The sequence below is a fragment of the Peromyscus californicus genome, unplaced genomic scaffold (genome assembly GCF_007827085.1).
Source record: "Peromyscus californicus insignis strain IS unplaced genomic scaffold, ASM782708v3 Scaffold_13__1_contigs__length_99412109, whole genome shotgun sequence".
Classification (NCBI taxonomy): domain Eukaryota; kingdom Metazoa; phylum Chordata; class Mammalia; order Rodentia; family Cricetidae; genus Peromyscus; species Peromyscus californicus.
In genome coordinates this window covers 87756479-87828567 of record NW_026294424.1, presented here as the reverse complement: position 1 = coordinate 87828567, position 72089 = coordinate 87756479, and the positions used below count along the sequence as shown (strand labels likewise).

At 38.6% G+C, this 72089-nt stretch overlaps 1 protein-coding gene across 1 annotated transcript; it reads left to right on the top strand.

The window, feature by feature from the left end:
* Positions 1–50904: 50904 nt before the first annotated feature.
* Naa11 (N-alpha-acetyltransferase 11, NatA catalytic subunit) lies at positions 50905–51678 on the top strand. The gene has a single exon (XM_052735843.1). It carries the CDS (start codon positions 50905–50907, stop codon positions 51676–51678), a length of 774 nt encoding a protein of 257 aa, XP_052591803.1.
* Positions 51679–72089: the final 20411 nt, after the last annotated feature.

Below are 72089 nucleotides of genomic sequence, written 5' to 3'. Positions count from 1 at the left end.
AGTCATTTCCTTACCAGCACTGTTTCCAAATATTGCTGCATTATGATTAAGCTTCCTAGGTCCAGCACAAAACCATAGACAACCAGAACAGACTTTAGTCCTTCAAAGGATGATGACAAGAGGGTAAAAAGTTGATGCTTCCAAACAAGAGAGTTTGTAAGGAATTAACTTTCAAAATAGAAGCAAGTATCAGTCAGTAACAAAAACCAAAAAGAAAATGGAAAATAAGTGAAAAATGTTAATAGACACTTCTCCAAAGAAGATACGATCAATGGTAAATAAGCACATGATAGTATTTTTCTTGTTCCCATAGGGAACTACAGATAAGAATGTGGTTAAAATGTCTGTTATAAAAAAATAAACAATATTGAAAATAAGAGCTGGGGAGGATGCAGAAAATTGGGGACCCTTGTGCAATTGTTGATGGGAATGTAAAATGATACACCTGCTATGGAAGACAGAACGACAAGTCCTCAAACTTAAATTTAGAATTGCCACATGAGCCAGCAATGCTACTGCTAGCTACATTCCAAAATGAATAGGAAGCATGGGCTAAAACAGATATGTGTACGCTACTGTTCACAGCAGCATTACACACAGTAGTCAAATTTGGAAACAAGCCAAGTGTCCATCAACAGATACATGGATACACAAAACATGGTGTGCACATGCCGCCTGAAAAACAGTGAAATTCTGCTACAGCATGGATGATCTTCATGAGCAATATGCTAGTGAAATATGTCATGCACAAAAGGACAGCCACTGTATGATTAGACTCACACAAGGTAGCTGGAAGAATCAAATTCATACAAACAGAGTATAGAATAGTATTATCAAGGCTGTGGAAAGGGGGTAATAGGAGTCAAGTTTAAGATATAAACAGTTCTAGAAATGACAGTTACACAACATGAAGGTGCACAATACCACTGAGTTGTTACTATAAGACTGCTTAGGTTGTATATGTTCTGTCACAGCAAACCAGTCTGTCCTGTGGATATCCACCACCCTGAGGATACAACACACTTTTCATCTAACATACAACCATTAGCGTGTATGTTAGCTGTTAACCCTAACACTGTTAGCCCTTCTCCAAATCGACACATCTCACATGTTTTCTAGTTGTTTGTTTGGGTTTTTAAAATTTTTTTAGAAGACCCCAATTGATAGTATTCAGAGTCACTTGGTTTTCAACACAATTTAAGATATTATCTAAAATACACGCCAATATTTTTATAACTTTAACAACTTTAAAATCCAGTGATCAAGAGTCTAAAGTTGTCTCAGTACTCCCATGTGACATCAGTGTATTGTATAAACAGGAAATGATGGATGATTATGAACAATTCAAAAACAAAAGAGAGATACTGAATGATACATGGCAAGAGTCTCCTTAGAAAGCCCCCAAACAGTCTTAATGTAGATTTTTATCTTGCTTCCAAGAGAACAAATAACAATGAAGAATATGCATTTTTTATGCTGAATATACCCTTGGTAACCAGGTTATTTATCATTAAATGTGACGTATTATCTATAAAGCAATACTACCAAGTTTCTCTATTCCATGCCTAAACAACTAAAATCATATTCATTTTAATCTTTAGAATCTTCGATAATCTAAAAAGAGATTTTTTTAAGCACTGAGATTGATGCTTTTCTCACTAGCCCCTGTCTGTCCTCTTTGTCACATCTCTGTTAGAAAAATGGGCATGACCCCAAGTGCGGTTCTGAAATCATTGCACTGTAAAGATATCCATCTGCTCTTTCATTGTCTTTCTTCCATATCTCACTGGGCTTGGGACTTCCAGACACATTTCTGTTACTGCCACTGCTACAGAGCCAAGAACTCCATGGACAAACAAACTGCATTACAAGCTACTGCCTTATGTGTGCTCCAAAGACTTGTCCTTGCCTGGATCCAGAACTTTTACTGTAGAGAGAGTGTGGAATGTTCACCAGGAAGTAAAATGTACCTGGTATTGGATTTGGTACCAAAACAGCTTTTTAAAAGATGAATATCAGGTATCATAAAACAAAATTCATCAAATTTTTAATGAATATGGCATTTAAAACCCTCCCATACCTAATGTGGTGATACTTCAGAAATTGTTATTTTTCATGAATGTTTTAAACAGCTTCAACCTCATATATTCTACTTGACATAAAATTGAGGACAAACAGTATATATGATATATGAAAAGACATTATTTTGTTTATTCTTTTCTAGGGTATAGTTGCAGGGCAGTTCATAGAGTAACAGCATCCCTGTTGAGATGAAGTGTATTTTCTTTCCCAATGAGTAGCCACTCCACAAAGGATTCTGGATCAATTACTTCTGAGTTTCTAGCTCTTAAAAGCAATGTCTGTAGAATGTGGGTGTGCGTGTTCGTGTGTGTGTGTGTGTGTGCGTGTTCGTGTGTGTGTGTGTGTGTGTGTGTGTGTGTGTGTGTGTGTTATTTTTATATTTAACTATGTGTAGATATATGCATGTGAGTGCAGCTACTTGAGAAGGTAGAAGAGGGCATTAGCTTCCCTGAAGCTGGAGTTATAGGTGATTGGACTTGCTAGATCTGAGTGCCGAGCCCTGAACTCGGGTCCTGTGCAAAAGCCATAGAAGCACTTAATTACTGAACCGCCTCTCCAACCCCCAGAAGAGTATTCCTTGATATCATCTATTTTCAAAACCAGGAAATTGTGCAGGTTTGCCATTTAACCAGATGTCTATAGAACAGACAAGTGAAATAGCAGTTGTGAAGGTTAGATTGTGTCAACTTCACACAAACTGAAGTCTCTTGAAAAGAGGAATCTTCAATTGAGGAACTGACTACATCACATTGACCTGGGTACGTAACTGTGGGGCATTTTCTTGGCTGCTGATTGATGTGGAAGGGCCCGTCTTACTGTGGGCACTGACCTCTGGGAGCGTGGTCCTGGGATTTATGAGGAAGAAAGCTGAGCAAGCCATGGAAAGGCAGCATAGTCTCTGCTTTAGTTCTCTCTTCTGGGTTCCTGCCTTGGCTTCCCTCAGTGATGGACCGTAACCTGGAAGTCAAATCAACCTTTTCCTCTCCTAGTTACTTTTGGTCATGGTATTTTATCACAGAAACAGACAGTAAACTAAGACAGTGCTGTATCCTGAAATACATTTATCCAAGTATCACAAAGTGTTCTGAACTTGTCATGGAGTAGACCAGCTAGACTTGGGAAATGAAACTGAACAAGATATCTTTTAAAAATGTGTAATTTCATGGCATAAAGAGGCAAGTGTAAAAATGTGATGGCAATTTCCCCAGGGCTACTATGAATAAAACCCAAATCACTAACACACGCTTGCACTGTGGACGAAACAACAGATGTCATTCTTTGAGTGCACCTTGTGGAGTGTGCTCCCCGAGCTGCACCTTGTGGAGTATGCTCCCTGAGCTCTCGCCTGACTCCAGCTTCCCACGGCATCACTGCTGAGAATGAGGCCAGTGGGGACTGTGGCCCTTCACAGGACGGTGCTGTTGGCTTGGGTCACCATCCCTTCCACCACCTCAGAAGTACCCTTGCCTCTACAGACAAGCAACGTCTACATCTGCAGCAAGAGTCACCACAAAGCTCTTTCCTTTCGCCATCTCAGGAATAGGTTTAATTATCCAGTCCAGAGCCCTACCAGCAGAGATGTGTCTCCATTGGTGTATTTTTTTAAATTACAGAAGTTATTTCACCCTGCAGCCAAGTTTGGAAACTGCTGATCCAAGAAACTTCCACTTTGATTGATTCCACCCAGCTAAGCTAGTGAACAGTCAAGCACAACCTCTGAACTGGGGGCGAATTGAGAAGATTCCTGGTCCCTGATCTCTTCCACCCGTGTGTCTCTGAAATGACTTTTCAATAAGACAAGAAAGGGACTACGTCAGAAGGTTAGCCATCATTCATCTGGTCAATCCAAGTGAATGACAGTATTTCTTTCTCTGCACAGTGTCCAGTCTCAGCAGAAGCCGTTCATTCCAAGTTCACACAGGTCAATTGATAAGCTGTGTTATAGTAATTCTGGAACCCTATTACATGGGAATGAAGTATCCACCTAATATAACCTCCTTCCTGGGCAGGATTTTATGTTACCTCATTTAGGCTTTCCATAGGCCTACTCTTCTTGGAGTGGTTAATAATTAACATCTTGGGGCTGGAGTGACAGCTCATCAGCTAAGAGCACTGGCTGCTCTATAGAAGACTCAGGTTCGATTCCCAGCACCCACAGGGCAACTCACATCTGTCTGCAACACCAGTCCAAGGGGATTTGAGGTCCTCTTCTGGTCTCCTCAGGTACCAGGCATGCACATGGTACACAGATCCACATGCAAGCAAAACATCAACATACATTAAAATAAATAAAAGCAATTTTTGAAATTAACATTTCAATTATGTTTTACTGTCTTTTTGTCTTAAGACCAGAAGTTTCTTTAACGTGAGAGCTCTTTTCTTTCTTCTCCCTGATCTCCTCTCCCATTTCATTCCCTTCTAGCTGAGTTTTGTAGAAACATAGGTGCTCAATTAAGAACAAATCAAAATATGACATGAATCACATATTCAAAGTTTTGTATTCTTTTTTCAATGAAAATAAGGCCCAAAATTCCAAAAATCAATCCAAATACACTCTTTTCAGTTAAAAAAAATTCAAAATCTAGTATTATCACTGCTCTCATATCCACAGGGCATCAAAACTGTCCCCTAGCTACTCATAGCCAGCGTGTTCTTAATTGTGTAGCAGAAGTGAATGTCCATCAGAATGCTGGCAATACTTTAAGTCAGGTGGAAAACATGCTACAATAAAGCCAAGTATAGACTCCCAAAAGCTCCAGACTGCATAGATTAATAAGTATTTTGTGCTTTGAGTATTTGCACCAGTCACTGAAGACTTCTTCTACTGGTTCTTCTTAATTTACACTTAATAGGACAATGAAATTATTGAAATTATGGTCATTCATGAGCAGAAGAAATTTGATACTTACTAGTCTGTTTTGTGTGTGCTTAGTTTTGTCTGAATCACTTTTATTCAATATATAACTAGCTTCCATATGGTGAACTTTGGGTTGGATTAAAAAACCACCACAACCAGGCTTGGTGGTATATGTCTGTAATCATAGTCCTTGGGAAGCAGAGGAAGAAGGACTAGAAGTTTGAGGCCACCCTCAGCTTCTTACCAAGTTTAAGGCCTGCATAGGCTGCATGAAAAAGTCCCACCTCACCCTTCCCTAACAAGGAATCACTATGATTTTTTAAAGCCTATTTTTAAAAATTAATATTAATAAGGATTAAACTACTGAGTAGTATTGGCAGCGATGTTCTCTGTAATTTAAAACTCAAAAATACAAATTCTTCCACGACATAAACTTCAAAGTAATTTTATGTGTCATGCTAGGTCATCAGTCTCTTGAGGCAACTCAAGACAAGCTCTCAGAATGCCGACTCCATCAGAGGACAGGTAGACAATGAATCTGAGTAATGAGTAAGCTCTGAAAATATGTAGTTCAGTTTGGTTCCAACTGACAATAACAACAACAAAATAATGTAATAATAGTAGTAACAAATGTTCAGCTGTGATGAACTGAAAATCAGTGGCCCTTCCCTTCATATAAATGTTAAAATCTCAACCCTATTGAGATAGTAATAGGAGGCTTGGCCTCTGGTGAGTGATTGGGTAATATCAGTAGGGCCCTTATAAATGGAATTAATATTTCAATAAAAGGGCCCCAGAGAGTTCCATCGCCCTGTCAGAAACAACAGTCTGAAACCTGGCAGAGAATCTTTGGAAGTCAACTGAATCAGAGTCCTAACTACTGATTTGTAACCTCCAGAACCAAGAGAAATAAAATTCTGTTATTTATGGTGCTTGGTCTATAATATTTTGTTGCTGTAAACTGAACTGGCTAAGATACAGGACTCACTAAAAATTTTTCTAAGTTTTGCATTTATGTCTTAAGTTTATTGTGGACTTATACTTTAGACATTTAAAAATTATATTAAAAATAGACTCAAAATATTCAAACAGGTGAAATAAAATACTCATGTGTTCACTTGTTGAATATTTTGTTACAACTATTTTATTAAAATTGATATAACAATGGGAGATTTTTAAATCCTTTCTTCTCTTTTTTTTTTCAGTCTTTTAAAACAAGTGAGAGGGGGTCCTAATTTTATAAAAAGGTGAAATCTGGCAAACAATGACAAAGCCTGACACATTGTAAACATTTGATATGAGAGAATGACAAAAGGAGAAGCTACAGCAAACTGTAGTTTTATTCCTAATATAATTCTGTTGCTATGGTTTTACTCTGTCTCTGTGAATGGTACATCCAGACGGTCCTTGGAGTGCCACTTAGCATCTCTCTCTTCCTCCCCACATACCTCCTACTTCTCTAGACTGTACCCAGGTTACAGTAAATTCTTCCTGGTATTATATGAGAAACACTGCTCACACAATTCACAATTCTTCAGCTCTGTTATTAATACCCTCATTTGACTGTCCACTATTTCTCAGGTATTTCACATAGACAGCATTTCAAATATGGTTCTGTCTTCTTGCTAGATTTTATTCCAGAGTATTTTTCTCCTTCAGAATCAAGGATTTACAATTTTAGATAGAAATTTAATCATGTCTCAGCTCTCCTCTGTTTTCAAGGTAATTCCAAAATGTCTGTCATGAATTTAGGGGTTCAACATTGTCTGGCCTTGCCACCAACAGCTGCCTTGTTCCCTGCTCTAACACACATGACTGTTCTTTAATTTATGGACCACAGGATTTATTTCTAGGATCTAGTTATATATCTGAACCATGTCTGGCACATCACTACACACAAAGTAATGGGTGATAAATTTATCTTAGTGGGTGTACAGAAGAAATAGATGAATGAAATGTAACATAACAATATAATGGCATAGCAGATGGAAATCTAGATAGACTGTTCCTGATACACCATGTAAAATACGTGATCACTTGCCTCAAGAAATAACCACTAGTCAGCACCATTGCATAATATCTAAAGAACTTGACACCACATACTTCCATCACAGAACACAGAGGAATCAAGTTGGTACTGACAAGAAAGTTTCCTCTTCAATGGCTAGCTTGCATACCAGAAAATTGCCTACCTATGAACCCTGTATGCTACAATAATGATCAGCATGGCAAAATGTGTCCATGGGTAAAATAGTGGCATGGATGTTATTAGGTAACCAACAATGATCTGAATGGAAAGTCCATTTCATAGGAGGAAACACATGCCTGGCTGTGTACATATGACCAAAAACCAATGGTTGGGGATCGATCTCATATGTCATATGAACCTACTATTATTATCTTGTTAAATGGACATAGTATCAAACTATCCTCTAAATATGTATCTCTATACCCATAGGACAGAGCTCTCAAACGTTATCAGAGAAAATCCTTCGTGCAGTGGATAGTGGCAAATGCAGAAACTCACAAGTGGTAAAAGTGTAAAGAAAGAGTAAGTGCCAGTGGAGTTCTCGACAACAAAGGTTACATCTATATCACGTCCCTTCCCCCAAGGTGAAGAGGCCAACTCAGAAGAGCAGGCAGAAAGACTATTAGAACAAGAGGTCAGGGAGGACCAGAGTGAAGGTGTCTCATGGACATGACAGAATCACTACTCTAATGAACTCACAGCAGCTGGGGTTGTCTATACAAGATCCATACAAGACCAAGCCAGAAAATATTCCAGCATGGAGAGGGAGGAGGCTTATCAGCCTCCACTCCAAGCTGCAAAGCTACTGATAAGTAAGAACTTCTTGCGAGGAAGAGTCAGTTTTGTTTAAGGTTGTGGGTCCTTATAGGTCAACCAAGTTCCAGTGAATGGCCTCACACCTGAGTACATGGGCAGCACACATTGAACTCAGTTGGCAATGAGCGAGTGGGGAGGGAGAGGGAGGGAGAAGGAGCATGGAGGATGGATCTGAGAGGAGTTAGGAGGTAAAATGAGGATGAATATAATCACCATACATAGTATGCATTACGAAATTCTCAAAGAATTAATAAAAATGTTATGTTTTTTTAATAGGAAAAATGCTTCAATATCAGAACTCTTTAGGCATCTCAAATTAAAACAGGAAACTTCTCTTTTACAGGATATGATGTAGTGTATGGGTTGACTATATAGCTTCAAAAGATGTGTTGAAGTTCTGGGGTTTCTATTCAGAATGTGACCTTCCTTAGGAATAGTCATTTCAAACAGTTGAGATAAGGTCACACACAAGGAGGACAATCATGTAATTCGGGTAACTGGTGTCTGCACAGAACACCTTGTAAAGATCAAAGCAGAGACTGGAGTGACAGAGCTGCAAACTGAAGAAAGGAAACGTTGAGAGCCACCACCAGATGCTGAAAGGCATACTGTACCAAAATCTCAGGGCATGTATGGTCCACTCGACGCCTTGATTTTAGAATCCTGGTCTGTAGTCTATGACTGAGAGAATAAATTGCTGTTGTTTTAAGCAACCCGGTTTATTTGTACCTTGTCCAGCAGGCCTCGGAAGCTAACACAAACATTACTAAACATAGGAGAAACTTTTAAGAGGAGGTCGGATGAGCAAGAGAACACGGGTGGTGTGGTCATGTAGGAAAAGGGTCTCACTGAGATCAACAGGTTTTCGGGAGAAGCTGGCAAAGATGAGGTCCTACTCTGCAATGCTTGCTAAGCTTGGAAAGCAGAGGAGCCTGGTGACTAAAGTTTAGTGTGGAGACAAAAGAAGCCCATGTTTGTGATCGTTCCGGAAGAATTAAATAGGTTTTCTCTGAACTTCAGTGGAAACATTATTGAGTGAAACTCAGGGTTTATTGAAACTCAGATGTGAGGGCTGCTGATTGGTCCCCAGCACCAACCTCTTAGGGTTCATAACCTCCTGTAGCTCCGGCTCCAGGACATCTGGAACATTCTCTGGACTCCGTGGCATCTGTGCATGCACATATACACACAATTAAAATTGAAGATAAATTTTAAAGAAACTGAAATTAAGATGTTTACCATGAAGCATTTAAATTTCCAAATGCTTCCCTGAAGTATGTTTTATATAATATCAGTTTATGGTTTTGTTTTGTAACAAGGGAATACAACATGAGTGTCTCCTGCTGGGCTGCGGGGAACTGAGGTTTAGCTCACCTACGGTTGTTTTTCATCCCAGGGGAGTGATAGGTGGAGTTTTGATTTTACATTGCCAAATTTTAGAACTTGTACACAGTTTCTACAATTCTTCACCAGGTAATTGGCCACATGACATCCCTTTCTGAATTATTTATTCTCATCCATCTTTAGGTTGGCTGAATTTTCTCAATAAAAGTGTTTTTCCTCCTTTCCTATATTAGTAGCCCAATTGTTCTAAGTTTCTACATTCTTGGTCATAGTTCCTCTCTAATATTTAAACTTGAAACATAATTTAGCTAGAAATAAGATTCTTTGGTCATACTTGGTTTTTCTCAAAATACCACAGATGTTGCTATGGTAGCTGTTACTCACTGAAATTAGATCATATTTATTCCCCTGGTTTTTAAAAAGCATCCAGGATAATGTTATGATTTTTTTCATTATTCTCTTAGTTTAGTAAACTAATTAAGAAGTAATTTGGTATCAGTCATTAGATCTCAGTTTGTCCTGGGTCACCACATGCCATTTTGATTTGAAAATTCAATTATATTTTCTTTTAAAGAAAAAACATATTCACTTACCTTTATACATATTCTCTTTTTCTGGAGTTACAGTTATGCACAGGTTTGTGCCCATGACATTATTATATTTGTACATAGTCTAAGTTTCTGTAGTTCCAATTCATCTACCCATGTTTACTCTCATCTTCCATTATTCCTTTAATTTATTTACATAATTAATTAAATTACTTCTTCCATTATTTCCTTTATAATTCTAAGTCTTTTTGTTGTTTTATAATTTTTGTATCATTGTGTCTCCTTTGAATGCTCTCTTTTTTTGTAAATGTTACATATGACTATATATAGCTATGGATAAGTGTATATATTATAAGTAAATATACATGCAGTTTTCAGTTTAAGAGTATGGACAACTGTGTGTCACATAATTATCTGTCTTTTGGATGACTATTTCTGTGATATATGTCTAACATTTATAAGCATTTGCTATTTGCAGACACAGTTTCTGCTAATTATCTCATTTACTATAGATGCTTCATTTGCTTTGCATATGTTATTTTACTTCTTTTTATTTGCATATTCTGTCCTGATTATTAGTCATCTTTGAAGGAGTGGGATGCACTACTTCTTAGAGATAATAAAGCTACTTGGCCAGAGTGAAGGTGCAAAATAAGTGAAGTTTAAACATACTCTGTGGGTCTTGTATTCAACATACTTTCAAAAAACTACAATAATTTATTATGCTCTCAGACTACTTACTTCTGTGTTTCTGTGGTCAGGATGACACTTAAAAGCTTCAATTTATTGCAACCTATAGCCTTTACTACATCTTATCTCCTCTGCATTCTATTCTACTTCCAGCTGTGACAAATTCATTACTCACCTCTCCTGCCTTTGTGCCAAGTTCAGTCTCAGAACAGGGGCTGCAAAGTCAAACACAGAAGGACCATACATATAGCAGTAAAAGCATATAATTAAAAGTAAAACATTTAATAGATGCAAATGACAAATAATACAAAGTCCAGAAATTTTGTTCATGTTTCATACAGTCAATGAAATAGTTACTAAAACATTTGATAAAATAAAGTTTAGATTATAGCTATCTTGAAAAATAAAATGAGTTTAAAATTGTATTTTTATTGTCTTGCCTTCAGAAACATAGAATATATGCATAAAATAATGCCAATGGGAAGTATGCAACATGTTAATTGTGACGACCTCTGAGCCCCATAAAAATTATAGGTGACATTTAATTTTCTTCATTATGATTTCATTGAATCTTCTAAGCTGTTACCATTAGACGTGAGTCTTAAAATATGGACAAGTAAAATTCTATGAACAGTGGAAAAGAAAAAAAAGTAGTTCTTTAAAGTGAACATTTTTAATTATTACTGTAATGTTACTTTGGAAATCAGAAAAGGAAAGACAGAAATATTCATCTCATGACATGCTTTCAGGATGATGAGTCCTGAACCTCCTGTTTAAACAGGCCCCTTCACCAATCACATGGTTACATTATCAGGCTAGAAGAACAGTCAATCTAAACATGAAGAGATGTGATGTGCCTAGTATGATTATGAAAAAGAGTGGCAAATTAAAAATATCAAATTACCAAAGAAATCATATATTTTAAGGTTATCAATTTTCTCCCTTTGTATTTTATATTTTAGTATGTTAAATAAAATATACTAAACTAAGCACTTGGATACTCAATACCTCCAACACACATGCCAAAAATACTAACAATAGCAGTAAGTATAATAAGTGTCTGAAGTACTTTCATAATGAAATTTATATTCTATAACTTAGTCTTAAGCAGCCAGAAATTGTTAGATATAATATGGTTTCTAGCAAAAAAAAAGAACATCTAGTAAAGAAATAATTTAGTTCCTAGTTGATTGTGTCATAAAATACCAAACATTGATATTATAGAAAAACAAATGAGTTCTCAGTTTAATAAAACTGGTACTGCCTGCTCAGGTTTTAGATGAAGAATTGTAGAGACTCAGATTTATTTTTAATTTCTATTTTATTTATTATTATTGTGTATGTGTAAGAGAGAATGTGGGCATACATGTGCCATTGTGTCTATGTAGAAATCAGAGGCCAACTTTAAAGAGTCTGTTCTCTCCTTGCACTGTGGGATGTGGGGTGTCAAACTCAAGTTTCCAAGCTCATACCCCCAGCACTTTTCCCACTGAGCTATCCCATCAGCTCCAGTCTTATCAACACTCTCAAGTCAATACTTCATTAAAATTGTAGAAGACAGAAGTTAGCACCATTTGTTACTGTGCTGGATATCAGTCAAACTTTTCATAATTCCATAAAACCTCTGCAAAGCATTGAATTAGCTTTCTGAAAGAAATTCTTCAAACATCTAATTGTCTTAGAAAAGCATCTAAGATATATTTCTCACATTATCTTTAAAAAACAGCTGTTTTATTTCAGAGATTGCTTTTAAGAGCTATTGTGAACCATTTCACTATTAAAATGTCCTATACACTTACTTCCAGGTCATAGGTATATACACAGAATTTTTCACAGTCTGAGTTCTTCTCCAGGAGCCTACACCTTAATGCTCTCCAGTGCTTTCCAGAGGTGCCTGCTCTCATTCACAGAGGTGAGGTCAGCTAAGAGATCCTCAACCCACCGAGCACTCAGGTCTGTGTCAGCAACCACCAACGGCAGGGTTTATGACAAACGAGGAGCCCGGCTTCCAGCTGAATTTAGTTTAGTTATTTTTGTTTTAATGTATGTGTGAATCAATTAATCCTGTCATAGAAGGGCATCGTAAACTGTGTGCCAGAGTTAATGACTCAGACATTATCACATCATTACACCAGCTGGCATCATGTAGCATGTGTTGTTTGTCATAATATACGCTGCCATGCCTAACAACCATTAATTGTTTACACGAACAGTCATATTTTTCTTCAAAGAACCTTCAGCGACTGGTTAATATTTTGAAGGCTTTTTAAGTGAATAACTATTTTGAGGAAAAGATACCCTTACCAAAATAGCCCACAATGTAAAAACCTGCAACAGGGGAAGAGATTTAGAAGAGGGGAATGTCTTCAGGACCTTTCAAAGAAAGACATTTCAAAGAAAATCCCCATGCTATGAAACCAGCTGAACCAGGCTCACCCAGCTACTGCTAGAATCCGAAATACATGGAACGATTCCTTCTGAAGTAAAAGTTGGTGTTGTTCCCTACCAGCATGCTTTTTCAGAGGAATACTGGGGGATGTGCCTGAATTATCACCTGGACTTACTGAGAGAAGATACAGTCCTGCATTTAAACGTTTCTAAAAATCATTATAGGAAGCTCAGCTATTGTGTTTCTGTTGGCTGAAGATAGGAAGCATGTGGCCACCACAGCCCAAAGTCGTAGTTTACCAGCTTTCTGTGAAATGGTTTTAGGCAGCCTCTTAACAATGTCATTGGCCATATGGCTTTCCCCAGCCAAACATGGCCACCACCATGAGTTAATGTGAAGTTCCAAAAGTTGGAATAGTAAATCACAGTGACTGTTATCTCCTCTAATTCATAGCTTTTCCACTTTGGTTCATATTCCTAACAAAGTCTAAATTAGTCAAAACTACTCAGTAGAAATACAAATGTGATGAAAAAATGAACGATTTTGCAAATAAGAAGCAAAAAATATAAACAGAACACAGGTAGTGCACACAGAAAAAGAGTTAAGCTGGATGACCATGAGGAAAGACCCAAGTACTCAAAAGCACTTTGCAAAATGTACAAACTGCTTTACAACTGCAGTGTGCCACTTCAGCTCTGAGTACAACTGAATCCTAGGGTTTATTTGTTTGTTTGTTTTCTAATTCGGTGATAAAGAAGAGGTCAAAGGATCTCTCTACAGGAAAAAGAATTATTTCTGATTTTTGTGGTGATACTGTGTTCCCCTAAATATTGTGCACCCTAATGAACTTATCTAGAGTCAGAGAACAGAACAGCCACTAGATAGACATAGAGGCCAGAAAATGGTGGTACACACACCTTTAATCCTAGCATTCCAAAGGCGGAGATCTGTCTGGATCTCTGTGAGTTCAAAGCCACACTGGAAACAGCCAGGCATGGTGACATACACCTTTAATCCCAGGAAGTGATGGCAGGAAGCAGAAAGTATTTAAGACGTGAGGACCAGGAACTAGAGCTGGTTAAGCTTTTAGGCTTTTAGCAGCAGTTCAGCTGAGATCCATTTGGATGAGGACACAGAGGCTTCCAGTCTGAGGAAACAGCTTAGGAACTGGCAAGGTGAGGTGGCTGTGGCTTGTTCTGTCTCTCTGATCTTTCAGCATTCACCCCAATACCTGGCTCCAGGTTTGTTTTTATTAATAAGACCTTTTAAGATTCGTGTTACAGAAAGAATGCTTTGAAATTTTTAATTTTCAGGACTTGGAAGTGTATACTATAAAATGCATCATGTATTTTTTATTATTGTAAGCATAAACACAAATGAACATCTTTTCATTTTGAAGTAATGAAGGAAGATGTCGTCTGTCCTCTGACTACCATTATATTTTATCCTTATATGTTTATATTCTTTGGTGACTTAGGAGCCATACTTTAAAAAAGAAACAAAGAAAATTCAATATGCATTTATCTATGGTTCATCTGAATGGAAAAGTTTTTCTTTGACGTCTTGAATAACTGGCTATGGTGATGAAATGAAATACAGATTCTCAAAGATTCTAGCTCAGTCATTGTCAATTAGCCCACCTGTAATCCCAGCTTTCAGGGTGGAATTTCAGACATTAAGGTTGTCCTCAGTGGGTTTTTACCAAATACACACATTGGAAATATAATCGCACTTTTAAAAAGAATCTCACATGTTTAATTTGACGAGTAGTTCACAAGTATTATATTGTGTCACATATTATATGATTCTTTTTCAGAAAGATATTTTGTCATTTTCTACAAAAAAAGATACATTGTCCTAAAAACTTGGGAAGGTTCATAGCAATTTAAAGAGAAAAAAAGCTATCAAAAATGAGCAAGATGAACGTATTTTGCAAAATAAAAATAAATTAAATTTAGCACTTTTTATTATTATCAGTTGGTTGAAGGATATGGATTGTTGAGCCACCTCCTACATGATGGCTATCTAGAGATAATCATATAATATGTCCTATGGGAAGCCTATCTAGAGATATCATACAATATATCCTATGGGATGCCTATCTAGGGATATCATACAATAGAATATATCCTATGGGATGCCTATCTAGGGGTATCATGCAATGTAGTTCATACACAGCCTAGGGTGTGTGTCAAAAGTGAGGTTGATGTGCATATAGCTGCTCTCCTGGAACTTCCACAAATCAGATATGTCTTGCAGATAAACAGAAAGACACAAACACACACAAAAGAAAGCTTAAAATCATGGGAGGAGAAAGGAGAGGGGAGAAGGAGAAAGGGAGGGAGGAGGGGGAAGAAGAAAAATGATCACTATTCAAACATTGATAGCATGAAAACACATAAGTACATGGTATCCTTTGTAATGTTTTAAGAATGATTGAGTTAAATATACAGTATTTAATTGATTCAAGAAAAATAATGATCTTAATAATTTTGATACCTTATTGTTCTATTTACATATATGGAACCTTTAAAAGCTGTCCTAATAATTCTCGTTGGCCATTTGTTAAATAAGATCTCCCCTATTCCAGGCTGACTTCGGCCTTGCAGCTAAGGATTACCTTGAAATTCTGATCCTCGCAGCTCTAGAGCTGGGATCCCAGGCCTGTACCATCAAACCTGGTTTATGTGGTGGTGAGGACCAATCCTAGGGCTTCATGAACACACAGCAAACGCCCCACCAAATGAGCTATGTCCCCAGTGCCCATGTAGCCCAGCTTAATCATGCTGTATTTAAGTAACACCACAATGACTTTCCATAATGACTCCTACAAATGTTTATAAAATACTCTTATTGGAACTTTTAGAAAATCAATACTTTTTTAGAAAAACAGTATAAAGTTGACATGAACCATATTAAAAACCATTTTCACGAAAGTCATTTTTCAAAACCTAATTTTACAATGATAGATTGGTTTGTGGAGTTTGGATCTACATTCTCACATGCTCCTTTATGAAGCTTGTGTTTCATTAGCATACTCAATTGTGTCAGTTTTATTAACAGCACATCCATTTACTCAACATCAAAAATGTGGGAAAGAGCATTGAGATGAGTGCCTGAGGAGGGCAGAACTTGGGAGTTTAGGGTGTCCACTCATCACACATCTGTGGCTTTGTCACATGGCTTTTTGTTCATTCTTTGTGATGCTTAAGACAATAATCCTGGATATATTATTAGAACATACTAAAAATTTAGTATTCTGCTTAGAAGCCAGGCTCCTCACATGTGGCAATGTCAAAAGGCTCCCACTCACCATACACAGAGATTGTCTGAATTCTCATTATTGCTATGGAAATTTTTAGATTCTGACACATGATCAGGGTTGTTGCTAGTTCATTGTAAACTACTAGTGCTTTGGGTATGATCATTATCAATCTAGTATAATTTGCATAAATGCTGGTGCATATTTTTTCATAAAGAATCTCTTTGTCCTTTTATAGGTTTTATCCTATCATTTTCCAAAAGGAGATATGTTTTAAGAATGTGAACCATCAGGCATATAAATAAAAACCACTAAATTAATGAAAGGTTTCCTACAGAGGGGAAGGAAATATCCCTAATAAAAACAGACAAGTAAGAAACTACAAGAATATATTAAGAATACCTATAAGTAACTAAAAAAATATAGGTAACCAGGTAAAAAGTAGTTTGCCCTTTTAGACAATTCACAGAGAAGATATTGAGATGCCTAACAAATGTAGAAAAATGTCTGACATCATTAGTCATGAATTAAATGAACATTAAAACGAGATGTGGTACCACTGCATACACACTCCAGAATGGCAGGAATATAAAAAGCTTTAACACCAACACTGATAGAATGTAAAGCAATCAACTTTCATGAATGGCTATTGTGAATGTGGTTTTGTATGACTTCAAAAAACTATTGAACAGTATCCTTTAAAGCTGGTCATATGTATACTCATGACAGCAATTCTATTCCTGGTTATATGTTTGTTAGAAATTGGTTCATATGCATGTCTATAAAATTATACTACAGAACTATCTTAGCAATATTATTTCACAGCAGAATTATTTTTATTATTTAAGACAACAAAAGTTTTCCAAATTCCAATCAACAACCAAACAGATTTTTTTAATTGTCATGTATTCCCACAGTGGAGTCTTAAGAAATTCCATCTTTAAAGGATAAAATTACTGCAAGTAAATGCTACAATAGTGCTGTGGGATGGTCTGTTTGTCAAGTGTGTTGCTAATTAGTCAATAAATAAAACACTGATTGGCCATTGGCTAGGCAGGAAGTGTAGGCGGGACAAGGAGGAGAATAAAGCTGGGAAGTGGAAGGCTGAGTCAGAGAGACACTGCCAGCCGCCATGATGACAAACAGCATGTGAAGATGCCGGTAAGCCACGAGCCATGTGGCAAGGTATAGATTAATGGAAATGGATTAATTTAAGCTGTAAGAACAGTTAGCAAGAAGCCTGCCATGGCCATACAGTTTGTAACCAATATAAGTCTCTGTGTTTACTTGGTTGGGTCTGATGGCTGTGGGACTGGCAGGTGAGAGAGATTTATCCTGACTGTGGGTCAGGCAGGAAAACTCTAGCTACACAATAGAGTTGATTCTCTCTAATATGACTTTGAATGAAAAATAATGGATACAGAAGAGTACACATAGTATCACCACATTTATATAAAAGTATGCAAAGTAGTTTATGCTGTTAAAGTTGGGATATTTTACTTGGGGTAGCAGTATAGCAAAGGACAGGGGCACAAGGAAGGATATACATTTTTTAATAGTTAGTTACTAGTGTGTTTGATTTGTGAGAGTTCTTAGGAATGTACCCTGTAATATATAATTATCTATAATAATTCTTACTGTATTGAAGTGCTACACATAGCAGGTATAACCCAACACAAACACATGCACATTCATATTTAGTCCCCCTACACACACACACACACACACACACACACACACACACACACACATACACACACAAAATTCACTGTAGGATGAGCTCTTCCAGCCTGCAAAAAAGCACTTCTTGAGGCTACAGATGAAAAGGTTAAAGGTGACATCAGAGCTTATTTCATGGATGTGTATGGCCGGTACATCATAAGGAACCAGGGATTATTTATTTTTAAAGGTTTGTTTTTACTTTTACGTGTGTGTGTGTGTGTGTGTGTGTGTGTGTGTGTGTGTGTGTGTTATGTGTTATGTGTTATGTGTACAGGCCAGAAGAGGGTGTTGAATCCCCTGGAATTGGGATACAAGCTGTTTTGAGCTACCTAAAGCAGATGCTGAAAACCAAATTTGGGGAACAGAGTTTTGATTGCCCTTGTATTTGGTTTAAAACTCTGATGAAGCTATTTTGAAAGTTCAAATGTTTTTTAAGATAGGGTCTTGCACATTCATTTTGAGCTGGGTTCTGCAATTTGTATGACAGTCCTTGGTACATTATTTACCTTTAAAAGAATTCTAAAGGCAATCTTGTTAAATCATTTAGAAAAACAAACTTCTATTACATTAGGAGATACTTTGGTAGAAAAATAAAATTGTGTCTCACATGCAAGGCCACTCAAATAGACACACAAAGATTAATTCATAGAAGAAATACATTGCTGGCATAAATACTAAAATAATTATTAGAGAATGGACTGGTAGCACAGACCTGGAATCCTAACTCTCCAGGAGGCTAAAACAGCAGGGTTACAAGTTCAAGGCCTGTCTGGGCCACAGAGCAACTTCTTGGCCAGCCTAGGAAACTTAGTAAAATTCTGTCTCAGAAAAAAGGAGCAATCATGGTAGTATATGTCATTAATCCCATCAACTGGAAAATGGAGGCTGGAAGATTGGTAGTTCAAGGCCACCTAGTGAGCTTGAGTCTAGCCTAGATGACATGAGACTCCATTTCTAAAAACAAGAGAGATACAAAGATAGAGTCAGAGACAGTGACAGAGAGAATGAGAACAAGTTAGAGAAAACTTGCCTAGTATGTGCAAATCCCTAGGCTGTTTAATTCTCAATTACACTATATATACATACATACATATGTATATGTGTATATATATGAATGTATACTATCTATTCCACTTAACAGTCAATTATATATGTGTATATAATTATTACAGAATGGTTATTAGAAATTATTGTGAAACAACAGGAAGACAAATAATTCTTCCTGATGTATAATCTTACAATAAAATTCAGTTACTTCCCATTAATTCATCCTAGCAAATAAAAAAAAAGATTTCAGGAAACATCCTTGGGAATACTGAAACTGTGAGTTATAGGTATGCATCAATTCAAAAGTACGAGATTTACTCATTCATACATATGCTCATCTGTTCATTCTCCAACCATCTATCTACTCATTCTGTTAACATCACAAAAGTAAATCAAGCTGGGATTCCACCATAAAAGGTGTCTAGCATATCTACAAATAAATGTTAGACAAGATAGAAAATGTGTCCTAGGAGACATATTTGTTATTCATAACATTAAAAAATATCTGTTGAAATACGTAGATGTATAGAGAGATCAGAACAGTATTTTTATTCTTATTCTCTTGTTCTTCAATGTCTAACTCAAGTATAAATTGTTGGAGGAAAATTTCTTCCATCCTCTTTATTCACTGTCATACATAGTTTGAGCTTTGGATTTATAAAAATGGGATAATTAGGGGTAGCAAAATAATGGGAAACCCATAAATCTGAGTTGGAAATTTGAAAGTTATATGTTATAAACCAAAAATTCCATAAACTTGGCTGACAGACTTTAGTCAAATTCTTCACTTTGGAGTGCAGTGTACTGAGTGGTTAGGGGCAGACTCTAGAACGTCTGGTCTACCTGGGATTTCAATTTAGCTCAGTTCTGCAAACCTAAGCAGTCTGGATTAAGCTACTTCATTTCTACAGCTCTATTTCTTCATTGTGATGTACAAATCATGGTATCCCTTTTCTAATAGGATTATTGTGATGATGGAATGAATTAACATATTTTACATGTTACATATGCTTTGTATGCCATTATTGCAGGAGGTCTAGTCTAACTTTTATACATAGTTTGTACATTATATAATTTCAAAGACAGAGGCATTAGTAAGGAGTACTTTTATAAAACAGACCTTTCCTTCACTTCACTATCCATCATAGGTTTATTTTGTTCTTAAATCACAGATGTCTATTAAAATTAATATTCATATTTGAAGATTGAAGGAATGGGTTATGTTTGATTTACCTCCTTCAGTTCCTATTACATTTTCCTCACCTTTGTCCTTATTTATACAAAATGACTAGTATGATCAAGTTTTACTGTGATACTGTTTATTGGCTATAAAAGTTAATCAAACTATCCAAACACTTAGCAATTAAAAGCACAATAAATTCTTCTTTCTCATGATCCCATGGGTTGGATGAGATGGTCATCCATTGGCTTCATGGAGGTAAGTAAGTCTGGGATATCTAAGACAACCTTATTTACAGATTAAGCAATGCATGTGGTTGTTGGATGGGGAGGCTCAGTTCTCTGAACAGTTCTCCTCCAGTCCACACTAGCTAGATCTTTCCATTTTGAAGAATAAGCCACAAAACAATGTGACTATGCCTTTTAGTTTACCAAAATAAAAAGTATTTGCATTCCTCACATACACACACTAAAAGTGTATACCTCTCTACCTCTCGTATCACACACACTACCCCTGTATAAAATGGCTCAAAATGCACAATTTCCCAATCTGTACTGGTCCAAACTAAACATAACTAATTAGCTGAATTCTTTTGATACATAGATCCTAGTACAAAAGACAAATTATTAATATAAGCAATATGGTGAGAGAAAAGACAGGAGAACTCTATCAGACAAAGCCTTTTCAAGAGGAACAACAGAAAATGGTCAGTCATCTTCATTTATGATGATGCTGAGACAGAACTGGGCACATGCTTTCAATAGGTTCAACATGGATTCTGGGATGCCTTGGTTGTAGTTCATATGATTACCCATCTGGTTCCGGATATGACATCAGGTAACATTCAAAACAGCCAAAAGTAAAAGATGGTTCTTGATTTTTAGCCCGGAGAGTCAAGCAAACCATGTAGCCAGTCCAGTTGCAAATGTGAGGAAGAGTCTTCGTTGGTTTCTAGCAATTTTCTCTTAGACAAAAACCTGACTGTTCTATAATCTGATAGATCTCTAAGGATCTGGGATGAAGATGATGATATGAGATGTGGCCAGCACACACACACACAATAGGGACTGGTACATAAAAAAAATGAAGTGAGAGGAAAAGTATGTGTGAGGAGTGGGGGAAGCCCTGAGTGAATGTGTAAGGAGTGGAGAGGAACTCTTGAGTAAATGTGTCTTGTCTTGGGCACAACCATGTCAAGAACCCCAACGACTCAGACCTCAGACCCATAGGAGCGCCAAAACCTTGCCCAGGTGAGGCTCAAAAGGACGACAAAGCCTTCTTTTATCTTAGTGTAAATGTTGATAGTGTGTGCAGAAACTATTAGAAAGTGTAGCTTCCTCTCCTGGGATGACAGCTTGAGACTGCCCCCCTGCAGAGATCTCCCACTGAGATCAGCTGAGCCCACTTCCTTGTTTGGCTGCATATCACAAATCTGCCTCCTTGATTCAGATGTATAAAATAAACTCACTGAGTATCTGGGTTGCTGCTGCACTTGGTGCCTCCATAGGAGAAGGTGCCACTCACCTAACCCCAGCTTTTCTGGGATGTGTCTGTGTGTCTGTCCTTTCTCCACTCGCTTGTCACCCCTGTCAGGTCATTATTTGAATGGAGAGTGAGGCAAAGGAACTTGCTTGGTTTTCACATGGTTTGCCTGTCAATTTACCATTAGCCTCATCCACACCTCCAATAGCATGGCCTTCCCAGGGAAGGCCTATCCAGTCATTCTTCAGACATGCAGTATCATCACCAGGACTTTCAAAGATACCAACAAATCTAGCTAGCATTCACTCCTCTGGGTCTGATGTATTCAACTCCAGTATGTGTCTCCTTTAAATAGTTTTGTCTCTTTCTCCAGATGCCGGGGACGGCATATAAGATGCCTGACAGGCTACCAGCAGAGATTGGAGATGAGGGACCTGAGATTGTGGACCATCAACCCTACGTGTGTTCCCCTCCAGATCTTCTGCTTAGCATGCCTCTAGAGGGCCAAGGTAGAAATGCCTACATGTCCCGAGGTCATATTTTATGGCATGCACATGTTATGTTCTCCTCCATAACTTCTTATAATGTTAGTCTTTTTCTTCTATCTGATCTTCATGTTCTTTGTTCCTAGATCAATGGTGATTTCTGTGATACAGGGAAAGAGTGCAGTAAATTTCACAGGAAATTATACAGAGATGATCACCCAGGCTGGGGTTAAGGCAGTTATGCAGGTCATGGGGAAAGAACCTGCAGCCTGGGGAAGCTTTTCAGGCTTGGATAAACTGTACCAAATGTGTGGTCAACTATAGCACATGGTATGATGTGTATCAACACAGTAGACTCAAATTGGCCATGATGAGTAATTCAGTTTCTGAGGGTATTCCAAGGGCATTGTCTTGAGACCCTAAGGGATACTGGCTGAAGACTGTGGATGGAGTAACATATAGATGGGATGACAAACTAAAAGTGTGGGAACCTAGAATAGGAGGAAAATGGTGGCCTCCACCAAGAAAGGAAAATGGCAACTTTAATCCAGATATTTTGATTCTTCCTGAAGGAGTGTGGAGACAATGTGGCAATGGTTGAAGTGATGGCTGCAAGTTTTATTGGATTCCTAGATTGAAAAGAGCTGCCAGGAAAGGTGAGCTTCCTTTCATGGAAGTTCTGAAAATTGGATCAGGTCTTCCTTGGAATTATTGGGATAAGAAGGACAAAAGTTGTTGACTTGCAGGGACAGATTTCTTGTCTGAGGTCATTGTGGCCCACCAGTCACAGGGCTTGGTGTTTACAGAGGGCTGAGGAGAAACTTAGGCAGCTGCAGGGGTCTTGAGGTTGGAGCAGGTTGTGTGAGAAGGAAATGACTGTCTGGTACATTGACTACTGTTCTTTTTTGCGAAATTGCATGTTGATAGCCTCTGGGTCAAGTGCTCAGAAGATTGTATAATCATTAATAATAAAAATAGATTATGCTTGCTTTGGTGTTAAGTCTGGAATAGTTCCTGTGTTTAATCAAAGATGATGAGGAATATATTGGTGATTTTCTAAGAATAACCTTTGGAATCATGGGAACATTTTGTATCGGGTGATTTCTCCTTTTCTTTATGTTTCCCCTTGCTTATGATAATAAAAGACTGAGGTTACCAAGGCAAAAGCAGAAGCTAAAGAAACTGTAGGAAAGAAGCTACTTAGCAACTGCAGAAGCCCAAAGTGACCTGTCAGCTTGCACAAGCACTGTCTCTGAGTCGTTATTGCACCTTCCAGGTATCCCGTCCTTCGGATCCCTGAAACTGCTGAGGCTGGTCCCCAGCAAGTGGTGCCCAATGTGGGGCTCAAACTCATAACCCTGGGATTAAGAGTATGCTCCACCAACTGCGCTAGACAGCTACCTCAGAGACACTTTACAGTTCTTTGGTGTACCCATTACATGACCTGGTTATACTTCTATACATTTGTGGAAGCTAATTCTCTCAAATAAATAACATGGCTTTAATTGCTAGCCTGGAACTTGATGTTAGGAGATTCTATCTCTGGCTGGGAGGAGCTACAAAAATATCAGTAACATGTTTTTCAACATAGCAAGAACTTGTAGACAGATTTTTCTTTGGGCCACCAGCACATACACACAAAAAAAATCAAAAAACAAAAAACATAGAGAGTTTTATTAATTATAAAAGCTTAGCCTATAGCTTAGGCTTGTACTTATAAGGTAGCTCTTATAACTTAAATTAACTCATGGCTTTTAATCTGCGTTCTTTTATATGGCTCCATTACCTTTACTTTGTAATGTCTGTTCTGCTTACTCTCCATCTGTCTGGCAATTCCACCTTTCTTCTTCTCAGAGCTCTTTCTGTCCAGAAGTCCATGCTATACCTTCTGCCTAGCTATTGGCCATTTAGTTTTTTATTAAACCAATCATAGTGACATATCTTTACACAGTGTAATCAAATATCTCACAACAGAAGTTGATCAGATGAATTGTGACATTCTTTTATTCAGTCCCTTCAGTGACTTCGTGTCACTCAGAGAAAAACTTCAAGGCCTCACAAAAGTTCAACTGCAATCCTTGTTCTTTGATGTGCTGCACTTCTGCCTCTGAAGATTTATGCTTGATCTCCCATCACCGTGGAAGACTGCTACTCCAGATGCCCATAGAATTTGCTTCCCTACTACATCATGTCATTGCTCACATGTGGTTAGCTATCAAAACTTCCTTGATCACGTTCTTAAAATTGAACCAATTCTTTATAACCCAAATCTTCTAGTTCTGATCCCTCTTTCTTCCACAGCACATATAACCACTCAACATAATTTACAACTAATATCTAGCCTCTCTCTACTTGCCCCACCTCAAAAACTGAAGTTCTACAAAAGCAATGTTTTTGATTGGTTTGGTTCTGTGGTGGTGTACTTAAGATCTGGAAAAGTGCTTGTCCTAGAAGAGATTCTCCACAAATTCACAAGTCATTTGTCATTAGACTCATTGAAATAAAATTGTTTGTGCCATATTAAATAATAAACACTGCAGTATAAATAAGGCCATGAGATCCTCTTAAGACATACTGAAAGGATGAATTGGAGATAACACAGCAGCAGGATTCAAGATAGAGAAGAAAACAAAGGCATGCAAGGGAGTCACATGATATTCCTTCATTTCTCCTTCATGATGCACAGGAGCTTGAGGAAAGGAACAATAAACACACACAGCCAATCCTCAATGCCAATTAAAAAGTAGGAAGGAGGAAATACCAGGACCATGCTAGAATACAGGATAACTACAATCAGAATAACTATCTAATTTTTCAAGCCTACTTTGCTCCTTGCAATGAATAAAATTTTGAAAACTTATATCTTCTTCCTTTGCTTAAAAAAATGTTAGCATTCTGTGCTCAGTGGATATAATAACCAAATGAGACTGTGTGTCTATATTTGCAAATGTTAAACACATGATAATGGTGATGATAACATGACCTCCAAGAGTGGGACTAGCAGAGCTACAAAGGCAGACTATGCCAAAGAAGTCCCCGGTAAGCCCTCTGCCAAGAAAAGTTGAGGCATAGCCATCTTCAGCTTCAAGGTTACTGACTCTTCATCTGCTATGTAATTAGGATGGTTGGTTGTTAAATCTGTTATGTATTTAGAACATGCCATGCCCTTCCCATTGAGCTGGAATTCAACTGTAATCATTTACCCTATTTAATTAATTTTATTTTATTTTGCATATTTGGAATTAGTGATTCAGGAATGTCATATGCAAATATATGCAAAATAGCACGAGTTGGTACTGAAAGCCAAAAGCCAGTTTTTTATTATTACTTTTTTAAATAGGAATACATCATTGGAAAACAGGTCCTTCTAGCTGGCCTACTAAGCTTGCGTTTCTTAGGAAAGTCTTCATAGTTTAATAGGTGCTTATAGATACAAATGAAAAGAATAAACCTGGGAGCTACAAGTGTAGTTCGGTTGGTAGACTGCTTGTCTAGCAAGCACAAAGACTCTAGTTTAATCCCTAGCAGCATATAAACCAGGTGATGCATATTACAGGTGGTGCACGCCTGTAATCCCAGCACTCAGAAGGTGGAGGCCGGAGGATCTTGAGTTCCAGTTCATCCTCAGCTACACAGTGAGTTAAGTAGCTTAGTGGTTAGAGTTCTTGCCATGCAAATGTAAGGACTAGAGTTTGGATCTCTAGAACTTATATAAATGCCGGGTGGGCAGTCGTGGCCTCTCTGTAATTCCAGCCTCAGAAAATAGAAACAGGGGATCCCCAGAGCAAGCTGGCTAGCAGGTCTAGCCATATCCATGAGCTCTGAGATTGATGAGAGAGCCTCCTGCAATGAAAAGCATTGGAGGATAATTCCTGACATTAACCTTCGGCCTCTACCTGCAATCACACACCACTGCATGAGCACCCCAAAACACATACATACCAAAAACAGGAAAAGAAAGAGAAAACTATACAATAGTTAATACTGAGAAATTCATAAAGCTGCCAATTTTAGTGTATTGACCTAGTTCTCCTTACAGAGGGAACATTTGGGAGCTTATGCGAAGGTATGGGGTACAGACAGATGTACAGTAGGAGCAAGCAAGATATATATATATCAAGTCATCAATTCCCACCCTTCCATGGCAGGAAGGGAGAAACCCATTAGTGCATAACTAAGTGAAGTCTAAGAGAGAAAGAATATGTCAGTGAGCTTCCATGCTCTGTGTTGAGGAAATGATCTTATTCCACAGCTGGATTTATAGTAACTATTAAAATCCACTTAATCTCTGGGAATTGTCATGAATCTGTAATGCTAAATTAACTTTAGAAGTGGTGGTATTATTTGAGTATATTTTAATAAATAAGGTTTTCTCCTAAAGTTCAAAGTAGTGCAGAGTTTTGATATGACATACTCAAAACAGTCAATTAAACTAAAAGATGTAAAAGGAAATAAATATGGGTATTTAATAAATTCTGAGAAGTTCTTTAAGATGTAGTAGATAAGGGCTGTATATCAACTCTAAGGAAGATTGGCATCAATACGCTTTTGAAAAAAATTTAAATTACAAGAAATTGACTTCACATAGCACTTCATAATTTCCCTCATCAAATCCTAAAGACGATATTAAAACATCTGTTTTTTAAATATCTTGCTGACAGTAGAATGCTATAACCCCAGGGAGTCTCCTAATTTTGCATAAAATTTACATACTCATAAATAAATTAACATGGGGGAATAAGGATATCATTTGCAAACAATGCAGGTATTTTCAACATAATCTCTTAATAACTAGCTTAGGGCAGAGAACAATAGTTTAAAAATATATTTCCCTTTCATAAGCATAAGAATTTTTTATAATATTTTACAGTGCTCAGTTTTCTCTTATTTACTCTCAAAAGTTCAAAGATAGCTCAGCTGCTTCAAAATTCACTGCTAGATACATTGCAATTATGTAACAATGGTATTTAAAGTGTGCCGTATATGGTAGGCTCTAATACCAAATTGTCTAGCAAACATATAGAGGACCTGGATATGAGACACAGAGGGTAAGATGGACCCTTATCTTCTCTTAGCCTGTCACAAAACAACTTTAAATACATTTAACCTAAGCAACCACATTTCATTTAAATACCAACATCATGCATCCTTCATTTAGTTAACTGTGCATCCTTAATACTGAAGTGAAAAAAAAATCTTCTCCAATGTTGATTTTATTCTCACACATACCTAAAAACCAATGGAGTAGGCTAGGAAAACCTCTCCATACAGGTAACTGTCAAATCTGCTTTCAACAGTCTTCATTGTTGTTATTATTAATGGAACCTACTTGTTACACTGTTACAGAAAATCATTATTCTAATACAATTAAAAACTAGCATCTTGATCCCCTGACTCTTGCTGTCATAGCTGGGAAGAAGAAAACAGGGGAGACTTTGATCACTGTGGTTTCAAGGAAGACAAAAGATGTCTCTGTCCAAATTACACCAGGCCCCTGAGCAGCTCACAAATGTATACAATTGGAGAAATACCTTTTATTTTCAAATATAGTTACTTCAAGCAGTATGGTGGGTGCTATATTAACACATCACATTATTATGATATCCATCATCATAGTCTGGTGAAGGAGTTCCTTAGCTGGCACTCATGTGCCAGAGATAAGAGTTACAGAAATAATAATGCTTTGGATACTATATTCAAAGCTTTATCTAAATGCATTTATATGAATATTGAAAAGAAATGGGGCTCTTAGATTTTGACAACTTCCCAAGCAATAACACTAACACACACACACACACACACACACACACACACACACACAAACTAGTGCTTTGGTGTGAATGACATCGTTGAAAACAAGATTGGCAAGGGTTTAGAGAGAAAGAATGTAAGTACCTCGCAGCTGAGCAGGATCTAACAAAGCAGATTGCAGAATGGCTGCAGAGAGGAAAGGGGGACAAATAGAACAGTTGTTGTTAGGCCATAGCACCAACTGTATTGGCTTCAAAATTTAACTCAAACCAGAGAGAGGGAAACGTGAACTCACTGGGTGAAGTTGTCTTCCCAGAATGGCTCTTCATCTATGACCTTTTATAACTGACTTTTTAAAATAATTACCCTTTAGAATGATCCTCCTAGACCCATGTAGAACATGAGCTAAACCAATAGCAGGACTTAGATCCCAAAAGACTGAGTCCAGGCCATTGATGCCATCTCTGTTAAATAATATTAAGTAGAATACTTTCCTAATTTGTAACAGAACACCAGAAAGAAAGAGACAAAGAGAGAGAGATGCTTACAGTCATTTGAATGAAAATGTCATTAATAGGTCAAGTAATGAACAAAGGAACTATGTGATCATGAACTCTTTGCCTCTGTCTGCTCTAACTCTTCCCATCTGTTGATGGTCACAAGATGGTTGGGACAATTTCGCTGTTCATATCCATTAAGTCCTATTCAGCATAACCAGAAAAATACCTGAGATTAATGCTAATAGACTCACTAAGTTATAGGTCCATTCTGGGATCATTGTAGAATATGGGCTGTAAAATACAGTGATTAGCTTAGTCAATCAGGAGCCATTGTTGGACTTTAGGATAGAACTAATCTGGTTCAATTAATTGGAAAGAAAAGAGAGTTTGTGCTGTTTTCACTGGGGCTGGGTGTTGGGCATGGGGGCATGTTCTACCAGAAGAACACCAGATTTCAAATGAAATGGGCATTGATCAAATCGTAACATGAGATCCAGGGGCAAAGGAGAAGCGCTAGGTTCAAATAAGATTTAAAACAGCAGTTTTTTTGATTAATGGTTAAGCTTCCTGGAGCTGTTGATCTGTGGTAAGGAGTCATTGTTGTGTGGTGGATGAGGCCAGTTTAAGATGCAGGAGCAAATCTTTATCCCTGGGCCCTTCCCCAAGATATCACCATCACCAACACTGTCAACTCGTAACTTCTCATCAGCAGGAGAAGACAGTGAACTTACACACGCCTCCATTCTTCCTTGTCTTCCAATTCTTCCATTTCAAAGCCAGACCCCATCACACAAATATTTGATCATATAAGATCCCAGTCACACTGAGTCAGAAACATAGTGGATGAGTGAAATAAAAAAAAAAAAATCTGTCAAAAAGAGTAAAGTGTCTAAGATTTTTACAGTCCTGGGAATCTAACATGGTAGATCACAATAGTATCATAGGTGCTGGCAGGGGACACAAGACTCCTTGTTCAAACACAAAGGGTGGCTTATTATTCACTGCTCCAACAGCTAGAGGATCAGTAACTGAGCTATCTACCCCCTACACACACACACACACACACACACACACACACACACACACACACACACACACACACACACACACACGGTGATCCAAGATAGGTTGAATGAAACCTGTCCATGCTGTGCAGTGCATTCCAGAGAGGCTCTCAAAAGCCTACAGAACAGAGCCTGAATGGCAGCAAACAGACATGTCCATTGTTGGGGGGAAGGTTCTCACCTCCCCAGGATGTTCACTATTAACAACAAAATCTTTAACGACAGCACAGAACCAAAGCGGCCAGTTTCCCCATTCACAGCAAGTGCAGAAACACGAGAGCACCAAGGAAGTGCCTCTCAACTTTCTTCCCAGTACCTAAGCAAAGATTTATTTCTAAAAATCACAGCCACCATCTAATCCTCAGTGAGAAGGAAAAGGAGAAAAGTAACAGTGGAAAGTGAGAAAGAAAAGCTGTAATTGCCGAAAAATTCTCTTGCTTTGTTGTCCAAGGGGACCTTACCACTATACACTACACCGCAATACACAACCATCTTTAGAGGAGCAAGGCAATGGTAGGGGTAGCAAATCCTCTAGTTCTGAATTTCAAACTAATAGTGCTTTATTCTGCCTTTGTGACAATGCTGTTTGATAAGCAAGTGTGTTCTGCTGTCTTTTGGGTGGAGTGAGACATGGAGGAGGTAAGGCCACACCGGTTATATCTGGATAATTTAATTACAAGGTAGCATCATTAGTAATAAAAAAAATAAAATTTGCTACATGATTTTAAATATATGTCACATAAGTAATAATACAGACATATTCTTACACATATGTAAGGATACATGTGCGAGATATAATTGAGTGCTATATGCATAATGTAATGGATTGGGGGTGATTATTATATTATAGCTCTTTCACACAACATGAAGTTTTCAAAAGACAAATCCTTAAACTGTTACCCTGATTAATATTTCCTGATTAGAAAGACTGTTAATCACATTGTCTAAACTCTGTCACAACTTTTAAAAAAGATTATTGATGCAAGTATTTGTTCTTTTTATGAGCTGCTTCAAAATATTCTAATTATACATACTTTCTCAGTAACATAATGTACACTGCAATACTCAAACCACTCTACAAATGAGATTTTTTTATCATTTAAATAAGGGATATTAATGATCTGATGCAAGAAAGATTTATAAAGTGCGTATATTCAAAACACGTGGCAAAAAGCTGTTAAAAAGAGCAGATAAAAGCTCTTCAAGGGGTGGGGGTGTTTTCATATCTGAGACGCAGTCTGTCATACAGTACCACAGTCATGAGTTTCATTTTAATCTGTAACGTGGTAGCAGATTGTCAAAGGGGTTAAGGATGATGTCAACCATGCCTCCTTTCAGCTCTCAAGAGTGTGGCAAAATGTATGATTTGGCATAGTCATGACACAGATCTGCATGTGTATGTCTTCAATAATTCATGTTGCAGCTTGTCTCACTGTGGGGACAGATGTCAGTGAAACCAGTGACAGCCGATCATGCTGATCCCACATGCAATCACGTGGGGCCGATCCCACAGTGACACTGAGCTTGCTGGATACTTGCTCCACTCCACTGGCACTGAGAAAATAGAGTCCAGCAAGTTCAGGTCTAGGGATCCCTGTATTATTACACAAGGAGCACATCCTTACATGTGTCTGTGTTTTCATATAATTTCTCAAAAAACTGGAAGTTTTTATAATTTTGACAGGATATGCATGATAACATTTTTGACCCTTGAATGTCATATGTACCAGGGCATTAATACACACACACACACACACACACACACACACACACACACACACACACACACACGCAAGCAGAAATCTCTGAATACAAGGCCAGCCTAGTCTATAAAGCAAGTTCCTGACCAAATTCCATGCCAGCTAGGCTTATACAGTGAGACAGTGTCTCTGAAAAACACACTACACATAAATTCCTAACAAAATCAATTATTTGCAATAATGCATAGAAATATATGTCTCTTGCAGGTGATTCTGTAATATCAATTTTGAATAATCCGTCATTGCTACTTCATGGTAATTATATGTAACCAATGTGACATATTCAAAAGATTACAACAGCCGTGTGTGTGTGTGTGTGTGTGTGTGTGTGTGTGTGTGTGTGTGTGTGTGTGTGTGTGGTTTTTGAGACAGGGTTTCTCTGTTAACAGACTTGGCTGTCTTGGAAATCATTTTGTAGATCAGGCTGGCCTCGAACTCACAGAGATCCTCCTGCCTCTGACCCCTGAGTGCTGGGATTAAAGGCATGTGCACATGCCCAGCCTACAACAGCTATTTTGACCTCAACAACTTATCTTCATTTCTCATCAAGAATAGTATTTTCTTTTAATATTAAACATTAATAAATGTGATCAAAGCAATTCTGATTCTATCCTCATAACAGCACAAGAACAAAACAAACAAAAAACCACCACACGTGCACAGAAACAAAACATACATAGAGGAGGAAATCAACTAATCCTAATTCTGACATTTCTTCTTTTCTTTGCAAAAAGAGAGAAGTGGGGTTGGTGGGAAGACAGACATAGAGAAAAAGAAGGGTTCACTTTTATTAGTCAACTCTAAAATGCGGAGGACTCGAAAGAAGATGTGGACTTGACCCCACATCTGTCTGTAACACTATGAAGTATGACAGAGCACATACTGAATGCCAAGTGAAGCCAGAGTACTTCTCATCCCATACACTTTTATAAACATCATAAAAGCACCTAAGAACTAACCTAGAAGCTGCAGACTACAGATCTTCCAAAGGGGGTGGGGTGGGACTTGTTTTAAAGTTCTTTTTCTTTTTAAATTTCCAATGTATTTTAATATGTTTGGAAGACGTAATTTAGCTGACTTGTTAAAAAGTAAGACAAATAACATTTAAGTCTAAAAACATTCAATTCCATGTATATAAAATAAAAAACATTAATAAAAGAGATTGTTTCAAATACTATGAGAGCAATACAAACACTTATTTTTCATTACTTAAATATGGACAATAAAATGTAAGATAGGGAAACTCCCTCCTACCCAGATTAGTGTAACCCTTATACATTCACCTCTGACATGTTTCAAGGCAAGGGAGCCAGAATAAGAAAATATAGCTGAAGTCATGTAAGTCTAGTTTCTAGCTCAAAGTACTGATTTTCTATTTGCACATAAAGAAATTCAATGCTGGCAGTACCTAAGTCCTTAAAAGTCCAAATGTTGTTTAATATTTCTAAATCCCAAGAAGAGCTCTGGTTATTAACTTCTTAAATAACATAAGAAAAAATGTTAACTTCCATTTAGAACCTGCATTATCTCTAACTAGAAACACTATGTGTATGTGTACATGAGTAAATACGTGTTTGTGTGTGCATTCACATATATATATATATATATATATATATATATATATATATATATAACTCACATGTATATTCATGTATTTCTGAAAGAAAAAATACATGAACACTGATGGATTTTTGTGGTTACATCATATGTTCTTTTGCCATTGCTATCTTATCCTTAGACATAAGGCTCTAAAAAAAAAACAAAAAAACAGTGTCTCGATATGTAGCCCTGCATGGCATGCCTCTGCTTCCTGAATGCTGCTGAAAGGCCTGAACCACCACTCCTGGCCTAAACGTAAGGCATTTTAGTTAGCTTTTGAGTCATTTCATTTTTTCATGACGATTTTATTGTTTTGCAGAAGAAGTCGCCGGGTCCCTTCTAAGGGACCCTACATCTGTTCTTTCTATTCTAAATCCAATACATTTAGGAAAAGATCCTGTCTGTCAGGGAGTGGTGGCTCACACCTCTAATCCTAGCACTTAGGAAGTGAAGGGCGGAGGATGGCTGCAATTTCAAAGCAAGTGAGTGAGTTCTGAACCAGTCTGGTTTCCTAGCCTCAAAGGGAGACTTCATTTAAAAAAAAAAAAAAAAAAAAAAAGATTTTTCTTTGTCAGAGGATTAGGTTGTTTCTGAGAAATATTCTGACTAAGCAAGGGAGTTTGTCTACGCTACCATGCAAACTGTTGCCCAACCCTGGGTACCTCCCCCCACCCGTACTAGAGGTACATTTACATAAACATTTCCAATCACAGCTCTGTAAAGAGATGGTATAATAATTCATGACTTTTAGGTAATATGTCATATGAATCTTAACATATGGCATTGCACTCCACAATGGCAGTCTTGGCTTCCAAAGGGACCTGGAAAACATCCAGGGAGATGAGAGAAAGCCAAACTTGATAGAAAACCGTATCGATGCTAATCCAGGTTTACACCTTTCATTCAGACTCAGAACTCTCTAGCAGATGGTTCAGTGTTGAAGCACTAATGTTAGCAAAATGTCAAAACTATTTTGCTAGACTCCCCAATTGTTCATACAGAATATTTTTCAAGTGCTGGATATCAAAACTGCATTAATGAATCATAGCATCCAGGTCTCTGATCACAAGTGCAGGGTTTTAGTTTCAATTTCCAAAGACAATCTGGCTTTGCTCTCTTGGAGGATAGCCAATCGGCTTTTACAAAAGAAAATAAAATTTCAGAAATTTTTGCCATGATTCTTGAGTCAACAAGGACCTACTCAAAGAAGACAAAAGAATGCAAGAGCCATTTGGCAGATTGCATTGTTAGGGGCTGTTGTATCAATTTAATGATTGGAGAAAAATGTCGAAAGATAGAATCTCTAATCGAAGATTTTAATCCTGAAATTCATAAAGAAAGGAGAATATGAAGATCAGAGTCCACAACTATCAGAATCTGGAGGCAGATATGCAAGAGATGAGTGGGCACCAGTCCTTTGTTAACATGTGTGTACACTGGATATGCAAGGGGTAGAAATAACCAAAGAGGACTCACATTAGGAGTTAACATAGCTTCTGTGTGTTATAGGGTAGAATTCCTGGAACACAATGTGAGCTCATCTGCATCCAAAGACCTAGCTAAGCATTATCACCTGATGCTTGTTTGTAGCTCTTCTATTTTCAATGCAATTTTTTTCTTCCAGTATCTAAAATTTTTATGTAATTTTGCAAATATCTAATCCACAAATGCCCTGAAGTATGTCAGGAGTTGCCCATAGCTACTTCACATTTGACTTTCCTGACCCCAATGTCATACCTTTCATTTTACGTCACACCTCCCTCCTTTGCTAATGCTTTCCATGTGAAGTGTAACCCCACTATGTTCCCAAACGTTTGAAAGAGGTAGCAAATTCTATGATAGCATGAGAAGACATAGAACCACATTAATATGGACAAATATTATGTGTTAACCAAAAATTGTTAAATGCTTAAAGGGAGGAAATGTTAACTACTCTGCTTTTCTTTTTTCTTTCATTAGATGCTGTATAAATGCATCAAATTATACTGTACTTCCAAAATTTATACAATAAAAATTTTAGAAAGAAGCCGGGCGGTGGTGGCGCACGCCTTTAATCCCAGCACTCGGGAGGCAGAGCCAGGCAGATCTCTGTGAGTTCGAGGCCAGCCTGGGCTACCAAGTGAGTTCCAGGACAGGTGCAAAGCTACACAGAGAAACCCTGTCTCGAAAAACCAAAAAAAAAAAAAAATTTTAGAAAGAAATAAAGACATACAAATAGGGAACTAGGTTCATAAAACATTCTTGCTTTCAAGATGTTTTGATGTAAATCTGTAGGATATGAATAGTACCACTAGAATCATGTTTTCCTGTGCAGGTTTCTTCAGCCACTGTAGTGGTACAGTCAATCAATCAATACTAACTGTTACAACAACGAGGGTTTTTTTTTTTTTAACACATCTGTTCAAATCCTGCCCATTAGCACAAGGCGAACTATGTAGGTGACCCACCCTGTGAGACAGTTCACATCATCTATCCTGTTCTCCAGTGACTTGTATTCCCAAGAATAAGGTCACTTATAGATACACCCATATGTTACACTTAAGAGGCTAGGGAAGATCAAAACCAAAAATGGTCATTAAACTTACCTGAGGAATTTGAGAGTTCAAAACCAATGTCATGTCCATGTCATGTACATCAAACTATCCCAAACTGAACTGGAACAGTAGACCTATACAGTCTGTCATTATATGTTACTTCCTACAGGATTGTAAGTCAGACTAGAAACATTCTCCTAACTATGTAATTTTTACACGAATGACTACTTAACGATTTCCCTCATTTCTAAGTCCTAATTTACTCATCTGCATCTCTTATGATTAATCATTTTATGTTCATATTTGTTCTTTATCAATTGCACTGCTGAAGACTGTCCATATTTCCTGAATGTTGTGACAGGAATTCTTTGCTGAAGCTTAAAAAAACAAACAAGAATGAAACAAACTAAGAGAATAACACTGTATTCCATTTTGTTCATTTAAAATATGTTACAAAACAGCTTTCAGTTTAAAAAATTTTGACAGTGTATATTAAATTTTTCAACTAACAGATGCACATACATAAAATTATATGATTGAAATTCAGTGTCAGGGGCTTTAGTCATTTAATCTGGGCAAATTCACAGCATTGGTTTATAATATTGCCCTTGAAATATCTCTATTTACTAATGAGAGGGTAGGATATCTATGAAATGATAACACAGAAATGTTTGTAAATTTTTAAATATAGTTTATGTGTTCTAAGAAGAGAATTACTGGGTTCCTTTTAAATGGAAATTGTTTCCTTTTTTTAAAGTAATAAAGTCATAAATCAATGAATGTATCTCACTTTACTATGGAAAGAAATCAGCTCTTGTCCTAATACTGTTGTTTAGAATTCTTCAATCCAAAACCCAAACTTAGGTCTTCGGAGTGCTCACAATTACTCAGTGCAGGTGGATGAGGGCATCTGTCAGGAGTATTTATGAGGCTTGCTTCATATTTTCATCCAGGTTCTAAGTTGACCTTAAAAAGAGCAACAGATGCATGATTTCAGCAAAGGCAACCCAACAGGGAACCGATTCTAAATTGCAAAGTCTAGTTCAACAGGGTCCAGCATCTACTCAAGTGCCTCTCTGGGTGTGAATCACCCGCACTGAAAACACATTCAGCTTCAGCTACCTGTCTTTCTTTTCATTCCAAGACATTTCTCAATGAAATTATTTTTCAATAATTTTCATTTTCAATGAATCCATGTATTGATTTCCATTCTGGAGCAAGCTCTCTAGTACATGGTGGACCACTCCTAACCAGTTAGAGACTGTCACCAGTTGGTAACCACACTTTACAGAGCAGATGTAAGGCATTGCCACGATTAAATATGTGGGGTGGAGATTTAACAATCACTCATGAAAATCCTGAGGCTTTAAAAATAGGTAACTGATATTTTTTCTAGTCAATCTTATTTTCTTGTACATAAGTAACTACAAGAATTAAAGAAAATATATTACTGCTCAGCAGAAAAAAAAAATGCTTGCAATAGGAGAAAAAGAAAAAGAGCACCAAAGACCGAGCGTTCACCATTCGCTCTATGTGTACTGTCCTTCCTGGTCTTCTAAGGGACTGGCACAGAGTGACTGTCAGAGCTCATTTTCTCCCCATTGTGGAGTGAGCCACTTCACAACCAGGCCTCAAAGAGGAGGCTCAGCCATTTCCCACCGAAAGATGAGGGACTTGAATTTATATTGGCTTAGGACATTCTGTTTGAATGATGCCAATAAAGTGAAGGGCATTTAAAGGGTATTGGTCTACATACAGGATCAAATCTGTTGAGAATACATGTCTTTCAAGCTAATGATATGTTATGATAGTTGTAGGTGGGAAATGCAACTTTTCTAAATGGAGAAAGAGACTCTTCACAAATCTTAAGATTTAATAAGTTAACCAAGAATGCCTCCTACAAGCCAAACTTCTCACACTTGCTTAAAACCAAACATATTTAGAATTAAAAGGCCTATGTATGTCCTTTTACATGCCACACAAACTCTTTCCCAGCACTCTTTTTACTTTGTGCTTTGAGACAAGCTTTCACTAAATTACTCAAACTGACAGGGAACTCACTGCATAGCCCAGGTGGGTCTTGAACTTGTGACTCTCCTGCCTCAGGCTCCTGAGTAGCTGGGATTTCAGGCCTATGGCACAGACCCAGCTTTCTCACCTTTTTAATAACCATAAATACCAGACATACCATGTCCATAAAAACTAAGTTTGAGGCCACCAGTTAATTCCCTATAGAGCAATAACTGGGCACCCAGAGTCAGATGCCTATGTCTCAGCCCCATCTAAATTCCAGCACCGAAGATGGTCTTAGGTAAATGACTTTGTCTTTTTCTGTTCAGTTCATCAAGCTATGAAATAAAGATGACCACAGAATTGACTTTTGGAGTAAGAATTGCATGCAACGATTGAGTACAGGTTGTAACCCAGCAAAAACAGTAAACACTTAATATAAGTATCTATAATTATTGGATAGAACAGGAAACTTGGGTTTACAAAAGGGCCACTTTAGTTACGATCCCAGAGTCCTAGGAAAGAGTATCAGGCATTAGTATTTTTGTTTGTTGGAAAGAGGAAGGTTGTGTTTGTCTGGCCCAGACTCTATGTAGACCAGGCTGGCATTCAATTCACAGAGCTCTACCTTCCTGTCTCCCAATGCCACATTATTATTTTTACGGATGTGTTGACCTTAAGGAAGTATGTTTTCATTCCAAATAGGACAGGGTCATTTACAAATATTATTAAACATGGAATATTCTTAAAGCAAAATATAAAATGTATTTTACCCAGAGCTTTCTGACCATTTTTTCAAACAGGGCTCTATTGGTAATAATGGCTTTGTCATAAGACATTTAATTCTAGGAAAGGTGGCTGTGAATATTCAGTAGGGCTCCAGGCTAGCGGCTTTGTGGTTAGTTTCCTTGTCTTCTATGAAGCCCTTGAAAAAGGTCACAAACAATCTGCTCGTTTTTCTTATTAAAATAAAGATGGAAAGCATTGATGGTAACTCTGCCCAGCAGCTAACTTCATCATCTGTAGCAGTTCCAACATATGCTTGTAAGATAATGAAAAATATAGCATTAAATACAGCGGCAGATTGAATCTTGTTTCAGGGTAAATATAGTAAGTCATTTTTTTCCCTCCTCATTTCCTCAGAACCTGTTTAGCATTACACTGTTAATATCATCACTGATACATGACAAAAACATTGCATAATATACTGCATCTCAGACCAAGCCCTGCATAAAAGTGAGCAACAGAAAACTACGAACATTAATCTAGCATTCAAAATAATGAAGTGCTCCCAGCCAGCCCTCTTCCAAAGCCTTTCACTTGTATGGTATTGTAGGAACAAATGGTTTTATAAATCTGACATGCTTTTCTGGTCTCAGTTAATATTATGAAAACCTCATTTTTCTTCACAGTAGTCTATGTTGAAAAAATTTAAGGATCTATTCTGCAAGCAATTGGAAAAATCTCCTATGCAATTTTTATGATGTAATAATTTCTAAAAAGCAAATTTTTATTATAAAAAATTAATTTTGTCGATACCATTAATCTTCAAGAAGCAGGAAAATAGACATAATCATTTTGAATGACAACATCCTGCTACAGCAAGTTATTGCTTTGGAAAATTACAGCTGTTCAGAAGACTATTTATGATGTGTATTTTAATTTCATAATAATTTTCACTTTCTAGTAATAAAAATATTTAGTCATTAATTTGAAAGACAAATCAGGTGGGCTAGCAATAATTGGATATATACTTGTATTAAGGGGCATATCTCCAGAATTTTTTTATATAGTAACACACACAAAATTCTAAAAACCTTATCATATTTAAATGAAGATATTATTTAAGAATATAACTATTCATTTATGAAGATGAAAACTCATTTGCTGGCTGGCATTTGATGCTATTTACCCCTGAGTGGTGACATTGGGGAACTCTGGGTGTTTCCGGCTTTGGTGTCAGTGGGGCTTCTTTCCCCACACTCTAACCATTGGGTCCTGACCATGCTTGATCTCTCAGGCTATTTGCATCACACCAAAGGACACCCTGCTTTCCTCTCCTAGCAGGTTCTTCCTGTGTTTCTGGCATCATAGGCCCCATTCAGAAGTGATATTAGGAAGAGCATCTTCCCTCTACTGGCTCTCATTTACAGAAGCAATAAATGGCTCAGCTGCAGCCATTACTTCAGGATCTAATTAAAACAGGGGCTTGCAGATGCTGTGATTTTTTTTTTTTTTTGATGCCTAATGATACAAGCAATGGCATGGAGCACATATGCTCACTTTCTATTCTTCAACAAAGACCACAGCGAACCTGAATGTGTGGTGCTCTTCCTCGCAGGGTTATAGTTGAACGCTTTCAGAAGAAATAACGATGACAAACAACCATTAATCATGTGACTGTGCAGTGCAGCCTAAGATTTAATGTCTTCTTTTCTTTTTATTTGATTTTTAAGTATTTTAGATGTATTTATTTTCTTTTATGTGCTCAAGTGTTTTGCCTGCATGTATGTATGTGCACCACATGCATGCCTGGTGCCCTCAGAGATCAGAAAAGGGGTTCAGGTCCCCTGGGAACTGGAGTTACGGATGGTTCTGAGCCATCATGTGGGTGTTGGGAACTGAACCTGGGTCCTCTGTAAGAGTAGCAAGTACTCTGAAACACTGACCCATCTCTCTAGCCTCCATCCTCTTTTCTTAAAGCTTGAAAACCAGTGATGTGGAAGCAGCTAGGCCAAAAGGACTCAGAATTACACCCACACAGGCATTTCACAAGGAATAAAGTGTTTAGCTTGTACTCTATGCATCTTTAAGAACTGTGCATCATTGCACAAACTGAGGTGGATATATAAGATACACTAAAGCTAAAAATCATAATAATAAATGCCATGTTAACCCACCACCCAATTTAAGAATAATTTCACAAATAGCACTGATACCTTTTAAAAGTTTTACTATATTCATTCCAAGATACTCACTTTGCCTCTGATAGTCCCCAAGTCAGAGATTATTTGGAAACATGCTATATAATTTCTGAATAGTTGGTTTTTGGTCGGTGTCTTATGTGATCAAGTACTATTTTGATTCCATTATGAAGAACTTAGTGGATACCATTTGAATCCACTTGACTTTATTGACCTGTTTCATGGCACAGAAGATGGTCTATTTTGGTAATTACATCTTGTGGACTTCTGCCATTTAAGGTAAATGGTTGTGTAAATTACACTCAGGTAAAGCTGGCTCTTAGTCTTGTTCGAGTATTTTATACATTTATTGATTTAATAACTATAGTATTTTATCAGTTATTGAGGGTAAGACAATGAATAATCAAACATTTATCAATCACACTTCCGTACAATTTACTCCCTGCATTTTCAATGTATATTATTAGGCATATAAAATAAAACCTTCAGAACTGATGCTTCTTATGAAATGATCCTCTTTTTCTCTAATATTAAGTTTGGTTTGGAGCTAGGTATGATGGGGCATGCCTGGAATTCTAGCATTAGAGAGACTCAGGCAGGAAAACTTCCACAACCACAAGGCATCTGAATTCCATAACAAGATGCTTGTGGTAGTTTGAATGTAATTGGCCCCCATAAGCTCTTAGGGAGTGGCACTAGTAGGAGGTATGACTTTGTTGGAGTAGGTGTGGCCTTGTTGGAGGAAGTGTGTCACTGTGGAGGTGGGCTTTGAGGTCTCATAGATGCTTAAGATACCGTCCAGTGTCTCAGTTCACTTCCTGTTGCCTCTGGATAAAGATCTAGAATTCTCCAGCACCATACCTACCTGCACACCACCGTACTGCAAGCCACTAATGCTCCCTGCCATGATGGTAATGGACTAAACTTCTGAAAATGTAAGCTACCACCTCAATTAAATGCCTTCCTTCATAAGAGTTGCCATGGTCATAATGTCTCTTCATAGCAATATAAACCCTAAGGTAACATTCTATTTTTTTAATATTTCATTTATGTATGTATGTATGTATTTTATGTATGAATGTTCTATGTGCATTATGCTTTTATGCCAGAAGAGGGCATCAGATCCAACTGTAGATGGTTGTGAGCCACCATGTGGCTGCTGGGAATTGAACTCAGGACCTCTGGAAGCACAGACAGTGCTCTTAACTGCTGAGCCATCTCTCCAGCTCCCAATAGTCTTATTTATAAATCAGAAATGAGGGACCAGGATGATAACTTAGCCAGAAAACAAGTGAGAGGAACTGAGTTCAGTCCTATCAGTGACCACTCATAATCCCAGTGTGAAGGAGTTGAAACTGTTGGATGCCGGGGGCTCTGCAACTAGCTTAACTTAGTCATCAAGCCACAGGTCCCAATGTGAGTACATGGGTGGACACATACACATACACACACACACACACACACACACACACACACACACACCCCACCACCACCACCACCACCACCACCAAAACCACTACTAACACACATACACCAACACCACACATACATACACCACATGCATACCACACACACACCACACATATTCCACACCACACCATATCATACACCACACACCAGACACATTCGCACACACCACACACCACACACTAGACACATTCACACACACCATACCACACACCACATAATATACATCACACACATGTACACACACACACATACACACACACACACACACACACACACACACACACACACACACTCCAAAGTAAAAGGAGAAAAGCAAACACTGATTCTGGTAGGTCATGATTCCATACTTTTTTTCCTCCATTTGTATCTTGGGTGTTCTACATCCTCCACACTTCCATAGACAATCTAAAATTATCAGTTTCTTTAAACTACTCAGAAATATTCATTTTTAAATATTTAAAATACTTAAAATATTCATTTAGAAAAAACTGTGGTAGGCAGAATTCCAGAATAACTCCCAAGATTTCCACTTCCTGGAATATCACAAAATTGTTAATGGGGCTTTAATTAGAATTCATTTGCAATTTTAGATAGATTTGTGAAGACAGGGCGAGAACCGGATGCAAGTTATGTACCCAAAATACATAGTAAACAGATCCCACAGCGGAGCATTAACAGCTTTGTCTCTAGAACTGGAATGGGAACAAAGATGATTCCTGTTAATATTTCTATTCAACATCAGATTGGAGAACATAGGAAGTTCAATAAGGCATGAAAGGTTAATCTAAACTATCAGACTAAGACAAGAAAAACTAAATCTGCTATTATTACTTAAATGACATTTCTCATTGGAAGGAAACTAAAAATACAAATAAATTACTAGAAATTATAAAACAGAGCCAAGCAGTGGTGATACATGCCTTTAATCCAGCATTCAAGAGGCAGAGGCAGGTGGATCTCTGTGAGTTCAAGGCTAGCCTGTGCCAGGGCTCTTACAAAGAGAACTCTTGTCTCAAAAAAAATATTGATAACAAAACAGCTTAATTTCAGTATGACATTAATGTACAAATATTTTTCTTCAACAAACTATTGAAAATACAATTTAATTATTGCAATGTCCTCGTTTGCTTTTGTTGCTCTGATAAAACATTGACCAAAACCAATATGGGGAGGAGGGTCTATTTGGCTTATACTTTACAATCGGTAATCAAGGGAGACCAAGGCAGGAACATAGAAGTAGAAACTGAAACAGAAACCATGGGAGAATGTAGGTTACTGTCTTGCTCTCCACGGCTTGCTCGGCCTGCTTTCTTATACAACCCAGGAGCCCTGCCCAGGATAACACAATCCACATGCTCCACAGACATGCACACGGACTAGTCTGATATAAGTAATTACTCAGTTGAGGTTCCCACTTTCCAAGTGTCTCTGATTTATGCCAAGTTGACAAAAACTAACAGCACACACAATATTAACAAAAAATAGAATACCTATGAGTAAGTCCAAGAAATGGTAGTTAATACTTTAATAAAGGAAATTATTTTTAGTTGTGAGCTTAGACTTTAACAGCTGAGCCACTGATATTTTTTTAATTTTGTTTTGTTTGTGTGGGGGGTTGAAAGGGCAGAAGGCAGATACAAGGGGACAGGGAGATAAGGGGGATCGGGATACATGATGTGAAATCCACAAAGAATCAAAAAAATTTAAAAGAAAAAAATCACTAGAATACAAAAAGGTTCAGTGGGAATAGAAGGGAATCAGAGAGGACATAAGTATATTATATATATATACATAAGTATATTATATATACATATATAATAGCATATATTATATATACACATAAGTATATATAATATTATAATATAATATTATAATATAATATAATAATATAATATAATATTATAATATTATTAAACAATAAGAAATAAAGAGAAAAGAAAATCAAAAACATTGAAAGGGATGACATATATAAGAAAAATTGTCATATCTTAGTGATGGCTGCATGTGGTAAATACATTTTTAGAAACCCTTTAGCCAAATTTAGTAGAGGAGTAAAATATATAAAGAATCCCTACAATTGCAAGAAAATAGGCAAGAGATATACTCAGGTTACTTTTCTGTAGCTATGATAAAATGCCATGACCAAAACAAAACCACTTATGGAAGAAAGAGCTTTTTGTGGCTTACTGTTGAGAAGCCATTGTGGCAGGGAGGCAAGGCAGCGGGAGTGGTAAACTAAGAGATCAAGTCTTCAACTGCAAACACGAAGAGGGGAGAAACTGAAAGTCAGGAGAGGCTAAAAGCTCTCAAAGTCCAGTGATGTACTTCCTCTACAAGGCTGTATGTCCACAACCTCCCTAGACAGGGCCACTGACAAGGGTCTAAATGTCCAAATACGTGAGCCTATGGGGGAATATTTCTCATTCAAAATACTACTCAGAAACAATGCATTAAAGGAAATGGTGGTAGGCAGAATTCCAGTATAATGCCCAAGATTTCTACCTCTCAGTGTGACATCCTGCACAATGGCATCAACTGACTGTGAGTGGGGCTTCTCAATATGATGTTTCACTCCATTGGCACTGCCATGTAGCAGAAAGGATTTTGCAGAAATCAGCAAGATCTCTCACAGATGACTTACTCAAAGACAATAATACCCTCAGTGGCTTAATATAATCAGAGGGAATGTAAGAGATTTAGAGGAGATTCAAAACTAGTGATATCTCTGATAACTCCAAGTAAGCAAATTTCCATATTGTAGAATGGCTCCCATAGCAGGCAATAATGAGTAATTCTAAAAGACCTAAGAAAATTCTTCTTTGGTTAGTGTTATCAACCTGAGAAAATCTAAAATCACCCAAAAGATGAGCTTCTGGGAATGCCTGTGGGAAATTATTTTGATTGCCTTAATTCAGGCAGAAAGATCCAGCCACTGTGGGAGGCACCATCCCCTACCCTGGACTGGTAGTGGAGAAAGAGAGCTGACCAGCAGAATGAATTCATGCACTGTAAGCTTCCTGATTCTGGATGTCATGACCAGCTACTTCAAGCTCTTGCTGTCTTGACTTCCTGCCATGACAGACTCTGTCTTTGAACAGAGAGCCAGGATAAACTCATTTTCCCTTAAGATGCTTTTGTTGGGGTATTTCATTGCAGAAACAAGAAAACTAAGACAGTGTGCAACAATAACATGGGAACCTGGGGCTTACAACTGCAAGGAATTGAATTCTAACAATGGGAATCTGAGGCTAAGAGGAGCCTCAGCCTCACAGGAGATGGCAACTCTGATTGGAAGCTGCATTTTTGCCTTACAATCCTTAGCAAAGCAGCCTACTTAAGCATAAGGCTCCCAAACTTCTGAATGACAAAATTATAAGGTAACACATTTATGTTGCTTTAAGCTTCTAAGTCTGCTGTGGCAACACAAAATTAAGGCAGTTTGTATTGTTAAAAATATTAGAAATAAAGAAAATGTCTGAAGGGAAACTAATTACTATTCCATTTAATGCACACAATGGTGTGTGTGGTGTGCCTAAACAGTGCTAAAATTAAATACTTTATGAGTGTGTATGCTGACACTGGATAGAGCTCAAAAATAAACAAACAAACAAACAGGCATTGAAAACCAGATATGGTGGCACATACTTCTAATCCCAGCACTTGGAGGGGAAGAGCTCTTTGATTTTAAGACCACTCTGCTCTACAGGATGAGTTCCAGGCCAACTGGGAGTATATAAGGAAATGCTGGCTCAGAGAAAGAAAATAAATAAATTGGGGAAGATGGTGACGTAGTTCAGTTGTTTGAGCATGTGCATCAGCACGCCTGAAGCCCAAGTCTGATCTCAGGCATTGCAGAGATTGGGCCACCTACCTGCAGGGAGGAGTGAGTGCATGTCTGGAATCTCAGAACTCAAGAGCCAGTGACAAGAGGATCAAGAGCTCAATGGCATCATTGTCAGCCTGACATCAACCTGTGATATATGAAAGCCAGTCTCTAAAAGACAAAGAAAACCCTAAACCAGAAAACATACACCCAAATTTTAAAAGTTAAAATCCTGTTCAAAAAATATAAATCACAGGTTGGGGATTTAGCTCAGTGGTAGAGCGCTTGCCTAGCAAGCACAAGGCCCTTGGGTTCAGTCCTCAGCTCCGGAAAATTAAAAAACAAACAAAAAAATATATATAAATCACTAAATATAAGTATTTAATTCTATTTATTAAAATGATAAAACTTGTATAATTTTTATTTAAGGATATATATAAATAAGAAATATTTAATTATACAAGTTAAGGTTGAAACATACACACACAATAATATATATTCTAATATTCATGTGTGTGCATGCACATACTAATATATATTCTAATTGTATGTCCTAATATATATTCTAAAATATATTGGCATGGATTATGACTAGAATTCAGAAGTATTCGCATTATCCTATTTCTTAGCTCAGTGCTGAATACCTGGGTATTTATTTATTTTTTAAAGATCATCTATTACTATATACATTTACATGGGTAGCATATTTCACCTATTTAAAAAGTCCCCAATTCCTGAAATACAACCTCTTGTCTTCCTACATTATGTGCTAAATAATAAGTTCATCAAGTGAAACATGCATGTATGACTCTCCAAGTGCATTTCGATACAGTAACAGCCATGGTGGGGGCCATCGCTTCACCCTAATTGGTGATGGCAGTTGAGGCAGATTAGCAGAGTGAGCCAGGAGAACAGAGACCCACGTGTCATCCTTCTTCTGTGCTTTATGCTTTGCATGTTTAATCTGCTACGTTGGGGAAGTGAAGCAGAGAGAAATCCCAAGAGCTAATGACAGTGGGACAGAAAGACACAGCAGAAGATTGAAAATATGTTTTGTATTTCTTGAAATAATTAGAGAGTGAATTGCAAAGTGGTGCTTAACTGGCAGCCTCATTGTGGGGGAGTTACTTCTCCAGCTGAACATTCAGACTACCGTCATGGAGCTGTTCTGCTCATCCATCTTGAACATATTTGGGTTCCCCTTGAACCAAGACATCACCTTAGTGAGAACCCTAGAAACTCTAGCTAATCTGCATCCCTGAAACTTCTTGAAGAAATATGAAATGTCAGATACTCCTATGATTTTTATATTAATCCTCAAAATCTACTTCTACTTCTATACATCCAGTTCTGAATATCATTGGCATAAGTGATCTGGATGCCAGGAAAGCACTTTGCAGTAAGACTCTGAATAGATAGAACTACATATTCTCATATATTCATATATTCTCATCTCATAACAAAGTAACGTTCAATTTCCCAAAGCTTATTTCCCCTTAATCAGTTTGCAAGGAAAAGAGTACCCTCAAAATACTCTACACTTTTAGCATCATCATGCTTGCAAAATTGGGTACAAACAGGGAAGAACTATTTAACACTTGGCCAAAGCTTGAAAAGAGAGCATCACATTCAACTCTATGGATAGGTACAATTAATACAAGTTAATATAAAAGCAAAACAAAAACATTATTATTAACATAGTAGGAAGGCAAATTCACCAATTTCTCTTTATTAAATGTAAAAAATTTGTGTAACTATTTGTTGTCAGATTAGTAAAATGTAATTTCACTTATTGAATTCTAGTTTAATATTGACGATCTGCCTCCATTCTGAATCCCACCACTCCATCCCCCAAAGAAGAAAAATTTCATCTGTATTAGACTAATACAGAATTTTAGACCTAGGTAAGATTAAGACATCACATGGCTGAGCCTAACAACAAATTGTTTGGCATAGTTATTAAATAAGATGCCCTTTTGAAAAAGTCACATAACTCCAAATATTCTCCTTAAACAATCACTGGAAAACTCCCCAAGTTTAAGGGGGAAAGTCATTTTTTAGGCAACTAACATTTGGCATTTATACTCGAAATAGTTAAGCCAACTACCAAAGTGCCAAGACCATGTAGAATGGATATAATAAAGAATTGGCAATCAGTTGTACACCAGGAAACCAAAAGCCAGGTATCTGGGAGCTTACCATCGTAGAAACTCTAAAACTTCCAGATTAATCGCTTTGTTTATTTCATTTCCTGGTCTCAGTCTCTCTCCTTTCTACTTCACAGGATAGGTTAAAGGTAGTTGGCCACTGCCCATGCTCAAGGGGGCCATGCAATACACCGCATCTATGGACTTTCTAAATGGATGGTTCTATAATTGACAATAGATATTATAAGATTTAAGTGGAAGAATGTGGGATAAATCCATTGCTGTTTGTTTTTCCTCTTGGGTCCTTTCAAAAGTTAAGAGATTATTATTGATGCATCCTGCTGTCATCCGAGCTCCTCCTTCCCTCATTTAAATGTGTTGAAAACCACTCATAATCACTACTCTTCTTTTTTTGTTGTTGTTTGTTTTGTTTGTTTGTTTTTTGGTTTTTGTTCTTCGAGACAGGGTTTCTCTGTGTAGCTTTTGGAGCCTGTCCTGGAACTCACTCTGTAGACCAGGCTGGCCTCAAACTCACAGAGATTCACCTGCCTCTGCCTCCCGAGTGCTGGGATTAAAGGTGTGCGCCGCCGCCCAGCAATCACTACTCTTCTGTACCTGCTACACTGCCTTCTCTTTGAGCAATTCTTTCTTCTTATCCAGTATGTCTATCAGCCAGCCAATCATCATCTCAGGGCTTCAGGATGAGTTCTTTAAAAAAATTTTACATCAATCATCCTTTATACAAAGCTCTCATATACATTACCCCCATTTCATTCTCAAAACAAAATAGGAGAGCTGTTGCATGGAGTTTTAGCATTCATAGAAGAAAACACAGATGCCTAGAACACTGAAGTGGTTTGTCCACGATCATAGTTAACAAGCCATAAGGAAAGAATGTAAGTCAAGTTTATGCTGACCATGCCCATGGTTCATAAATGCTACTTTACTCCCTCTGTCACAACAGCCAGCCCCTGTTCATCACTTTCCGTCCATTGTCACATTTCACTCCCACACATACTCATATCTATCGTACAAAACTATCATTGATTTCTATCTCTGGTATTTTACTATCCAATGACACATGGGGACAGTCGGGACACTGATAGGGAACTAATCTGGCAATAATGGACAATTTATGATGCCTCCTCAAGCAAAATTACTATAAGTTTAAAGTGAATTATCTCTTCCTTTGGATATTTTACCTTATTAAACCATTCATTAGTGGCTAGATTGAATTATAAATGCATGGCCAATAGCTCAGGCTTATTACTAACTAGCTCTTACATTTTAAGTTAACAGATATTCCTTATTTACACTCTGCCATATGGCAGTACCTTTATTAGCATGGCACATTCATCTCCTGCTGCCTCTGCATCTACTGGTGACTCCTGACTCCACCCTTCTCCTTCCCAGCATTCTCAATTTTACTTTCCCGCCTAACTTTATCCTGTTCAGCTATTGGCCAGTCAGCTTCCTTATTAAACCAATCACAATAACAAATCTTCACAGTGTACAAAAGGATTATCTCACAGCATTTCCCCCTTTTTATCAAATTAAAAAGGAAGGTTTTAACTTTAACATAGTAAAATTATATACATTAAAAACAGTTATTAAGTAAGAATGACAATTACAATATTCAGTCCATTTGTCTGACAAAATTAGAGATAATATTCTATTATTTATCTTATCTTTGTGACTCCAAAATTTTGTACCTAATTTACCTTCTATTATAACTAAGGAAAACTATAACCAAGCATGCTTGTTAAAAGGAAAATCCAAAATCTCTGTCTCATGTTAGAGGAGCACCTGATATGGGACAGAAGAAAAACCAAGGGACTATTAAGGGACTATTCTATTGCTACTAATCTCATAATCGTTTGGTTTAATTTTGACTCTTTAAAACTTTTCTTAAGGTATAAATATTATCTCAAAATTTATAAGATTATTATACATACATATTTTTTGAACTTTTTGTCATGATATTAATGGTCATATAGAGAACTAATTCTAGAAAAAGGTTTCATCTAACTTCCTGTACATGATTTCAGGTTTGAATCTCTATCAGGTAACTAGGAAATAAGTTTTTATACCCTGGATATATATAACAAATATGGTCCTTTAACCTCTTCAAGATCTGCTGCATATGGTAATGTTTAAGTTTTCTGCAGTATGATTTGTTATTATTATTAAGTTTTTAAATTTATTTTATATACAAACCACAGTTTCCCCTCCCTACTCTCCTTCTGTTCCCGACCCCCATCATCTTTCTAGCCCCCCATCCACTCCTCAGAAAGGGTAAGGCTTCCAATGGGAGTCAATAATCCATGGCATATCAAGTTGAGGCAGGACCAAGCTCCTCCCCTCTGCATCACAGCTAAGTGAAGCATCCCACCTAAGTGAAGCATCCCACCGTAGGGAATAGGCTCCAAAAAGTCAGCTCATGTGCCAGGGACAGATCTTGGTCCCAGTGCTAGGTGCCCCAGAAACAAGACTAAGCTACACAACTGTCCCCCACACGCAGAGGGCCTAGGTCGGTCCCATGCAGGCTCTCTAGCTGTAGGTCTAAGAGAGTCCGTGAGCTCCCACAAGCTCAAGTCAGCAGTCTTCGTGAGTTTCCCTGCCATGACCTTGATCCCCTACCCCCTGCTTATATAATCCCTCCTCCCTCTCTTCAACTGGACCCCTGGAGTTTGGCCCAGTGCTTGGCTGTGGGTCTCTGCATGCAGTACAATTTCATTATATGAAAACTGCTAGGTAGCAGTCCACGGGGTAAGGGGCAGGTCAGGCAGGCTACCTGGGATGGCACTGATATACTGGTTTATTTGTTCTAGTTACATAGGGGTGTTCAGATGTAGACAGGCTAAAATTGAGTCCAAAGAGATGGCTCATTGAGTAGAGAGCATACTGGCGCTTGCTGCCAGACTCAGGGCTTGAGTTCAATACATGGGACCCATGTCTTGGAAAATGAGACTCCTACAGGTTGCCCTCTGACCTCTGCATGCACTATGGTACACACTCATACATTTATATATATGTTACATATAGAGAGAGAATAAGTAAATTTAAAAGAAAAAAAAGTTAAAATTGAAACAAATACAAGACACAGGAAGCAATGGGCCACACTTACTTTTTAAACAAAGCAGGGCTCCGCCAACTCCTCTCGCTCCGCCCCCTCCCCAGTGTGCGCAGGTGCAGGCTTGTCACCCGGGAAGCCTCATTGGCTGGGACTGTGGGCTTCCGGAAGCTCCCTTAGCCCCGCCCCTTCCGCCCGCCGGCCTTCCTGCCTTCCCGCCACCGGTCTCCAGCAGCCTTGCCGCGCGGCTGGGCCTGCTGAAGTCAATTCCCGAGGCAACCGGCGTGGTGTGGGCCTCCTGGGCCGGGCCGCCAGGATGAACATCCGCAATGCCCGGCCCGACGACCTCATGAACATGCAGCACTGCAACCTGCTCTGCCTGCCGGAGAACTACCAGATGAAGTACTACTTCTACCACGGCCTCTCGTGGCCCCAGCTCTCCTACATCGCCGAGGACGAGGACGGCAAGATCGTGGGCTATGTCCTGGCTAAGATGGAGGAGGACCCCGATGACGTCCCCCACGGACACATCACCTCGCTGGCCGTGAAGCGCTCGCACCGGCGCCTCGGCCTGGCGCAGAAGCTGATGGACCAGGCCTCGCGGGCCATGATCGAGAACTTCGGCGCCAAGTACGTGTCCCTGCACGTCAGGAAGAGCAACAGGGCGGCCCTGCACCTCTACTCTAACACCCTCCACTTCCAGGTTAGTGAGGTGGAACCCAAGTACTATGCCGACGGGGAAGATGCTTACGCCATGAAGCGCGATCTCTCCCAGATGGCAGATGAGCTGAGACAGCAGCTGGTGCTGAAGAAGGGCAGATACGTGGTTCTGGGCTCCGGGGAGAACCAGGAGGCCCAGGGCAGCACACTTCCTGGTGCCGAAGAGGCCTGTCAGCTGGAGAACCCTACAGGTGAAGACAAGGGCAGTGACAGCTCTGACGTCCAGGACAACTCAGAGGGCTTGGATTCCACCTCCTTAGAGCCTTGCCCAAGGTATTCTCTTCCCTGGCGGGGCCGCCTCTGTACCCCTTTGCGTCGTATCTTGTACTACCCCATCCCATCCTGTCCCACCCTGTTGTACTTTTGCTAGGTTTCTTGGTGACCACTCCCTACCAACTTTGACAGCAAAGATTCAGGACTCCCTGTTTGAAACAAGCAATGCACAAGAACTCACATGCTGAACGTATGTTAAATTCAGACAAAGGGGGCATTCATCCTGCCCTTTGGTATGAGTTGTGTTTCTGGGTAACCTTGTACTTTATGCAAGGAATTTTATCTTCTGAGAATTCCAGTTAATAATTTGGAGTGATGAAATTTGAAAATCACCATTTTACAGCTCTTGATAAAGTAGTGACTCTAGAGCCGATGGTCATTAATAGTTAAAAGGGGAAACTTTCCAACACTTTGTAATGATAGGTCAGACCTAGAACACACAAAGTCAGCCATTATTCTCATACCAACGTTACGTTTTTTTCTTGAATGCAGTGAAGGTACCCACATTGTCACCTATGCCATCCATATTCTTGCTAGAAGAAAATTAGATTTCTCTTTTAGATCCCACGAGTGTTTTTATAGACAATAGAGGGACATGTTGAACAGTAAACAATGCAGTCAGTAAAATCCAGAATGAGAATGAAGGAATTTTGACAGAAGAATGTCCTGGCTTCTTCAGCAAATAAGTGGCATTTTAAAGAGGGAGAGAGATGGGCAGCTGGGCCTGTAGCTCAGCAGTACTGCTCCTGCCTAGCAGTTCCATTACCACCACCAAAACAAACCAACAACAAAAGAATTCTTTATTAACCTGAAGATAATAGCAACCAGATAACCACTAGGAGGACTTTTGTGATCCTCGTTCAAACAAACCAACGAGACATTTGTAGACACCCAGGCAAAATTCAAACATGGACTCTATTCCAGTAAGTATGCTAAATGTGAAGTAAAATAATTATCCTACAAAAATATTTTTCAGTCAAATTAACTAATGCAATGCCTAGAATTGGTTTTAAAAATACACCAGCAAAATATAAAGGGGAAAAAAAAACCCGTCCTAATGGAGAAATCAAATCAGAATAGCCTAAAAGGGGCAAAGGTGGAGTGGGGTGGAAGAGAGTATGTGCCTGTGAATGGCCTGGGTTTGATTTTAAGGACTGAAACGGAAAAAAAAAAAAAAACTAAGAATAAAATAAGAATGGCAGCATGTAATAGTTGTTGAAAGTGAGATATGTACTTGTGGGTTCCTTATGCTGTTTTTTTTTTTTTTTTCACTCTTGGATTTGTGAAAATTCACACAAAAACTTAGAACAAAGTATTATACTTGCTAAAACATTCTAAGATGCCGATAATGCCACACATAGTAACACATGTCTATAATCCCAGTTTTGGGGAGGTAGGAGGATCTTGAGTTTGAGGCCATCCTGGGCTAGTGAGATATTATTATTATTTTAAGAAATAAAAAAAAAAAAAAGAGCGGAGCTGGCCCAGAGGTTAAAGGTACTTGCAGCCAAGCCCTGGTGAATTTAATTTCAATCCCTGGGACCCATATGGTAGAAGAGAACCAATTCCCAAAAGTTGTCCTCTGACTTCTATACATGTGCCTATAAACACACACACACACACACACACACACACACACACACACACACACACACACACACACACACAAGTACTTTTTAAAAGCTACTAACTTAGGGACAGGCTCAGTTGTAATAATAAAATACTACAGTATTTCTTCCAGGAAGAATTATGTCATATAATTCTAGGGTCTATGTGCTAAGGACAGTTTTAAAGTTTCAGTGGGATTCATCTGATCCAAGATCAAGGCAGCAGAAGAATGTAAAGGGAGCAGTAAAATTGAGCAAAACATAACGCCTTCAGAGCTATGTCATCAGATTTCTACCTGTTTCAAACCATCTGGCCAGTGACAGACCTTCACTGCCTGGATTCTAGACACAGTACTGTGTTTATAAAATAAGAAGAAAGGAAACATCAAACACAAAAGAGTTTTTATCACTGAAGATTTTATTTAATCTAAACAGATTTTTTGTAATTATTTCTTTTAAAAATCTATGGAAGGACATAGGCAGTATTGATCACATCTATGTTAATTTGCTTCTCTTCAGTGTTAAATTACTTGAGAACAGAACTAATAAGAGTGTTTTAAAACTCTACGTATGAAGTGTAGTAAATTCAAAAGCCCTTAGGACCTGAGAAATAAAGTAAATAAAAACATCTGCTCATCTTAGATAAAGAGAAAAATACCAAAGAAGAGTCCTTCTTCCGTGGCAGTTATAACTCTTGTTGTACAAATACAGTTACAGTTGAACTATCTGCTTATGCATCATAGTTGAATCTTAGGTTCCTTTATTCAACTTCCTCTTCCTTACAGGTTGATGTTTTCCCTTCTTCCCTTCCTTCCTTGACCTCCCTCCCTCCATCTCTCCCCCCCTCCCTCCCTTCCTTTCTTTCTTTTGGCATGGTCAGCCCAGGCTGCCCTTGAATTTGATGAGATTTACCTAATTTTGGTTCTGAGACATTCCCATGACCCCATCTAGTGCTTGCTCCTCAGTCTTCAGTTTTGAGTCATATCCAACCAGAGGCCATGTGGATCTTGTTGGGGTCACTTCAGTAGTTAGGATATAGTGCTCTGCATAAAGTAACTGAACTGTTAAATAAAAGTGCCCCTGACTGAGTGGCTCACAAATTACAGTCTTCCTTCATCATAGAGCAGTATGGATCCTCAGGGTGGTAAAGACTAGGTGGAGAGGGAAAGGCTTTGCTCCACATAAATCACTCTAGGGTCCACCTAGAACAGGTCTCTGTAGCTCCTTGGCAACCTGGTAAAGCTTAAGGACCTCATAGGGGAAGAAAAAAAAATCCTGAAGGCATCATTGTCATATGGATTATAAGAAAAAAAATATTGAATAGGATTGTCAAGGTTTTTAAATGTGTGTAACAATATTTATGCTTTAGTAGCATAAGAAATAAAAGTCTAGCAGTATGTGTATTTATTAGTTATCTTTAAGCAGGTTTGATTCTAGTATAAATGACATTTGAGATGCCTGCAATAACTATAATATGATAGGAACTTACTATGATTTTATTGTGACAAAGCCCTAAGTATAGCAAGTACTCCTGCATACATTCACAGTAGAAACAAATACAAAATTTCAGTTCCTTGCTCACTGACTCCCATTTTCTAGAATAATGTCTTCCACCAGTTCATGCACATATCGGTAGTGGAGAAAGGAAGAAGGTAAATATACACAGAACTTTATACAGGCTTTAAAACTCAGTACCAGTTTTCCAGGTAATGGCACGGGAGATAAAGAAATGTGGTTTAGCTTGGCCCTAGGAAAGAAAAGAAGGTATTCTGGCAAAGAGCAGTGTTCCTTCCACAACAGGAAACATCCTAGTTATGCTGTGGATGTGGGGAGCTGCTTCAAGCCCAGCCAGGAACAGGGGCTCCCTATGCTCCCCTTCAAGACATGCCACAGGGGGTTCTGGGAGTCCACCTAGGGTTTTTACATAAATATATAGCATATTTATTCTGCTTTTGTACAAACTTGGGCAAGTTAACAATGGGATTCTACCACCTTCTGCCATTGTCTCTTCCAACTCTGAAAGAGATGATCCCTCCACTCTGATAGTCCCCCATGCTATCAGAAGTTTTACTGTGTCCCTTTCAACTGTCACCAGCTCATAGTTTTACTTGCCTAAATGGGAAAAGGCAATGGTGAAGCAACAAAGAACATGGGAGAAATAAGGTTATATTGTGAAAGCATACTACACTGTTGTATTGTGATACTCTCTCCTATGGAACTAGAGTTCAGACACATACAGAAAATGCCATAGAGTGATTTTTCATTTTTTCTTATTTCCATTTTCATGTGAGTAGGACAGTTGGTGAATTGGGACTGGGTATCTTCAGCCTAAAAATAGTAATAAAAATTATTCCTTTTCCTGTAGCTCTTACTCACTGTGTTGCTACAGCTGTTCTCAGTACTGTTCCTGAGTGTCTCCTTCTGTCATGCTATCCCTATAAGGTCAGCAGGAAGAATACTCTATTTTACAGGTCTATCACATTGCAGAAAGCAGTGCATCCTTCAGTTCATGAGGGAAGAATGGGCAGGAGGGGGGCACGGAGATGGGGCAGACTTAGCTACTCAGGTTCCCCAAATGTGAAGATGAAACAAGATGGTTCCAGTCCTGCTAAGTACAACTCATACTGTAGATTTTGCAAATAGAGGCTAATAGTAACTGTTCAGCTCCCTTCCTTCACAATAATCAAATGGTGAATGTTGTGTCTGAGCAGCAACAGTTTGCAGTCTTGGAAGAGAGATGCAGTTGAGGACTAAAATAGCTTTCACTGACAAGCTCAACATCAAAGCATTCAGCTGAATCCATGCTCAGCAGCAGCAGTGTTTCTCGGGAGCCATAACAATGAAGACAGGTCAGTTCAAAACATGCTGGTTGAGGCAGGAATGCCATCAAACGGTGGCTTGTATTCTGGCAAGAAGAATGTGCCTGATGCTTAATAACAAAAAGGGAAAAATCACGAAGTCTCAGCATTTTCAGTTGAGCTGGCATTGTTGAGTGAACTGAGGTTCCTCTGGTGACTTTTGCTTTTCTAGTTTATTCTTCCTGTCGTGAAGCTGTCATTCTAACACAAAGTTGTTAAATGTTCACATGAACATTCACTGAAATAGACTGTTCTTAATTCTACCAGACAACTAATTATAACTGGAATGATATAATGAAATGTGGGAGAAAGTTAAGGAGACTGACAGGGTCGGTAAGTTCCTACTATAACCTTAGCCCAGATATGCCAAGAACTATAGATTTCAAATGCAACTGCACACTAGGACCATAAAGAACACTAAGAGGAGATGAAATACTGTTTGGAAGAGCTAGTCAGATAGTCTGTTTGTTGAATTATTTACAGTGTTACTTGACTTTTCCACATTAGTTTCTTAAAATTGTCAAGCAATATTTGCTGAGATAACTAAAACAGCCATAAAATCTTTGTTTTATATAGTTTTGTATACCTGTGTGTATCTAAGTTTTTCTGTGTCCCGCCTGGTCCCCAGCCACTCAGACCCAAGTAAACACACAGAGGCTTATATTAATTAAAACTGTTTGGCCATTAACACAGGCTAACTACTAACTAGCTCTTACACTTAAACTCAGCCCATTTTTGTTAATCTATATGTTGCCACATTTTCCATGGCTTTACCTGTGTGCCATTACATGCTGCACCCTAGATGGTGGGCTGACGTTTGCTGACTCAGCCTATTCCTCATCCCAGCATTCTTTAATCTGCTCGCCCCACCTATACTTCCTGCCTGGCTACTGGCCAATCAGTGTTTTATTTAACGAGTGTACAACAGCATTATCCCACAGCACCTATGCTAACAATGTTCATTAAAAACTGAGCAAGGTAATGCTAGTGTTTATAATCTATTCCTTCACATCTTGTTCCTCTTCTAGTAGACCAAGTATACTTCTTTTTATAAAAATGTATTTTGATTGTTTTTAATCACATGTATGTCTGTGTGTGGTTGAGGGCAGTGCCTGTGGAAGCCAGAGGCATAGGGTGCTTGTGGAGCTGGAATTACAAGTGGTTATCAGCCACCTGGGATGGTGCTGGGAACCAAACTCGGGGCCTCTGAAAGAACAATATGCACTCTTAACCACTGAGCCATCTCTCCAAACCCCAAATATAAATTTTAAACATCAGACTTTGCGTAATATTGCTTCCTACTTGATTCTTTGTCATTCTAGAAATAGACTTTTCTGTAATGATGATTTTTTATAACAAAAGAATCCTTTATAACTGCTCTGTGCACAAGAGTAACCTATTTTACTCCTTCTATGTATGGTAGATGGAAAAAGATAATTCATTTTTTATAGTTTTGATAGATTACTACTGTTAGGTTTTTTTTAACTCAATCTATTTACATATCACACAAACCTCATCAAGGATAAAGCGTATGTCTTATCTTTTTAAATATTTAAAATATGTAAATATTTATCTTTTTAAATATTAAGACATGTTGTTAATTCTTGGTAGACTCAGCAGATATCCACTGACTGTATGAACAAGGCTTAATTTATGTGGAATACGCAAAATCCTAACTTTGGATTCTTGTCCAAGTCTCAGTAAAGAAAAGATGACTCACAGAACAGAACACTGCCTCTCATTAACCAGGAACTAAAGCCTCCCATTCATTTCTGCTGTGTTAAATCCTTTCTTCTTTCTCTTATAAGTGGTTTGGTTTTTTAAATAGTATCTCACTCTATATGCTAGGCTGGCCTGGAAGCAGAGCTTTTGTCTGCTCAACCCTCTAGTACTAAGATTCCAGGCTTGTGCCTCATGCCCTGCATCGAAAATCCTTCTGAGTGAAATAGGATGGGAAGAAGACAGAAGTACCTCAGTTGCTTTAGGTCTGAAATATGTTCTGTAGGGCAGGTCAGCTTGTGTGTCCACCTGCTTCCCTTTCTTAGAGGAGACTGGCCTGCCAGTATTAGGAAATGCTATGGATCCTGCTGTGGGGGCAGGGGCAGCAGGAAAACCTCAGGACTGTGGGAACTTGATGCTCTTCTGTGATTCCCACTAATTTCCATGGAGATCATGTAGAGCAAACAGAGTAGTGTTTTCTTCACTGATCTGCTGTTGAACTCTTAGTATATAATGCACTTTGATCAGTACATCCCACTCCCCTGTCCCCCACCACCACCTACCCTCTTGACTTCATATGAAAAAAAACAAAAACAACTTAGTGCTGCTTATATGTCCATGGGCATAGGATCCTCTACTGGAGCATGGGTAGCCTGTCAGGGACCACATCTGGGAAGAAAACTGACATTCTTCCATAGCTCTTTCAGAGTCGTCCGCTGCTCACATACTGTCTTTTCTCAACAGCATTGCTGGTCTACATGTCTCAACCACATCTAGCCAGAGTAGACTGGCTTAGCCGTCTACTCTGCAATGTCTTCTCTGGGGTTACCTCACAGTGACTCGAATGGCTTCTCATTTTCAACTCTCCATGACCTTCCACATAAAGCTACTGTGATCATGAAGGAATACCTCGGCACAAGAGCCTGCTGTGCAAGAGCCGAGGAAGCTGGAGGCCTGCCGTGACGGAGCATCCCCGGCCTCCTCTCACCGTGCTGCCATTGTACTGTTTGCAGTGGTCTTACATTAGCCTGTGGTCATGCGGCACAGTTGTCTCCTAGAAATGCCCAACAGAAAGTGGGGACAACTCTTGACATCACAGGGACATCACTAAGGGGGTAGTTGGCACCATCAAGTTAGACCTCATTCCCCCTTCCTCGTCCAGTGCAAGTTGTCTGTTTACTCTCGCTTTCTCTGGAACTCCCTGTGTCCTGTCCTCTGCCTTCAAGGGGTATTTTCCCCTTTCCCAGTGGGAGAATGTGATAAAGAAGAGCTCTACTACACCACACAAGCAGGTGTATGGATTTTAAGAAAAGAACAAGCAGTAATTCAATTGGACAGTCATCTGCTTGCTTGCATCAGTTGCTTTCTGTCTCTGTGTTTGCTTTCTTTTGTAATGATGTCACTTGCCAGTCTTGAGGTTGGAGAGTGCACATGCAGTGCTACGGCATTTACTAGCATGTATCCTGTGGGTAACCCTGTGAGGTGGGCGTTATTAATTATCTCTGTTTTACAGATAGATAAACAGAAGCAGTGCAGCAAATAGCTGTTCGGGACTTCAGCCCAACCTGGTTCCTGTTGCTCTGTTCAGATTCTGCCTTTATGTGCAAAACAATGTTAAAATGTCACAGAAAGGAGACTGCTGTTTAAAATTGTTCATTGTTGTTGACTTTATATGACAACCACATGTCAATTGTAAATATTTATCTAACCTTCAGTTGTAGTCCCTGTTTAGTGACTTAGGAAATATAAGTGAAGGCAAAGGGCTTTGACGCTGCAGAAGTCACAGGTAGATCAATTTAGAACTGAGTAATGTTTTCATATTCTCTGAATGTTAATTACTAAAATATCCATTTATGTTTAGATTTTTATGAAACTGGAGTGTATGGATTTACATCTAAGCCCTGACATTAACCAGCTGATGACAAGAGATAAGTCTGTTCTCTGTAATCCATATCAGCCCTGATAAGTACTTCTTACAGATCTACCTCAGTGTGTGGAGGATGCCTGTCTAAGGGCGAAGGGTTGCCTGAGGCAGAGCTCGAACTCCATTTTGTGTGTCCACATGGTCCTCTCTGTCTTTCCATTTTCCTTTTTAATTTTCTCCCTTACCTCTTTCCCCTCAAGCATGTGATTATCTCTTTATTTTTAAATATTACCGCTTCCTAACATCTGTCTCTAGGGCAGCATAATCTTACTGATGAAACATTCCATGTCTTCCTTGAGCCCTTGTCAATATGTCTTCGTGTTAACAGCTCAGCAGATGGAGAAGCAGAAGGAGTAGCCTCAGCTTACCTGGAGTGATTTCTCTCCAGCTCAGCACCAGCCACATGGAGTCTCTAGTACCCTGATGTTAATCATCGGAGCAATTGAGAAATAAGAAAAGCTTCCAGACATTTGCAGTGCCACTGACTAAAACTATTGGCGCTTTTCTTTGTTACCAGGAGGCAACAGAAACCCAGCAATGCAGCAGCCTACCTAGTTTGGGTTATGCCTGTTTAGATAATAAGAGTAAACGGCATTTAACATTGTTTAGGGCATGAATTAACAAGTTCCAGGTGTTCCCACAAGAGCGCTGCTGACTGAGCAGAAGCAGTGGTTTCTCCCAACTCAGGGGGTGGGTGCCTCTCGCTGCTTTTCTCACAGCATCATTCTTTTCAGACAGAGCAAATTATGATTTTTTTTTTCTGAATAGACTGCTTACTTTTTACTTAAGCCTGGTCCTAGAGAGACCACAGCAAGGATGTTGAATAGTTCATGGTATGAGTACAGTTGTGCTGGCTATAGAGAATGATTCAGATCCCTTCTTAATGTGTGGCTTTACTGAAACTATTGGGTGGACCTGCCTGTCAGCAAATTGTTCAAATGTATTACTCACCAGGTTGTAAAGTTTTGTTTAGTTGTGGCATCAACTTGTGAATGAAGCCTGTGAGTTACGTGGTTAAGAATTTGGTTTTCCCTTTGAGATAAGAGCAATAAGTAAGAGATGATGATATGAAATAAAATAATGGAATATGGGGGTGAGTGAGACACATGGAGTACTACTGGAAATTGAATCAAAACTGGTAAGCTTTGAAAGGATCAAGAAATAAAGGAATTTTTCTCATTAGTTCTGTGTAATGCTAATGTTGACTAGTACAGGTCATAAAACTCAGGTTCTAACCAGTCTAAGACATCTGTAACTACTTGTTAGATTAGTTGGAATTGGACTCTAAATAAGTCAGAATCTCATTCCTAAATATTCATTCACATAAATGTTGTTTGTGATGCTGTGTCAAGAGGTTGATGACCAAGTAATTTCAGTAATAAGTTCCAAACATCACAATACATATAATAAAGATGTTTTTATATGGTGTATGGAGTAATTAATTATAACCAACATTACATCATTGAATTGCTTTGATGTTCTTACATGGCTTCCAGGGACTTGACCTGACTCCGTGGTAAGGGAATGAAGAAAAGACAAATGCAGGTGCACTGAGAAGCTGGGATTGGGTGGTCTGGCCTCTGATGGAGAAGCTGCAGTATAGTAGATGTTCAGATGTTTATTATATAGAGTTGAAAAGAGGTACAGAGAGGTGGGGTTACTGCATGCTAAACAAGAGACAGGTCTGATGGTACACAGCTGGACTGAAGAGGCAGGTTTACCTAATACAATAGGAGCAGTCTGTTGTAGAATATTATTTTAAGATGTGTTACATCTCTTTATGCCGTGGAACAATTGTTTAATGGAGCGAAGATGTGTTGCAGTCTTCTGTGCTGCCTTTGTTGAACTCTGTGAAGCTGTGTTACTTTGCCTGTCTAAAATATCTGATTGGCCTAATAAAGAACTGAACGGGCAGTAGCCAGGCAGGAGAAAGGATAGGCAGGTTGGGCAGGCAGAGAGAATAACTAAGAGGAGAAATCTAGGAAGAGAAGATCGGGGAGCAAGAGAAGGAGGAGAGGAGGACATCAGGGGCCAGCCACCCAGCTACACAGCAAGCCATGGAGTAAGAAGTAAAAAAAATATATATACAGAAATAAAGATAAAAGCCCAGAGGCAAAAGGTAGATGGGATAATTTAAGTTACGAAAAGCTGGCTAGAAACAAGCCAAGCTAAGGCTGGGCATTCATAAGAAAGAATAAGCCTTCATGGATTTATTTGGGAGTTGGGTGGCAGAGCTCGAACTCCATTTTGTGTGTCCACATAAATTTTGTGCAGGCCCCCAAAGAGCGATGAATAAAGGCTACAGCAGTCCCTTTAAAGGAGCAGTCTTCAGGCCATAAATATCTTGAGTGAGAAGCTATGGTGGGCAGACCTTTTCTATCAACAGATGTAAACAGACCAGAGGATGGCTTTGCCATCTTTATTTGTTACCCACGTGGCCACACCCATGTCAATACATAGTCATTCAGAGTATCATTTTCTATCAACAAATGGAAACAGACCAGAGGACGGCTTTGCCATCTTTATTTGTTACCCACGTGGCCACACCCATGTCAATACATAGTCATTCAGAGTGTCCATACTCTCCACATTGCTGAATTAGTTCTTCCATGCATCTTTAGAAACATGGTCTGTGGGATTTCTTTAAGATTTCACTTTAATTTTTTTTTTTAATATTTATTATGTTTGGGTGGGCACATGTGCTATGGTGGTGCCATGTGCAGGTCCAGGGACAACTTGTGGCAACTGGTTCTTCCTTCTACCATGTGAGTCCCAGGGACTGAAGGGACAAGTGTCTTTACCAGTCAAGCCATGTTGCTGGCCACAGAAATATCTTGATAGCCCTAAAGATTTCACTTTATTTCTCACTTTAATTATTCTGTTCATTGCCAGTAAATTAGCCCAGACACTAAAATTGTTTTTCATTCTAACCTATTACAGGAATTTGAAAAGACTGTTAAGTACCACCTCCCCCTTTCAAGGAGAATTTCTAGCCTATGTTTTTCCATTCATGCAATTGCTTCACAGTCAAACAGGCACCCTCTCAAAAGGCGTCCTTTCCTTAGCTCTGGTTCAGTTTTGGGAAGTCGGGCCCTGGTGTTGTGAACATTTTCCTGGCAGTTGCTTTGCACATCACTGTCTCAAAGTCACTGATTAGTGCAAGGCATCACATCTGTGTAAAGATGAATTAAAAGGAGAGGTTTCCATAAGAATTCCATTTACACATTTCAAAGGAGGCTGGGGAGTCAACTGGTTCAATAAATCTTTGTTTACTATAAACGCGGGAGGGATTAAGGAATCTACTTTTTGCTCTTTTCTGTAAACCTAAAGTGGTTCTCCAATAATTTTACAAGATTTTCCATATGTGAGCATTTGAGACACAGATACACTTGCACATGTTTACATAATGTGATTGTCCCATGTCTTTCTAGGAGTTTGTCATCACTACTTTCTGCCCCCCTCCACCCTTACTTCTCAAGCAAACAGTGACTCCAGCTCGGCCTTGCTTGTCTATGGCACAAGCCTGAAGAGAGTGCTCGAAAGTCACACTGAAACTTCCCCAATTTGTTTATAGAACAAAGAAAAATCCAATTCTGCACAGCCCTATCAGGAGCCAGACATCTGGCTGGTCTGGAACTGCTGCATGCCTCTCCACTCTTGTCCCCAGCTCCTTTTATCCATCACCATCTGGGTGTTCTGTGTTTGAACTTTCATTGACACAGAACCTGGCCAGATCCTGTGAACAGACCAAGTGCATTGCCATGGTTCTGTATACTTTCAGCAGGAATACTTCTTCAGAATTTCAAAGGATATAGACCATTTCCTTGAGGTGCACTCGAAGGGCTATCTAAACACTTCTGCTTTGTGTGGACGTGGGAATTACATTTTCAAGTCCCCACAAAAAACCTGTCACTAATAAACCACACATATATTGCTTTCCAGACTAAAATTTATATATATATATATATATATATATATATATATATATATATATATATACATATATATACACACCACCTTTTGAATGGGATCATCCCCTCCACTGAATATTACAAGAACTTACCTTTACAAGTTGAACAGTTTTCATAAGAGATGATTTAATAACATGGGAAGTCAGTGGTTAACTAGTAAGCATCCAGTGGTGTAAATTTTCATCTTAGTTCGGCTTATTACCTACCACCTGGACAGCCTCTGGCACACCAGTTTTCTCATTTACAAAATAGAGATAAAGACAAATCTTGCCTTCCATGCTTTGTTGTAATGAAGCAGTCTAAGGAGTTTTCATGTTATTTTTTCAATCGACACATACACATTCATGCTAATAGCTTTCCTATTGAGGTTCTTTATCCTCAAACTTAAATGTATATAAAACCTATGATGATTTTCTTTTTTCTCTCTGGTGACCTGGGAGGGGGAGCAGGTGGGAGAAAATCAGTGTTTCATAGAACTTATCACTAGAACAATAACTTTGTGTGTGGTTAAGGGGTGGACTATAAAGAAGGAATTGAGTTCCTGTAATTGGAACAAATCGACTCTATTGTTCTTTTACAAGGAGAAGATGCCTTGACAAGAGTTGTCATCTCTTGGTATTGGTAAATGCTCATATAATAAATTGTTCCTGTTAATGAGATTGTACTTATTCTCCCATTCACAAGTTTTGAGTGTGAAGGGAACAGTGAGAATGTATTATGGCCATGGTTATAATCCAGCACTTGAGAGGTGGAGCCAGAAGGATCAAGACATCAAGGTCATCATTACCTACATACAGAATTTAAGGGATATATGAGACCCTGTCTCAAAAGAAAAAGAAATCAGCATCATTGAAGTCTCTCAGGGAGATCATTTGGGAAGGTGTACTAATGAACTTGATAGAGAATTGAGTTCCCTAAAATCACTTGTACCTGTGCACACCCTTTGAAAGCAACAAGCTCTACTATAGTCTTCAATGTTTCATACATTTCTTTGACTTTATTCTCTTTCTTCTGTTGAGGTGGTAGGAAGTAGGTTGCTTTATGAACACTCAACGTCTAGGGCTGAAGCATTCAGCTTTTGTACCCAGGTTTACCATCTTTGTCTATAACTGCATTCAGTTAATGAATGATAGTATTGCATAGTGTTTAAACTCAATTCACTCTGGGTTGCACTTTGAGTTATACCCTGAGGCACCTATTTTGGGAAATGCAAAGAATTTTATATACCCCACTTTATAGATATGCCGACTATAAAAAAATTGCCTCTGGGGTAAAAATTGCTTGCCATGCAATCCTGACAACTTTGACCCCAGAAACTCAAGGTGGAAGGAACAGAACCAACTCCTGAAAGTTGTCCTCTGACCTTGTCTTAGGGTTTCTATTGCTGTGCAGAGACACCATGACCATGACAACTCTTATAAAGGAAAACATTTCATTGGAGGTGGCTTACAGTTTCAGAGGTTTAATCCATTATTGTCACAGTGGGACATGGCAGAGTGCAGGCAGATATGGTGCTAGAGAAGGAGCTGAGAGTTCTACATCTTGATCTGTGGCCAAGAAGAAGTGACTGTCACACTAGGCATGGCTGAGCATATGAGATCTCAAAGCTCACCCCAACAGTGACACAGTTCCTTCAACAAGGCCACATCTCTTAATAGTGCCACTCCCTATGGGCCAATGGGGGCCATTTTCTTTCAAACCACCACAGACCTCCACACATTCTTTGTGGCACATGTGTGCCTGAAATCACGTACACAATAATAACAAAAAAAGGCAATGTTTTAAAATAAAATTTAGTAATAACCAATGAAATACAATGCTTTAAAATAAAATTTAGGGGCTAACAAGATAGCTTAGTGAATAAAGTGCTTGCTACAAAAGCCTGGAAGCCTGAGTTTGATCCTGGAAACCTGCTCTGAGAGGAGATAATCGTCTTTGAGACATTTTCCTGTGACCTCACACGTGCATGGGGGAAATTTTCAGGTGATAAAAGGCCAAAGATGGGTTATGAAGCCTGTGTTGTGGTCCCTAATCCTCACCTAATCAAAGCATAGACTTTTTGGTTTTTTTGAGACAGAGTCTCATGTATTCTAACCTGGCCTTGAACTCCTAATCCACTGTCTCTACCTCCTGTCCTACCTCAAGCGCTAGGATTACAGGTACACACCATCACACCCAGCTAGATCTTTTAAAATATTAATTGGAAGGAATTTTATGTGCACAATGAAAGGAAGTAGCTTTAAATGTAATTGAGCACTCTGAATAAGGGAGAAAGGTTGATTTATAGTTTGCATTTTGATAAGCCAGAATAGCTAGGATTATCAAACACTGTGTCACTGTCACCAAAACACTGCGGTTCCCATCTTGAAAGACAGAAGTGCTTAATATTGGCTTACTTCCAAATGTAAAGCTTCTAAAATCATCTGGTAATTTAGGTTTATTCCCTGAGAAGTCACAGTCTTGTAAATTATAAACCTTGTCCCCTAGCATGGCACATGCCGTCTCCTGTCTGTGTCTTAGGACAGAGCTAAGGCAAAGGCACAAGGGAATTCTTCCTTCAGCTCTGATACCCAACATTCTGTCCCTCGGCACTGGCTTCCATAGTCCACCCCTGGCTGAGACTAGATACCCTTCAAATTAGTCCACATCCCATATTCTTTGCCTTCTTTTCCCATCTACCCTTCTTCCACACAATTATATCAGTTAATCTATCAACTAGATCTACATCATAACAGATAAGAGTTTTTTCAAAAATTCATGCTGAATTATTAGTAACTGTTGGGCTTCCTCCTACAGTGAATATTTTGGGGTACCTATATAATATACTTAAATCACTCTAGTCTTAGTTAGGATAAGCCTACTTCATCAACGTCATTATTAGCCCTCCTACTGGAATATTTAAACTGGGATGCCAAGAGATGGTCTTGCCAGCTTGGGTGAGCTCTCTAAGGAAAGGAAGAAGGCTTTTCCTATCTGTGAGCCAATGATGTAGCAGGGTACCATACATTTGAAGCCCTGAAACCACTTCTATAATTTCCTTTTTCTCTCACATTTTTCACAATTTTAGACTCTTGACTTCCACATCCATTAGTGACAATTGCAGTGTCCCATAAGGAATTGATCTGGAGGTTAAATAAGAAAATAGAAGGTGTACAAATGTATTAGCTTAGCCATGCCCTGGGTTGTAAATGCTTTAATAAAGCTCATCATTACAATAGAGGATTGTACATGTGGGAGTCAGTGAAAGCTGAAAGATGATTCTGGAATCATGGATAGTTCTACCTCTCTACTCTCTTCTTAAGTGTGTTACTGTGGGTGCCCAGACAACAGGCAGGTACAGAAGTAAAACACAAGAGCCAATAATGGAGCCAATAAAAACTATTCCAAATATTCCTTATCAATAATAGTAGAACAAGCATTCTTTGCAGCCAAACAGTCATCCGTATTTTAAAGACAGCACCGCCCTGGCATTTTCTGCAGTAAGAAAGCACTTCTGTTTCTGCCCACATTTTCAAAGCCAAAAGCCAAATATTTCCCTACATATCCTTACAAAAAAAGGTAAAAATAAGAGACGCATGCAAGTGAAGAACACGTCAAAGCTCTAAGATGTGTTTCTCTAGATACTAAAATAAGAAAGCCTGGTGCTTACCCATGATATGCTGAGCAATGCACTCTCAGTGTACACTATGGAACTGCATCAAAACTGATAAGTGGCCTGGCTTGAAAATACCTCAGCGCAATGTGGTTTTGATGGGTGTTTCTTGATGCTGTTATAAGAAAGCTATAGCTAAAGTACCATTTCATTCTTACAGCAAAGTCTGTTTTATCTATGGTTAAGAAATAAGCAAGTGACAATCTCCAAGAAATCATCTTGACCAGCATTAATGACTAGTTTGATAGTTAACAGCCCCAGGCACACCTAGAGGCCATTAAGGTTCTTGGGGTAAGGAGAAGTAATCATACCAGTAATTAACTATAGGTATGAATTAAAACTTGATAAGGAAAGAGATGAAAGTAACTCTGGATGGTTCTGTATCTGTTTGTCTTTTCACATATTATCAGTACCACTTCCCCCAAATCTTTTTTTTTAATAAATAGGAAAAAAAGATAATAGCGTCATTTCACATACCAAGTTAGAATGGAAATGATTCATGTGATGAAATGGGGATGCTCGGGGGACCAATTAATTCCTTTTCAAGCTTGAACTATATAACTATAAGAACCACTATATTAAAAAAAACTCATTCTACCACATTAGTTGATTGTTGCTGAATTGAAACTCAATCATGAGATCATAAGGATTTTGGAAGCTTTTTTTTAAGTTTTTAATCCTATCTCAATAAAAGTAAATACATAAGGATTATAAATAAACCAAATCTGAAGTAATATAGATTGAGAGACCCTCAAGAGGGTCAGGAGATAATGAAGATTATACCTCAATATTGGGATTATGATGTTAGTTCTTTATTTCAATAAAAGTGGATAGAGATCTTTCATATCAGGGACAGGGCTTAGCTGTAAGGACAAAGTAATCTTCTGGGAATTATGCATACAGGCTTGACATCATTTTTATTGGATGGCTGATGAACTGGAAAACTCCAGGATAGTCAGGCTTTAATTTGTAATCTTAATTTTCATATAAATTGGTACATTTCGGGGGGAGGGAGTGGGGGATGCTGGACGTTGATGCTTGCTAGCCTGTGGTACTAAGACAGCCCTGAAGCATAGGCTGCAGCACTAATTCATCCTGAATCAGATTTTGTCTCCTCCTCTATCCATCTGTCTTCCATCTTTGTATCTATCATTTAACAAAATTTACAGCTTGCAAATACCAGCAGAGCTAATGTTAGTGCAGTTTCTCCACTACCTCCTCTTAGAATGATCTATAATAATCTACTTATCATAGACAGGCACACTATAATGCACAATAATTTAGTCTTCAGCTGGGAAAATGACTGCACTTGTTTCACAAGCATACATTAATGAGGTTGCCCCTTCTATTTTTTATTGTTTTAAAAACTGTAGGACATGAGAGAGCAATAGTTTCCTTTCACAAAATGATTATCTTAGTGATTCCCATAGATAATTTCATGTCCATGGGGTTCCATGGGCAGGACATTATTAAACCAGAATACAGTGGTTATTTGTTTGGACATACAGAAACTTGACCAGGACATTTGCAATTAAATGGTAGATACCTTTCACTGTTTAAAAGTGCTATTATATTGAGTATGTTATAAATATGTCAGTGAAACAGAATGTTCTCTCTAAATTATATTGAATCATGTTGCAGGTAAAAATGATTTTTTTTTTTACAGAATTATCTTTTTTCTCTCTTGACCAAGCCATGGAAAACAATATACTTCTTTTCTACTTTACTGCTGCTTCATGTGTGTCCCAGTTCTACCAGCAAGCAACTTTCCACTAGCCTTGTCTCCTCTCTTCTTGGCTTTTGAGCATTTTCTTACAGAGAGAGAGAGAGAGAGAGAGAGAGAGAGAGAGAGAGAGAGAGAGAGAGAGAATAGGAAACTTTATAAGTTGTCATTCCATCATTTTAAAAACAGAAATCACATGTAATCTTATGATCTTCTAATAACCACACACATAAAGTACTCTATAAATTTGAAAATCATTATGCGCTAATAAAATAATGAAAGAACAAGAACATACAAAACTCATGTTTTGTGAGTTCAAAGGACAACACAGCCACCACAGCTCCTCACGCAGAGTGTGTTGAGCATAAGAACATTTTCTGAGGTTTGAATCTATCTGAATGGTCTTGGTGTAATACTTTCCCATGATTTAGGAGTGCTTTCATTTGGTAGAGGTAAGTCATCCACTCCCAAGACCATTTTCTTTGTGTTCTAGTGTCTTCCCAGATGCACAGCCTTCTGAAATGTCAAGAGGCTACCTTCAGAGCAGAGAATGGATGCTCCCACTCACATCTCCTTATCCCACAAAGCTCCCCATTTGACAGTGAAGTAACATGATAGTTGATAAAGATAGATACTGAGCCCCTAATCCCAATTGGGAGCACGCTCGTCCCTTAACCAGTACTGTCAGCTTGGATTTATCTGCACAGAAGGCATATAAAACATCGTTTACATAAATAACATGGAGTCTGCATTGGGCAAATATCAGGGATGAGTAACTGCTCTGGGGTAGACCTATTAAATCAATCATTGAGCCCAATCAGAGAAGCATTGACTACAGCCAGACAGAAGTTGATCACAGCATAATCTTCCTCTGCTTCTTGATGAACTAACAAAATATGCTGCGCTCATTGAACAGCTGCTTTCATAAGAGCTATAACGAAACGGACTCCAGGAACCTTCAGCACTGCACACGAAACAAGATTTCCAGAGAGAAAATTAAAATGCCAACAAGATTTATACTTAAGTATGTAGATGTTCTATGGTTTAAAATAGGTCCTATTACTTTTAAAGTATAAGAAAGAGGGGCAATGCCATTTGTAACAGTGCTATTATTGGAAAATAAAAGCAATAAGGCTGAGTTCGTGTTATGGGCTGAATTGCATTCACCCAGGCTGCAGTTCTGACCCCATCACTTCAGAATGTGATCTTGAAGAAGTAACTAATTGAAAATGATGTCATTAGGATGGGTCACTGGGATGTCGTTGGTTATAAATGACAAATATCCTAACAAGAAGAGCAAATTAAGACACAGATGAACAGAGAAGAAAGACAGAGTGAAGATGCAGGCAGAAGGATGCTTTCCGGCAAGCTGGGGAGGGAGCCTCTAAAAACCATTTCTGCAAAGCCCTGATGTCTGAGTCTTCTGGCATCCAGATGTTTCCTGTCTCAGCAGAACCAGCAGATGTACACAGCTCATATGCTGTTTTTTAAAGACAAGTAAGGGAGCAAACACGGAAGCACAGAGGTAAGTCATCTCTACCTCACTCAGAAAATCCTGGCAGGTTGGAATTAGAGAGATGGTTTAATGGTTAAGAACACCTGTCGCTCTTCCAGAGGACTCAGGTTCAATTCCCAAAACCCACATTGACAGCTCACAACCATCTGTAAATCCAGTTTCAGGGGATCTGATACCCTCTTTTGGCCTCCTTAGGTACCAGGCATGCACATGGTACACAAATATATGTAGGCAAGATACCTATACACATAAAAATAACAAAACAAAAATGTTAAATTTATAAATATTATGTTCTCCTCTTAATTGTTCTGACTGTTACTAATTTCCCATCGCAGCTTCTCTGGTATGAAGCGTGAAATGGCACAGCTCACTGGGAAGGGATTTTCCAGAGCTGTTCCTATAAGCAAGGGAGCACATTCCCCTTGGAGCATCTGCTTGTACAAATGGACCAGTTGTGAAGAAGTACATGCATAAGGATCACTTACCAATTGGAATCCCAAAGGTGATGTCAACAAGAAAAAAATATGGAAGGGAAGTGAGTAGCGCACTTGCCTGGAAACCATGAGGACCCGAGTTTGGATCCTCGGAACACACACGAGCCAGGCAGGCATGGTGGCATTGTCTGCGCCTGCGCCTTGGATGGGAAGAGAGGAGGTAGGACGGGACAGTCCTCAGAAGCTCGTGGGCCAGCTAGCACGGCCTCTGAAACAGAAAACAACAGGGTACTCCACCCCAAACAAGGTGGGGATCAACTCCTAAGGCTGTTCCCAGGCCTCCATATGAATGTTGACACACATGTACAGTAGAACTCACACACATGAACACGCACACATGTACCATAGAGCTCATACAGGTGTCATATACACACAGGTTTTTAAACGAGGGAAAATGTGCAAGTAAGAGGCAGAAAACATGAAAAGGATTAGTGTGTTGTCCAATTTCACATTCTTTTAATATTCTTAGAAATTGAGGAAGACACCCTGTCTGAGACCCCGTATTAAAGACGATGAGGAGTTTTCTTTCCTTAAACCGTCTGTCCCTCTGTGTTCTTACAGTCTCCTGTAAGGGACAGGGTCACATGTCCACCTTTCTTTGCTTCCTCATCTCATGGCTTCTTAGCAGATGAGGGGAGAAGTGAACTAAAGCCACTGAGGACCAAGACCTCAGATAAACAATTTGGGTGCACATCTCAGGAATGGAGCTCTGGTCATTGATACATCCTGGCTTTTCCACAGCAAATGATGTAATGACTTGGAAAAGTTTAGGCACACCAAACCATTAGATGAAAATCATACTTCCTTCTTATAGATTTCAGAACACCTAAAGTAAACTGAGGACTATGTGGCTCTAGCCACTTTAATGTTTATGGAAAAATATATAGAATGTCGGTCAAAAAGTCAGTATAGGCCGGGCGGTGGTGGCGCACGCCTTTAATCCCAGCACTCGGGAGGCAGAGCCAGGCGGATCTCTGTGAGTTCAAGGCCAGCCTGGGCTACCAAGTGAGTTCCAGGAAAGGCGCAAAGCTACATAGAGAAACC

Bases quoted from the DNA above. Each gene is read 5' to 3' on its own strand.
- Naa11 (XM_052735843.1), top strand. From the start codon at position 50,905: ATGAACATCCGCAATGCCCGGCCCGACGACCTCATGAACATGCAGCAC.